At 49.1% G+C, this 72,089-nt stretch overlaps 1 protein-coding gene across 1 annotated transcript; it reads right to left on the reverse strand.

Moving 5' to 3' along the window:
* Positions 1-1,788: 1,788 nt before the first annotated feature.
* On the reverse strand, positions 1,789-20,216 carry LOC135000161 (C-type natriuretic peptide 1-like). Its single transcript, XM_063951478.1, has 2 exons — positions 20,069-20,216; positions 1,789-2,098 (listed from the first exon to the last, which is right to left on the reverse strand). The coding sequence occupies exons 1-2, from the start codon at positions 20,159-20,161 to the stop codon at positions 1,793-1,795; spliced, it is 399 nt and encodes a 132-aa protein (XP_063807548.1). The 5' UTR covers positions 20,162-20,216; the 3' UTR covers positions 1,789-1,792.
* Between the last annotated feature and the right edge of the window lie 51,873 nt (positions 20,217-72,089).

Here is a 72,089-nt window from a genome sequence, read left to right on the forward strand (position 1 = left end):
GCACACATTGGTACATACACGGTGCAGGGATGTAATGCAGTACTAGCAGGGAATGGGAGACAGGTGTAATAGGCTATAGATGCACGTCTATCCCCGGCCATAGCACACATTGGTACATACACGGTGCAGGGATGTAATGCAGTACTAGCAGGGAATGGGAGACAGGTGTAATAGGCTATAGATACACGTCTAGCCTCCGGCTATAGCACACATTGGTACATACACGGTGCAGGGATGTAATGCAGTACTAGCAGGGAATGGGAGACAGGTGTAATAGGCTATAGATATACGTCTATCCCCCGGCCATAGCACACATTGGTACATACACGGTGCAGGGATGTAATGCAGTACTAGCGGGGAATGGGAGACAGGTGTAATAGGCTATAGATACACGTCTAGCCCCTGGCCATAGCACACATTGGTACATACACGGTGCAGGGATGTAATGCAGTACTAGCAGGGAATGGGAGACAGGTGTAATAGGCTATAGATACACGTCTAGCCTCCGGCCATAGCACACATTGGTACATACACGGTGCAGGGATGTAATGCAGTACTAGCAGGGAATGGGAGACAGGTGTAATAGGCTATAGATACACGTCTAGCCTCCGGCCATAGCACACATTGATACATACACGGTGCAGGGATGTAATGCAGTACTAGCAGGGAGAGGGAGACAGGTGTAATAGGCTATAGATACACGTCTAGCCCCCGGCCATAGCACACATTGGTACATACACGGTGCAGGGATGTAATGCAGTACTAGCAGGGAATGGGAGACAGGTGTACTAGGCTATAGATACACGTCTAGCCCCCGGCCATAGCACACATTGGTACATACACGGTGCAGGGATGTAATGCAGTACTAGCAGGGAATGGCAGACAGGTGTAATAGGCTATAGATACACGTCTAGCCCCCGGCCATAGCACACATTCGTACATACACGGTGCAGGGATGTAATGCAGTACTAGCAGGGAATGGGAGACAGGTGTAATAGGCTATAGATACACGTCTAGCCTCCGGCCATAGCACACATTGATACATACACGGTGCAGGGATGTAATGCAGTACTAGCAGGGAGAGGGAGACAGGTGTAATAGGCTATAGATACACGTCTAGCCTCCGGCCATAGCACACATTGGTACATACACGGTGCAGGGATGTAATGCAGTACTAGCAGGGAATGGGAGACAGGTGTAATAGGCTATAGATACACGTCTAGCCTCCGGCCATAGCACACATTGGTACATACACGGTGCAGGGATGTAATGCAGTACTAGCAGGGAGAGGGAGACAGGTGTAATAGGCTATAGATACACGTCTAGCCTCCGGCCATAGCACACATTGGTACATACACGGTGCAGGGATGTAATGCAGTACTAGCAGGGAATGGGAGACAGGTGTAATAGGCTATAGATACACGTCTAGCCTCCGGCCATAGCACACATTGGTACATACACGGTGCAGGGAGATAATGCAGTACTAGCAGGGAATGGGAGACAGGTGTAATAGGCTATAGATACACGTCTAGCCTCCGGCCATAGCACACATTGGTACATACACGGTGCAGGGATGTAATGCAGTACTAGCAGGGAGAGGGAGACAGGTGTAATAGGCTATAGATACACGTTTAGCCTCCGGCCATAGCACACATTGGTACATACACGGTGCAGGGATGTAATGCAGTACTAGCAGGGAATGGGAGACAGGTGTAATAGGCTATAGATACACGTCTAGCCTCCGGCCATAGCACACATTGGTACATACATGGTGGGAGACTTACCTGTGTGACTAGCAGCCCAAGCCACTGAATGATCCGATCCTGTCCAGCTTCACCCCAAAGCAGCCCCTGGAAAACGCCTTTTTGCTCCTCTGTCTATATCTCCTCTGTGTCCCCGCAGGGTCGTCCAGGATCTCTCGCAGGGTCATGCCACTTAGGTGGGGACCTTCCAGTTTATCCACCCGATTCCCGTCCCACTGACTGAGGGGGTCCGGCTGGTCCAGGGAGTCGGTCGGTACCATTTCCCCCCTCTCATGGTCAGATTCCTCAGAACCATAGGATCGCTCAAAATTGTCCTCCAGTAATCTGGACAAACTCTGTGAAAAGCAGACGGTATATATATATCTACACAATGACATAAAACACAGAAATCAGCGGGTGCAGTAACCAGAACACTGGAATCAGGGGGTGCAGTCACCAGAACACTGGAATCAGGGGGTACAGTCACCAGAACACTGGAATCAGGGGGTACAGTCACCAGAACACTGGAATCAGGGGGTACAGTCACCGTAACGCTGGAATCGGGGACAATCAACAAAACACTGGAATCAGGGGGAACAGTCACCAGAACACTGGAATTAGGGGGTACAGTCACCAGAACACTGGATTCAGGGGGTACAGTCACAAGAACACTGGAATCAGGGGGTACAGTCACCGGAACACTGGATTCAGGGGGTACAGTCACCAGAACACTGGAATTAGGGGGTACAGTCACCAGAACACTGGATTCAGGGGGTACAGTCACAAGAACACTGGAATCAGGGGGTACAGTCACCGTAACACTGGAATCAGGGGGTACAGTCACCGTAACACTGGAATAATAGGATTTTAATACCTACCGGTAAATCCTTTTCTCTTAGTCCGTAGAGGATGCTGAGGACTCCGTAAGGACCATGGGGTATAGACGGGATCCGTAGGAGACATGGGCACACTATAAGACTTTGAATGGGTGTGAACTGGCTCCTCCCTCTATGCCCCTCCCCCAGACTCCAGTTTGAGATCTGTGCCCAGGGAGACGGACATTTCGAGGAAAGAATTTATTGTTTAAACACAGTGAGTGTCATACCAGCTCACACCTCGAACATGCCGCAGAACGTGGCATTCAATAGAACACCAGCCAACGGCATGAAAAATATACAGCCACATGCTGAGAGAATATGTAACACAACCTGTGTGTCAACACAACCAACAATAAGATACCGCATGCCCTGGCATGAACAACGTCAGCAACAGCCTGACTGAAAAGAAACACCACAAGAGTGTAACCATAACCAATAACTGCAGACACAGTCCGCACTGGGACGGGCGACCAGCATCCTCTACGGACTAAGAGAAAGGTATTTGTGGCCGAACCACACTAGTGGCCACACGTGTAATGGCGGCCGTGGCACTGAAGGGGTTAACCCCTAGTGCCTGGCGCCATTATGGGGACAATGGGCGCTTGGCGCCAATTTTAAATGTATAGGGCGCTAGGCGCCAGGTGTTTAATATGTTTTAAAGATATTTATTTTTAAATGTGTGCCGCGGTCCCGGACCTCTCCGGCGACCGCGGCAGTGAGGGAAGCCCCCGGCGCACTGAGCAGTGTGTGCGCGCCGGGGGAGAGGGGAACCGCTGCAGCCGGGAGATCAGCTCCCGCTGCAGCGATCAGGTGTGCGCCGCCGGAGTCCGGGAGCTCTGCTCCCAGCGACCACGGCAGTGAGCACAGCCCCCCGGCGCACTAGCTGTGTGTGCGCGCCGGGGGGAGAAGGGGGTGCCGCTGCGGCTGGGAGCTCAGCTCCCGCTGCAGCGCGCTCTGTGGTGCCTGTGCTGGGGGACGGGAGCTCTGCTCCCGGCACCTCAGCACGCTGGAGGCAGCCAGCCGCGGCAGCCGGGATGGACGTCCCGGCTGCTGCGAGGCTGGGGGGGTGCGCCACTCACGGGGGACTGGACTAGCCGGCTCCCTAGCTACGCTCCCGGCACTTCAGTGCTGCCAAAGACACAGAGACACGGCGGCCGGGACAAGTGTCGCGGGCCGCCGGGCTTTAGATCAGGGGGGGTGCGCCACACTGTGCGGCGAGGCCACAGAGTTAGTGCCGCCCTGGGGGGACAGGGAGAGCCAGCTCCCTGGACCCCAGTGGCAGGCAGGCAGGCTGGAGGATGGGGGAAGCCAGCCCCATACCTCCAGCACTGAGAGAGAGAGCCCTAGCAGCCCGGCTGCAGGGCTAGGGGAGCCCAGCGCTGAGCGCTGGGCACAGTATTCAAAAACCAACACATTGTTGTAAATGTAATAATATATATATTGTGTTAGGAGGCACTGCAGTGCCTGGGTATGTAGAGTCTGTGCAGGGCACAGGCTCAGTGAATATTTAAGGGGAATGTACAGTGTATTTTAAATGTGATGTATTTAAAGGTAAAATGCACTTACTTGGTTGTGTGTCCCAGGAGGGGGGAATCCATGGCTGTGCAGGCTGATGGATTCTCCCAGACCTATTCCCCCAAAACGGAATACTTTCCCTTCCAGCCTCACACTTGAAAGTGGCATTGGAAGAAAGAGGAGAAGCTCAGCTTTGAAACAAGCTGAATGGTTTTATGGAGCTCCATAGGGATCACCTGTAATGCCAGGGAAACCCTGACCGGGGATCTAGGCTGCCCAGCTCTGGAGCCCAAATCCAGGCTGCAGGCAGTGGGCTAGGTCCCGGGCAGGTTTCTGGAAGTCAGTTTAGGAGGGAAAACTTCCCCCAGCCTAGACTGAAAGGCACCGGGGCGTATCCTGATCCTCCAGGATGGGACAGACAAAGGAGAGTGACCACTCCCCACTGTCCATAGAGAACAATGAAGGCTGTGCATGTGACCAAGGCGTGCACAGCCCATGGGTAAACATTGATTGGTTGTACACCACAGGGCGGGCTTACCCCCTGTGGTAAAGTGTATTGGAGTAGGATAAAAGGAGGGCAGTTGCCCCATGAAAATTGTATTTGTACCATCTTCATTCTGCTGGAACATCTTGCTGTATGCTGTTTCCCCTAGCAATAGGGAAGAGTCTTTTTTAAGACTATTATTGAGCAAATACACATCATCTGCCTCAAGAAGATTGCTTCATCTTGTGACCTACAGGGTTATGCCAAACATAGCCCTGTCCTCCGGCTGTCCAGGGAAGCACCTAACGTCTCCAAGTTCCGCCCTCCGCCAGCTACTGGTAGAGGCCTAGCAAGGATTCGTCAACACCACACAGGTGTGGTAACGCAGTGTGTCAGCACATACAGAGCAGAACCATGGTTCCAAACGCCACGGCAGGTTTGGTGGTGGCAGCATAAACCCGCCCACAGCGCAGTGGGTGGAGTCAGTAACAGGCGGTTACTGACGGTAAGCGGGAATCCCCTATGTGGTCAGGTCCCGTGTGACCTAACCTTACATTCTGTGCACAGGGGGCGGGACGCGACATAAATATTCAAAGCCCTGACTACATCGAGAGACTTTGAATCAGCCAATGCTTAAGTAACCACAGGCATCAAAATAGGCTGGTTTCTGTGAAACACAGAAACCACTTTTGGCAGAACTATTTTCCGAGTTCTCAATTCCTCTCTATCCACATGGAAGATCAAATAGGGGCTCTTGTGAGACAAAGCTGCTACTTCCAACACCCGCTTTGCGGACGCCAAGGCCAATAGCATGACCACTTTCCAAGAGAGAAATTTTAACACAACCTTTCATAAAGGTTCCAACCAGTGTGACATAAGAAATTGCAACACCACGTTAAGGTCCCACAGTGCCAGTGGGGGCACAAATGGAGGTTGGATGTGCAGCACTCCTTTCACGAAAGTCTGAACCTCTGGAAGGGCAGCCAATTCTTTTTGAAAGAAAATTTATAAGGCCGAAAACTGCACTGAAATGGAGCCTAACTTTAGGCCTGCATCCACACCTGCTTGCAAAGAATGGAGAAAAACAACCCAGCTGAAATTGTTTCGTAGGAGCCTTCTTGGATTCACACCAAGACACATACTTCCTCCAAATATGGAGGTAAAGCTTCACCGTTACTCCTTTCCTAGCTTGAAGCAAAGTGGGAATGACTTCACTGGAAATACCCTTTCGGGCTAGGATATGGCGTACAAACGCCATGCCGTCAAACGCAGCTGCGGTAAGTCTTGATACACGCCCGGTCCCTGCTGCAACAGGTCTTCTCATAGAAGAAAAGGCTATGGATCTTCTATGAGTAAGTCTTGAAGATCTGGATACCAAGCCCTCCTTGACTAGACCGGAACAATGAGGATCGCCTGAACCTTTGTTCTTCTTACGTTTATCACCTTCAGAAAGAGTGAAAGTGGAGGGGACACATAGACCGACTGAAAATACCCAAGGTGTCACGAGGGCGTCCACTGCTATAGCTTGAGTGTCCCTTGACCTGGAACAATATCCCTGAGGTCTCTCGTTGAAGCGAGACGCCATCATGTCCAATTGAGGCACTCCTCAAAGACTTGTCACTTCTGTGAAAACTTCTCGATGACGACTGCATTTCTCCCGGATGGAGATCGCGTCTGCAGAGGAATCTATTTCTCTGTCGTCTACATCCGGAACGAAGACTGCTAATACAGCGTTTACCTGCCTTTCCGCCCAGCGGAAAACTTTTGCGGCTTCTGCCATTGTCGCTTTGCTCCTTGTTCCACTCTAGCGGCTTACTTACGCCACTGCTGTTAAGACGGGCAGATCACGAAGAATATGTTCGTTGAAAATAGCTCTTAATTCAAGAAAGCTTATTGCAAACAAGCTCCCAGCTTGACCTTTTCCCCTGGAAATTCTTCCCCAGGAAGGACTGCTCCCCAGCCTTAGGAGATCTGCATGCATGGACACCAGGATCTAATCCTGGATCCAGAACCTTCGTCCCTCTAGGAGGTGAGAACTGTGCAGACACCACAGTAGCGATATCCTGGTCCTTAGGATTATTTTCTGGTGCATGTGCAGGTGAGACCTGGACCACATGTCCAAATGGTCCCGTGAAAACCACTCTGGCATTTGACCTGCTCACCGAAAAGGCCTCTTAGGCCGCAACCATCTTCTTCATCAACGGAACATATTGATGGGTTGTCACTGCAAATCTGATCTGACTCTGGATCCTCAGATCTCTTTCCACAGGAAAAAACAAACTCTCAACAGTTCAGTATCTAATCTTATTCCCACCTCCGACATCTGCATCATTGGGATCAACAGCGGTTCTCTGTGTTGAAGAACTGTCAGAGAAAAACAATGATTTGTACCACTTGTTTCTTGACCTCGCCGTGGTCAGGAGAGCGTCCCAGTACAGAATAATAATGGCTCTTACTATTGAAGGAAAACCATCATACTGCCATCACACCGGTGAGATGGCAATGACAATCCTGGACAGGAAACCCAGGTAAGCTTAATGCGGATGCATTTAAACCCACTTTCTTCTTATACGTGTTGGAGATCCCTGGCCTGAGAGATTCCATCCTGTAGTTCAACTTCTTAAGTAGAAATCTTTTTTAAAAATATTTTATGACAGGGACAGCAGGACAATGTCCTGATCCTGACGCAGCTCTGGTATGGCGTCGCATACTACCTCCCCTTCCAGAGGAGAATCGGTAAGATCTATTTGAAAAATCAGTGAGAGGAATCATCTGGAAACGCCAGAATGTCCCCCTTTGGATTCTATTTTTAACTCACAGGTCCAAGTCCATTCCAGGACTGACTGAAGAGTATCAGACGAGTTCCCACCGGTGTGGGCTCCAGCAAGATAGACCCAGCGACATGCGGTGGATGTGGTAGAAACAGAAGATGATATCTGCTTCTGCGAACCTGTAAAGGCCGCAGACCTCTTACCTTTTCACCTTCCACTATCTGCAAAGAAAAGGAAAAAAGAACGGTCATCAACCGTTGTGAGGGAACCTATCTCACGAAGGTAGACTTACCAGTGGTATCTGCCGAGAGTAACTTAACCAAGGCATCCCCAACACCGGTTACACCTTCATAGGGAAAATACTCCAGTATCTCTCTGAGTCAGCCTCAGCATTCCCTTGGTGAATCCACAACGCCCTCCCAGTCGAGAGGGCCATAGAAGTGGCCCGCGCACCCAAGAGTCCCATACCTCTTGTAGTCGCCCGGCAGTCTGCTGCAATTTTCAAGAGAAGATCCAACTTAACTCTCTAGGGTAATTCTATCGGATACCAAGGTAACCGACCATTTCTGAATACAAGCACTCCCCCATGCGCATGTAATGCAAATATCATCAAAGCATATAATTAAAATATCACTTAGCTTTCTGTATACGATCCGTTGTGACAGGGCCCCGTGCCGACCAGGGGTTGACTTTCACTGTATTCTATCCGCAACGGGAAAAGAATAAACACTCGGACTCCTCGTGAGGATTTGAGACCAACTCATCACGGCCGACCTAGAGCTTTATCAACAGAGCGACCAGCACATGAGAAGGAATAACTTTACTTCAGCATTCATTAGAAATTGTAATATGAATATACATATTTTAATACACATATACACACATATGCTATATATATATATATAATCTGTCAGAAACATTAGGGTCCCTAGTGACATTAATGTGTTCTGAATGTGTATGACCATGTAGTGAATGCCAATGTTGTGGATCTAACCAGGAAACCTTATGGGTGACATAAAACATAGTATTCGTCGACAACAGGGAGTAGTAACCGGGCAAAATAACATTCTTGCGACCCCGAGGGGTCTGAGGGAAATATATACACATAATTTTAATATCACTCCCCCACAAATACTACCACGTCTGTGCTCGAGCTACAGGCCAATGGAACCGTACCATACATACATACATATATATATATATATATATATATATACAGTTACAGGTTATTTACATCATGTTAATTTACACCCAGTAATAACAGTTGGTGCCGACAGGGTCACCCACATACTACTGTGTCTCCCATACAGTGTTTACTTTTGAAAAAGCATACAACTACCGACCTGCTGACACTTCATCTACTGAATCAAGTACCATCAGGAGTCGGCAATGCCAACAGAGGGATTCCCATAGCTGTTTGCGGCAGAGCACTCACACATGTCGACACACGTGTACTATATCGCTATAATGGTAGATCTGACAGGGAAAACACAGAAACTTATTTACAACTCATTGACTACACGCACATTATAGTATATAGTGCTACATTTTTTCACCTATATTGCACTAAATCAGTGTGCCCCCCTCGTTTTACACTGCTAGCTGTCTAACAGTGCTTTTGCGGGGACAGCGTCTCTGTGAGGAGAAAATGGCACTGTATCGAGATGTGAGGGCTAAGCCATGCCCCCTTCTCGGCGCGCTTCAGCCCCGCTATTATTTTACATTTTTATACTGGCGGGGGTCCATATACAGTGCCTATGCACTGTATACATCTTTTGCCAGACTTATTGAAGAGGTATATTGCTGCCCAGGGCGCCCCCCCTGCGCCCTGCACCCTTGTAGTGCCGCTTGTGTGTGGGAGCAATGGCGCGCAGCGCGACCGCTGCGCGGTACCTCCGAGACTCTGAAGTCTTCTGCCATCACTGAAGTCTTCTTCTGTTCTTCAAATACTCACCCGGCTTCTTTCTTCTGGCTTCTGTGAGGGGGTTGACGGCGCGGCTTGCTAGGCGCACCAAGTGATCAGACCCTCTGGAGCTAATGGTGTCCAGTAGCCTAAGAAGCAGAGCCCTTAACTCAGAAGAAGTAGGTCCTGCTTCTCTCCCCTCAGTCCCACGATGCAGGGAGCCTGTAGCCAGCAGGTCTACCTGAAAATAAAAAACCTAACATAAAGTCTTTTCAAAGAAACTCAGGAGAGCTCCCCTAGTGTGTGTCCAGTCACTCCTGGGCACAGAATCTAACTGAGGTCTGGAGGAGGGGCGTAGAGGGAGGAGCCAGTTCACACCCAGTTAAAGTCTTTTTAGTGTGCCCATGTCTCCTGCGGATCCCGTCTATACCCCCCATGGTCCTTACGGAGTCCCCAGCATCCTCTAGGACGTATGAGAAAAGGGGGTGCAGTCACCAGAACACTGGAATCAGGGGTACAGTCACCACACTGGAATCAGGGGATACATTCACCAGAACACTGGAATCAGGGGGTACAGTCACCTTAATACTGGAATCAGGGGGTACAGTCACCAGAACACTGGAATCAGGGGGTACATTCACCAGAACACTGGAATCAGGGGGTGCAGTCACCAGAACACTGGAATCAGGGGGTACAGTCACCAGAACACTGGAATCAGGGGGTACAGTCACCAGAACACTGGAATCAGGGGGTACAGTCACCACACTGGAATCAAGGGATACAGTCACCAGAACACTGGAATCAGGGGGTACATTCACCAGAACACTGGAATCAGGAGGTACAGTCACCAGAACACTGGAATCAGGGGGTACATTCACCAGAACACTGGAATCAGGGGGTACATTCACCAGAACACTGGAATCAGGGGGTACAGTCACCAGAACACTGGAATCAGGGGGTGCAGTCACCAGAACACTGGAATCAGGGGGTACAGTCACCAGAACACTGGAATCAGGGGGTACAGTCACCACACTGGAATCAGGGGGTACATTCACCAGAACACTGGAATCAGGGGGTACAGTCACCAGAACACTGGAATCAGGGGGTGCAGTCACCAGAACACTGGAATCAGGGGGTACAGTCACCAGAACACTGGAATCAGGGAGTACAGTCACCACACTGGAATCAGGGGGTACAGTCACCAGAACACTGGAATCAGGGGGTACATTCACCAGAACACTGGAATCAGGGGGTACATTCACCAGAACACCGGAATCAGGGGGTGCAGTCACCAGAACACTGGAATCAGGGGGTACATTCACCAGAACACTGGAATCAGGGGGTACAATCACCAGAACACTGGAATCAGGGGGTACAGTCACCAGAACACTGGAATCAGGGGGTACAGTCACCAGAACACTGGAATCAGGGGGTACATTCACCAGAACATTGGAATCAGGGGGTACATTCACCAGAACACTGGAATCAGGGGGTACATTCACCAGAACATTGGAATCAGGGGGTACATTCACCAGAACATTGGAATCAGGGGGTAAAGTCACCAGAACACTGGAATCAGGGGGTACAGTCACCAGAATACTGGAATCAGGGGGTACCTTCACCAGAACACTGGAATCAGGGGGTACAGTCACCAGAACACTGGAATCAGGGGGTACATTCACCAGAACACTGGAATCAGGGGGTACAGTCACCAGAACACTGGAATCAGGGGGTACATTCACCAGAACACTGGAATCAGGGGGTACATTCACCAGAACACTGGAATCAGGGGGTACAGTCACCAGAACACTGGATTCAGGGGGTACATTCACCAGAACACTGGAATCAGGGGGTACATTCACCAGAACACTAGAATCAGGGGGTACAGTCACCAGAACACTGGAATCAGGGGGTACATTCACCAGAACATTGGAATCAGGGGGTACATTCACCAGAACACTGGAATCAGGGGGTACATTCACCAGAACATTGGAATCAGGGGGTACATTCACCAGAACATTGGAATCAGGGGGTAAAGTCACCAGAACACTGGAATCAGGGGGTACAGTCACCAGAACACTGGAATCAGGGGGTACCTTCACCAGAACACTGGAATCAGGGGGTACAGTCACCAGAACACTGGAATCAGGGGGTACATTCACCAGAACACTGGAATCAGGGGGTACAGTCACCAGAACAGGGGGTACAGTCACCAGAACACTGGAATCAGGGGGTACAGTCACCGTAACACTGGAATCAGGGGGTACAGTCACCAGAACACTGGAATCAGAGGGTACAGACACCAGAACACTGGAATCAGGGGGTACAGTCACCAGAACACTGGAATCAGGGGGTGCAGTCACCAGAACACTGGAATCAGGGGGTACAGTCACCAGAACACTGGAATCAGGGGGTACAGTCACACCAGAACACTGGAATCAGGGGATACATTCACCAGAACACTGGAATCAGGGGATACATTCACCAGAACACTGGAATCAGGGGGTGCAGTCACCAGAACACTGGAATCAGGGGGTACAGTCACCAGAACACTGGAATCAGGGGGTACAGTCACCGTAACACTGGAATCAGGGGGTACATTAACCAGAACACTGGAATCAGGGGTACAGTCACCAGAACACTGGAATCAGGGGTACAGTCACCAGAACACTGGAATCAGGGGGTACATTCACCAGAACACTGGAATCAGGGGGTACAGTCACCAGAACACTGGAATCAGGGGATACATTCACCAGAACACTGGAATCAGGGGGTACAGTCACCAGAACACTGGAATCAGGGGGTGCAGTCACCAGAACACTGGAATCAGGGGGTACAGTCACCAGAACACTGGAATCAGGGGGTACATTCACCAGAACACTGGAATCAGGGGGTGCAGTCACCAGAACACTGGAATCAGGGGGTACAGTCACCAGAACACTGGAATCAGGGGGTACATTCACCAGAACACTGGAATCAGGGGGTGCAGTCACCAGAACACTGGAATCAGGGGGTACATTCACCAGAACACTGGAATCAGGGGGTACAGTCACCAGAACACTGGAATTAGGGGGTACAGTCACCAGAACACTGGAATCAGGAGGTACAGTCACCACACTGGGATCAGGGGATACAGTCACCAGAACACTGGAATCAGGGGGTACATTCACCAGAACACTGGAATCAGGGGGTACATTCACCAGAACACTGGAATCAGGGGGTACATTCACCAGAACACTGGAATCAGGGGGTACATTCACCAGAACACTGGAATCAGGGGGTACAGTCACCAGAACACCGGAGTCAGGGGGTACATTCACCAGAACACCGGAATCAGGGGGTACATTCACCAGAACACCGGAATCAGGGGGTACATTCACCAGAACACCGGAATCAGGGGGTACAGTCACCAGAACACTGGAATCAGGGGGTACATTCACCAGAACACTGGAATCAGGGGGTACAATCACCAGAACACTGGAATCAGGGGGTACAGTCACCAGAACACTGGAATCAGGGGGTACAGTCACCAGAACACTGGAATCAGGGGGTACATTCACCAGAACATTGGAATCAGGGGCTACATTCACCAGAACATTGGAATCAGGGGGTAAAGTCACCAGAACACTGGGATCAGGGGGTACAGTCACCAGAACACTGGAATCAGGGGGTACCTTCACCAGAACACTGGAATCAGGGGGTACAGTCACCAGAACACTGGAATCAGGGGGTACATTCACCAGAACACTGGAATCAGGGGGTACAGTCACCAGAACAGGGGGTACAGTCACCAGAACACTGGTATCAGGGGGTACAGTCACCGTAACACTGGAATCAGGGGGTACAGTCACCAGAACACTTGAATCAGAGGGTATAGTCACCAGAACACTGGAATCAGGGGGTACAGTCACCAGAACACTGGAATCAGGGGGTACAGTCACCAGAACACTGGAATCAGGGGTACAGTCACCAGAACACAGGAATCAGGGGGTACAGTCACCACACTGGTATCAGGGGATACAGTCACCAGAACACTGGAATCAGGGGGTACATTCACCAGAACACTGGAATCAGGGGGTACAGTCACCAGAACACTGGAATCGGGGGGTACATTCACAAGAACACTGGAATCAGGGGGTACAGTCACCAGAACACTGGAATCAGGGGGTGCAGTCACCAGAACACTGGAATCAGGGGGTGCAGTCACCAGAACACTGGAATCAGGGGGTACAGTCACCAGAACACTGGAATCAGGGGTACAGTCACCAGAACACTTGAATCAGGGGGTGCAGTCACCAGAACACTGGAATCATGGGGTACAGTCACCAGAACACTGGAATCAGGGAGTACAGTCACCAGAACACTGGAATCAGGGGTACAGTCACCAGAACACAGGAATCAGGGGGTACAGTCACCACACTGGTATCAGGGGATACAGTCACCAGAACACTGGAATCAGGGGGTACATTCACCAGAACACTGGAATCAGGGGGTACAGTCACCAGAACACTGGAATCGGGGGGTACATTCACAAGAACACTGGAATCAGGGGGTACAGTCACCAGAACACTGGAATCAGGGGGTGCAGTCACCAGAACACTGGAATCAGGGGGTACAGTCACCAGAACACTGGAATCAGGGTGTACAGTCACCAGAACACTGGAATCAGGGGGTACAGTCACCAGAACACTGGAATCAGGGGATACATTCACCAGAACACTGGAATCAGGGGATACATTCACCAGAACACTGGAATCAGGGGGTGCAGTCACCAGAACACTGGAATCAGGGGGTACAGTCACCAGAACACTGGAATCAGGGGGGTACAGTCACCGTAACACTGGAATCAGGGGGTACAGTCACCAGAACACTGGAATCAGGGGTACAGTCACCAGAACACTGGAATCAGGGGATACAGTCACCAGAACACTGGAATCAGGGGGTACATTCACCAGAACACTGGAATCAGGGGGTACAGTCACCAGAACACTGGAATCAGGGGATACAGTCACCAGAACACTGGAATCAGGGGGTGCAGTCACCAGAACACTGGAATCAGGGGGTACAGTCACCGTAACATTGGAATCAGGGGGTACAGTCACCAGAACACTGGAATCAGGGGGTACAGTCACCGTAACACTGGAATCAGGGGGTACAGTCACCAGAACACTGGAATCAGGGGGTACATTCACCAGAACACTGGAATCAGGGGGTGCAGTCACCAGAACACTGGAATCAGGGGGTGCATTCACCAGAACACTGGAATCAGGGGATACATTCACCAGAACACTGGAATCAGGGGGTGCAGTCACCAGAACACTGGAATCAGGGGGTGCAGTCACCAGAACACTGGAATCAGGGGCTACAGTCACCGTAACACTGGAATCAGGGGCTACAGTCACCAGAACACTGGAATCAGGGGGTACAGTCACCGTAACACTGGAATCAGGGGTACAGTCACCAGAACACTAAAATCAGGGGGTACAGTCACTGTAGCACTGGAATCGGGGTACAGTCACCATAACACTGGAATCAGGGGGTACAGTCACCATAACACTGGAATCGGGGGGTACAGTTACCAGAACACTGAAGGGGGGGGGCGGTACTGTCACCGTAACACTGGAATCAGGTTGTACAGTAACCGTAGCACTGGAATCGGGGGGTGCAGTCACCGTAACACTTGAATCGGGGGTACAGTCACCGTAACACTGGAATCAGGGGGTACAGTCACCGTAACACTGGAATCAGGGGGTACAGTCACCGTAACACTGGAATCAGGGGTTACAGTCACCGGAATACTGATAACAGGGGGTACAGTCACCGTTACACTGGAATCAGGGGGTACAGTCACCGTAACACTGGAATAAGGGGGTACAGTCACCGTAACACTGGAATCAGGGGTTACAGTCACCAGAACACTGGAATCGGGGGGTACAGTCACCATAACACTGGAATCGGGGTACAGTCACCAGAACACTGGAATATGGGGGTACAGTCACCGTAACACTGGAATCAGGGGGTACAGTCACTGTAACACTTGAATCAGAGGGTACAGTCACCGTAACACTGGAATCAGGGGTTACAGTCACCAGAACACTGGAATCGGGGGGTACAGTCACCATAACACTGGAATCGGGGTACAGTCACCAGAACACTGAAATCAGGGGGTACAGTCACCAGAACACTGGAATCAGGGGGTACAGTCACCGTAACACTGGAATCAGGGGGTACAGTCACCAGAACACTGGAATCAGGGGGTGCAGTCACCAGAACACTGGAATCAGGGGGTACAGTCACCAGAACACTGGAATCAGGGGGTACAGTCAACAGAACACTGGAATCAGGGGTTACAGTCACCAGAACACTGGAATCGGGGGGTACAGTCACCAGAACACTGGAATCGGGGTACAGTCACCAGAACACTGGAATCAGGGGGTACAGTCACCGTAACATTGGAATCAGAGGGTGCATTTCACTGTAACACTGGAATCAGGGGGTGCAGTCACCAGAACACTGGAATCAGGGGGTACAGTCACCATAACACTGGAATCAGGGGGTACATTCACCAGAACACTGGAATCAGGGTGTACAGTCACCATAACACTGGAATCAGGGGGTACAGTCACCAGAACACTGGAATCAGGTGGTACAGGCACCATAACACTGGAGGCAGGGGTTACAGTCACCAGAACATTGGAATCAGGGGGTACAGTCACCCCAAGACTGGAATGGGGGGTGGGGGTTACAGTAATCGTAACACTGGAATCGGGGGGTACAGTAACCGTAACACTGGAATCGGGGGGTACAGTTACCATAACACTGGAATCAAGTGGTACAGTCACCAGAATACTGGAATCAGGGGGTACAGTCACCGTAACACTGGAATCAGGGGTTACAGTCACTGTAACACTGGAATCAGGGGTTACAGTCACCAGAACACTGGAATCGGGGGGGGGGGGGGGGGGGGGGGTACAGTCACCAGAACACTGGAATCGGGGGGGGGGGGGGGGGTACAGTCACCATTACACTGGAATCGGGGTACAGTCACCAGAACACTGGAATCAGGGTGTACAGTCACCAGAACACTGGAATCAGGGGGTACAGCCACCGTAACACGGGAATCAGGTGTTACAGTCAACAGAACACTGGAATCGGGGGTACAGTCACCATAACACTGGAATCGGGGTACAGTCACCAGAACACTGGAATATGGGGGTACAGTCACCAGAACACTGGATTCAGGGGGTGCAGTCACCGTAACACTGGAATCAGGGGGTACAGTCACCGTAACACTGGAATAGGGGGGGTACAGTCAACAGAACACTGGAATCGGGGGTACAGTCACCATAACACTGGAATCGGGGTACAGTCACCAGAACACTGGAATCAGGGGGTACAGTCCTCATAACACTGGAATCAGGGGGTACAGTCACCAGAACACTGGAATCAGGGGGTACATTCACCAGAACACTGGAATCAGGGGGTACAGTCACCAGAACACTGGAATCAGGGGGTACAGACACCAGAACACTGGAATGGGGGGGGGGGGTACAGTCACCATTACACTGGAATCGGGGTACAGTCACCAGAACACTGGAATCAGGGGGTACAGTCACCAGAACACTGGAATCAGGGGGTACAGCCACCGTAACACGGGAATCAGGTGTTACAGTCAACAGAACACTGGAATCGGGGGTACAGTCACCATAACACTGGAATCGGGGTACAGTCACCAGAACACTGGAATATGGGGGTACAGTCACCAGAACACTGGATTCAGGGGGTGCAGTCACCGTAACACTGGAATCAGGGGGTACAGTCACCGTAACACTGGAATAGGGGGGGTACAGTCAACAGAACACTGGAATCGGGGGTACAGTCACCATAACACTGGAATCGGGGTACAGTCACCAGAACACTGGAATCAGGGGGTACAGTCCTCATAACACTGGAATCAGGGGGTACAGTCACCAGAACACTGGAATCAGGGGGTACATTCACCAGAACACTGGAATCAGGGGGTACAGTCACCAGAACACTGGAATCAGGGGGTACAGACACCAGAACACTGGAATGGGGGGGGGTACAGTCACCATTACACTGGAATCGGGGTACAGTCACCAGAACACTGGAATCAGGGGGTACAGTCACCAGAACACTGGAATCAGGGGGTACAGTCACCGTAACACTGGAATCAGGGTACAGTCACCAGAACACTGGAATATGGGGGTACAGTCACCATAACACTGGAATCGGGGTACAGTCACCAGAACACTGGAATCAGGGGGTACAGTCCTCGTAACACTGGAATCAGGGGGTACAGTCACCAGAACACTGGAATCAGGTGGGGCAGATATAACATTTGCAGAGAGAGTTAGATTTGGGTGGGTAATTTTGTTTCTGTGCAGGGTAAATACTGGCTGCTTTATTTTTACACTGCAATTTAGATTGCAGATTGAACACACCATACCCAAATCTAACTCTCTCTGCACATGTTACATCTGCCTCCCCTGCAGTGCACATGGTTTTGCCCAATTGCTAACAGAATTCCTGCTGCGATCAACTTGGAATTACCCACAAAGTGTATGTAGAGCTGCCAAAGCTACTGATTGGCTGCAAAGAGTTAATTAGTGGTTGGAGGCAATAAATCAATTAGTAATTTGTTGCAGTGAGTCAATTGGTTGCTAAGAGTTAGTGATTGATTACAAAGAGTTAATTAGTGATTGGTTGCAAAGAGTTAAGAAGTGATTTGATGCATCAAGTTTATTAGTGATGGGTTGCAATGACGTAATTAGTGATGGGTTGCAAATTGCAATGAGTTAATTAAGAATTAAATGCAGTGAGTCAATTGGTGATTGGTTGCAATGTATCAATTAGTTATTAGTTGCAAAGAGTTAATTATTGATTTACAAAGCTAATTAGTGATTTAATGCATTGCATTAATTAGTGATGGGTTGCAATGAGTTAATTTGTGATAGGTGACAATGAGTGATGGGTTTAGTTCATTAGGGATTGAATGTAGTGAGTTAATTAATGATTAGTTGCAAAGAGTTATTTAGGGATTTGATGCATCAAGTTAATTAGTGATAGGTTGCAATAAGTTAATTAGGGATTGAATGCAATGAGCCAACTAGTAATCTATTGCAAAAAAAGTTATTAGTTGCTAAGAGTTAATTATTGATTGATTACACAGTTAATTAGTGATTTGATGCATTAAGTGAGTTATGGGTTGCAGTTAGTTAATTAGTGATGGTTGCAGTGAGTTAATTAGTGATGGTTGCAGTGAGTTAATTAGTGATGGTTTGCAATTAGTTAATTAGTGATGGTTGCAGTGAGTTAATTAGTGATGGTTTGCAATTAGTTAATTAGTGATGGTTTGCAATGAGTTAATTAGTGATGGTTTGCAATGAGTTAATTAGTGATGGTTGCAGTGAGTTAATTAGTGATGGTTTGCAATGAGTTAATTAGTGATGGTTTGCAATGAGTTAATTAGTGATGGTTTGCAATGAGTTAATTAGTAATGGGTTGTAGTGAGTTAATTAGTGATGGGATGCAGTGAGTTAATTAGTGATGGTTGCAGTGAGTTAATTAGTGATGGGTTGTAGTGAGTTAATTAGTGATGGGATGCAGTGAGTTAATTAGTGATGGGATGCAGTGAGTTAATTAGTGATGGTTGCAGTGAGTTCATTAGTAATGGGTTGTAGTGAGTTAATTAGTGATGGGTTGCAATGAGTTAATTAGGGATTGGATGCAGTGAGTTGCACCCAGAATATTTTGTTCTCCATGAGGGCGTCCGGCTCTTAGTAACGATGTAATAATGTTCTGTGATTTGCAGCAATAAATACACATTCAATTTACTCATTTATAGTGTCAGGAATGAGCCAGGTCTCCAGGTAGCGGCTTCCCGGTCCTATACCTCCCAGGGGTCTGTGTCTCATCACCGGCTCTCTCTGCTGGGGAAATACTTCTCCCTGTGATGGCACTTCCCATGCATGTCAGCAAGGTGTAATGATCCGCCTCCTGTGACAGGTGCTCAGCGCCCCCCTCCCCGTCTGCACCTGCCCTATATATATATATATATATATATATATATATATAATGCTGTACACACATTGTGCACCTGCCCCTGAGATAACTAAGCATCTCCCTATACAGTATATATATATATATATATATATACACACACACACACACACCTGCCCCAGAGATAACTAAGCATCTCACTATGCAGTATATATATATATATATATATATATACACACACCTGCCCCAGAGATAACTAATCATCTCACTATACAGTATATATATATATATATGATGCCGTACCCACATTGTGCACCTGCCCCTGAGATAACTAAGCATCTCACTATACAGTATATATATATATATATGATGCCGTATACACATTGTGCACCTGCCCCTGAGATAACTAATCATCTCACCATACAGTATATATATATATATATATATATATATATATATATATATATATGATGCCGTACACACATTGTGCACCTGCCCCTGAGATAACTAAGCATCTCACTATACAGTATATATATATATGATGCCGTACACACATTGTGCACCTGCCCCTGAGATAACTAATCATCTCACCATACAGTATATATATATATGATGCCGTACACACAGTGTGCACCTGACGCACTCAGCGGAACACATCGCAGTATGAGACTCTGTAACTCTGAGATTGATGAGATGAAAGTAAGTAAAGTGATCTGAGTATAGAGACTGCAGGTGAGTCCGGGGTAACTTACCTGCAGGCTGGACATTGGTTTGCCCCTGACTTGTTCCTGGCAGAAGATGAGGATGAGGAGGAAGCCGAGGCTGGCACCACGCTTGTAAGACATGTCCCTGCTCCTCCTGCCCGTGCGATGCCTCCTCCTGTGCTCTCATGCAGCCTCTTCTCTGCTTATATACCTGGTGCCCTCTGTGGTGCCAGCCCACTCACATGCCACCCATTGGCTGCTCTCTCCTACCATACCCTTACAGGAGAATTACAGCTCACCCTAGGAGGACGGGGATTTATCCTAACAAGTTCTGTATCTTATTCCATCATCCTGGCTTCTTACTATCATTATTCTGTGAGGAACATTCCAGTAATCTAACGCATTAATATAATCTCTATCCGCCCCCACACGCCGAGGATGATAAATTATTGTGTACGGCTGCAGTGTGTATACTGGGGAGGCATTGTTGTGTTGTGTATACTGGGGAGGCGTCGTTGTGTTGTGTCTACTGGAGAGGCGTCATTATGTTGTGTATACTGGGGAGGCGTTGTTGTGTTGTGTATACTGGGGAGGTGACGTTGTGTTGTGTATACTGGGGAGGCATCGTTGTGTTGTGTTGTGTATACTGGGGAGGCATCGTTGTGTTGTGTATACTGGGGAGGCGTCATTGTGTTGTGTATACTGGGGAGGCATCGTTGTGTTGTGTATACTGGGGAGGTGTCATTGTGTTGTGTATACTGGGGAGGCGTTGTTGTGTATACTGGGGAGGCATTGTTGTGTTGTGTATACTGGGGAGGCATCGTTGTGTTGTGTATACTGGGGAGGCGTCATTGTGTTGTGTATACTGGGGAGGCATCATTGTGTTGTGTATACTGGGAAGGCGTTGTTGTGTTGTGTATACTATGGAGGCATCGTTGTGTTGTGTATGCTGGGGAAAGCGTTGTGTTGTGTATGCTGAGGAGGCGTCATTGTGTTGTGTATACTGGGGAGGCGTCATTGTGTTAGGGGAATACACAGCGGAGGATGATAAGTTATTGTGTACGGCTGCAGTTCGTATACTGGGGAGGCGTCATTATGTTGTGTATACTGGGGAGGCGTTGTTGTGTTGTGTATACTGGGGAGGAGTCATTGTGTTGTGTATACTGGGGAGGCGTCATTGTGTTGTGTATACTGGGGAGGCATCATTGTGTTGTGTATACTGGGGAGGCATCATTGTGTTGTGTATACTGGGGAGGCGTTGTTGTTTTGTGTATACTGGGGAGCCGTCATTGTGTTGTGTATACTGGGGAGGCGTCGTTGTGTTGTGTATACTGGGGAGGCGTCATTGTGTTGTGTATACTGGGGAGGCGTCGTTGTGTTGTGTATACTGGGGAGGCGTTGTGTAGTGTATACTGGGGAGGCGTGGTTGTGTTGTGTCTACTGGGGACGCGTGGTTGTGTTGAGTATACTGGGGAGGCGTCATTGTGTTAGGGGAATACACAGCGGAGGATGATAAGTTATTGTGTACGGCTGCAGTTCGTATACTGGGGAGGCGTCATTATGTTGTGTATACTGGGGAGGCGTCGTTGTGTTGTATATACTGGGGAGGCGTCATTGTGTTGTGTATACTGGGGAGGCGTCATTGTGTTGTGTATACTGGGGAGGCATCATTGTGTTGTGTATACTGGGGAGGCGTTGTTGTTTTGTGTATACTGGGGAGCCGTCATTGTGTTGTATATACTGGGGAGGCGTCGTTGTGTTGTGTATACTGGGGAGGCGTCATTGTGTTGTGTATACTAGGGAGGCGTCGTTGTGTTGTGTATACTGGGGAGGCGTTGTGTAGTGTATACTGGGGAGGCGTGATTGTGTTGTGTCTACTGGGGACGCGTGGTTGTGTTGAGTATACTGGGGAGGCGTCGTTGTGTTGTGTAAAACTTGGGAGGCGTTGTTGTGTTGAGTATTTTGGGGAGGCGTTGTTGTGTTGTGTATACTGGGGAGGTGTCATTGTGTTGTGTATACTGAGGAGGCGTTGTTATGTGGTGCACACTGGGAAGGCGTTGTTGTATTGTGTATACTGGGGAGGCGTCGTTGTGTTGTGTATACTGGGAAGGCGTTGTTGTGTTGTGTATACTGGGGAGGCGTCGTTGTGTTGTGTATACTAGGGAGGCGTCGTTGTGTTGTGTATACTGGGGAGGCATCGTTGTGTTGTCTATACTGGGGAGGCGTTGTTGTGTTGTATATACTGGGGAGGCGTTGTGTTGTGTATACTGGGGAGGCGTCATTGTGTTGTGTATACTGGGGAGGCGTCGTTGTGTTGTGTATACTGGGGAGGCGTCATTGTGTTGTGTATACTGGGGAGGCATCGTTGTGTTGTGTATACTGGGGAGGCATAATTGTGTTGTGTATACTGGGGAGGCGTCATTGTGTTGTGTATACAGTGGAGGCGTTGTTGTGTTGTGTATACTGGGGAGGCATTGTTGTGTTGTGTATACTGGGGAGGCGTCATTGTGTTGTGTATACTGGGGAGGCGTCATTGTGTTGTGTATACTGGGGAGTCATCGTTGTGTTGTGTATACTGGGGAGGCGTTGTTTTGTTGTGTAAACTGGGGAGGCAATGTTCTGTTGTGTATACTGGGGAGGCATCGTTGTGTTGTGTATACTGGGGAGGCATCGTTGTGTTGTGTATACTGGGGAGGCGTCATTGTGTTGTGTATACTGGGGAGGCATCGTTGTGTTGTGTATACTGGGAAGGCGTTGTTGTGTTGTGTATACTGGGGAGGCGTCATGTTGTGTATACTGGGGAGGCGTTGTTGTGTTGTGTATACTGTGGAGGCGTCGTTGTGTTGTGTATGCTGGGGAGGCGTTGTTGTGTTGTGTATACTGGGGAGGCGTCATTGTGTTGTATATATTGGGGAGGCATTGTTGTGTATACTGGGGAGGCGTCGTTGTGTTGTGTATACTGGGGAGGCGTCATTGTGTTGTGTATACTGGGGAGGCGTCGTTGTGTTAGGGGAATACACAGAGGAGGATGATAAGTTATTGTGTACGGCTGCAGTTTGTATACTGGGGAGGCGTCATTATGTTGTGTATACTGGGGAGGCGTTGTTGTGTTGTGTATACTGGGGAGGCGTCATTGTGTTGTGTATACTGGGGAGGCATCGTTGTGTTGTGTATACTGGGGAGGCATCATTGTGTTGTGTATACTGGGGAGGCATCATTGTGTTGTGTATACTGGGGAGGCGTTGTTGTGTTGTGTATACTGGGGAGCCGTCATTGTGTTGTGTATACTGGGGAGGCGTCGTTGTGTTGTGTATACTGGGGAGGCGTCATTGTGTTGTGTATACTGGGGAGGCGTCGTTGTGTTGTGTATACTGGGGAGGCGTCGTTGTGTTGTGTATACTGGGGAGGCGTCGTTGTGTTGTGTATACTGGGGAGGCGTCGTTGTGTTGTGTATACTGGGGAGGCATCTTTGTGTTGTGTATACTGGGGAGGCATCGTTGTGTTGTGTATACTGGGGAGGCATCGTTGTGTTGTGTATACTGGGGAGGCGTCATTGTGTTGTGTATACTGGGGAGGCATCGTTGTGTTGTGTATACTGGGAAGGCGTTGTTGTGTTGTGAATACTGGGGAGGCGTCATGTTGTGTATACTGGGGAGGCGTTGTTGTGTTGTGTATACTGTGGAGGTGTCGTTGTGTTGTGTATGCTGGGGAGGCGTTGTTGTGTTGTGTATACTGGGGAGGCGTCATTGTGTTGTATATATTGGGGAGGCATTGTTGTGTATACTGGGGAGGCGTCGTTGTGTTGTGTATACTGGGGAGGCGTCATTGTGTTGTGTATACTGGGGAGGCGTCGTTGTGTTAGGGGAATACACAGCGGAGGATGATAAGTTATTGTGTACGGCTGCAGTTTGTATACTGGGGAGGCGTCATTATGTTGTGTATACTGGGGAGGCGTTGTTGTGTTGTGTATACTGGGGAGGCGTCATTGTGTTGTGTATACTGGGGAGGCATCGTTGTGTTGTGTATACTGGGGAGGCATCATTGTGTTGTGTATACTGGGGAGGCATCATTGTGTTGTGTATACTGGGGAGGCGTTGTTGTGTTGTGTATACTGGGGAGCCGTCATTGTGTTGTGTATACTGGGGAGTCTTCGTTGTGTTGTGTATACTGGGGAGGCGTTGTTTTGTTGTGTAAACTGGGGAGGCGTTGTTCTGTTGTGTATACTGGGGAGGCATCATTGTGTTGTGTATACTGGGGAGGCATCGTTGTGTTGTGTATACTGGGGAGGCGTCATTGTGTTGTGTATACTGGGGAGGCATCGTTGTGTTGTGTATACTGGGGAGGCGTCGTTGTGTTGTGTATACTGGGGAGGCGTCGTTGTGTTGTGTATACTGGGGAGGCGTCGTTGTGTTGTGTATACTGGGGAGGCATCATTGTGTTGTGTATACTGGGGAGGCATCGTTGTGTTGTGTATACTGGGGAGGCATCGTTGTGTTGTGTATACTGGGGAGGCGTCATTGTGTTGTGTATACTGGGGAGGCATCGTTGTGTTGTGTATACTGGGAAGGCATTGTTGTGTTGTGTATACTGGGGAGGCGTCATGTTGTGTATACTGGGGAGGCGTTGTTGTGTTGTGTATACTGTGGAGGTGTCGTTGTGTTGTGTATGCTGGGGAGGCGTTGTTGTGTTGTGTATACTGGGGAGGCGTCATTGTGTTGTATATATTGGGGAGGCATTGTTGTGTATACTGGGGAGGCGTCGTTGTGTTGTGTATACTGGGGAGGCGTCATTGTGTTGTGTATACTGGGGAGGCGTCGTTGTGTTAGGGGAATACACAGCGGATGATGATAAGTTATTGTGTACGGCTGCAGTTTGTATACTGGGGAGGCGTCATTATGTTGTGTATACTGGGGAGGCGTTGTTGTGTTGTGTATACTGGGGAGGCGTCATTGTGTTGTGTATACTGGGGAGGCATCGTTGTGTTGTGTATACTGGGGAGGCATCATTGTGTTGTGTATACTGGGGAGGCATCATTGTGTTGTGTATACTGGGGAGGCATTGTTGTGTTGTGTATACTGGGGAGCCGTCATTGTGTTGTGTATACTGGGGAGTCATCGTTGTGTTGTGTATACTGGGGAGGCGTTGTTTTGTTGTGTAAACTGGGGAGGCGTTGTTCTGTTGTGTATACTGGGGAGGCATCGTTGTGTTGTGTATACTGGGGAGGCATCGTTGTGTTGTGTATACTGGGGAGGCGTCATTGTGTTGTGTATACTGGGGAGGCATCGTTGTGTTGTGTATACTGGGAAGGCGTTGTTGTGTTGTGTATACTGGGGAGGCGTCATGTTGTGTATACTGGGGAGGCGTTGTTGTGTTGTGTATACTGTGGAGGCGTCGTTGTGTTGTGTATGCTGGGGAGGCGTTGTTGTGTTGTGTATACTGGGGAGGCGTCATTGTGTTGTATATATTGGGGAGGCATTGTTGTGTATACTGGGGAGGCGTCGTTGTGTTGTGTATACTGGGGAGGCGTCATTGTGTTGTGTATACTGGGGAGGCGTCGTTGTGTTAGGGGAATACACAGCGGAGGATGATAAGTTATTGTGTACGGCTGCAGTTTGTATACTGGGGAGGCGTCATTATGTTGTGTATACTGGGGAGGCGTTGTTGTGTTGTGTATACTGGGGAGGCGTCATTGTGTTGTGTATACTGGGGAGGCATCGTTGTGTTGTGTATACTGGGGAGGCATCATTGTGTTGTGTATACTGGGGAGGCATCATTGTGTTGTGTATACTGGGGAGGCGTTGTTGTGTTGTGTATACTGGGGAGCCGTCATTGTGTTGTGTATACTGGGGAGGCGTCGTTGTGTTGTGTATACTGGGGAGGCGTCATTGTGTTGTGTATACTGGGGAGGCGTCGTTGTGTTGTGTATACTGGGGAGGCGTCGTTGTGTTGTGTATACTGGGGAGGCGTCGTTGTGTTGTGTATACTGGGGAGGCGTCGTTGTGTTGTGTATACTGGGGAGGCATCTTTGTGTTGTGTATACTGGGGAGGCATCGTTGTGTTGTGTATACTGGGGAGGCATCGTTGTGTTGTGTATACTGGGGAGGCGTCATTGTGTTGTGTATACTGGGGAGGCATCGTTGTGTTGTGTATACTGGGAAGGCGTTGTTGTGTTGTGAATACTGGGGAGGCGTCATGTTGTGTATACTGGGGAGGCGTTGTTGTGTTGTGTATACTGTGGAGGTGTCGTTGTGTTGTGTATGCTGGGGAGGCGTTGTTGTGTTGTGTATACTGGGGAGGCGTCATTGTGTTGTATATATTGGGGAGGCATTGTTGTGTATACTGGGGAGGCGTCGTTGTGTTGTGTATACTGGGGAGGCGTCATTGTGTTGTGTATACTGGGGAGGCGTCGTTGTGTTAGGGGAATACACAGCGGAGGATGATAAGTTATTGTGTACGGCTGCAGTTTGTATACTGGGGAGGCGTCATTATGTTGTGTATACTGGGGAGGCGTTGTTGTGTTGTGTATACTGGGGAGGCGTCATTGTGTTGTGTATACTGGGGAGGCATCGTTGTGTTGTGTATACTGGGGAGGCATCATTGTGTTGTGTATACTGGGGAGGCATCATTGTGTTGTGTATACTGGGGAGGCGTTGTTGTGTTGTGTATACTGGGGAGCCGTCATTGTGTTGTGTATACTGGGGAGTCTTCGTTGTGTTGTGTATACTGGGGAGGCGTTGTTTTGTTGTGTAAACTGGGGAGGCGTTGTTCTGTTGTGTATACTGGGGAGGCATCGTTGTGTTGTGTATACTGGGGAGGCATCGTTGTGTTGTGTATACTGGGGAGGCGTCATTGTGTTGTGTATACTGGGGAGGCATCGTTGTGTTGTGTATACTGGGGAGGCGTCGTTGTGTTGTGTATACTGGGGAGGCGTCGTTGTGTTGTGTATACTGGGGAGGCGTCGTTGTGTTGTGTATACTGGGGAGGCATCATTGTGTTGTGTATACTGGGGAGGCATCGTTGTGTTGTGTATACTGGGGAGGCATCGTTGTGTTGTGTATACTGGGGAGGCGTCATTGTGTTGTGTATACTGGGGAGGCATCGTTGTGTTGTGTATACTGGGAAGGCATTGTTGTGTTGTGTATACTGGGGAGGCGTCATGTTGTGTATACTGGGGAGGCGTTGTTGTGTTGTGTATACTGTGGAGGTGTCGTTGTGTTGTGTATGCTGGGGAGGCGTTGTTGTGTTGTGTATACTGGGGAGGCGTCATTGTGTTGTATATATTGGGGAGGCATTGTTGTGTATACTGGGGAGGCGTCGTTGTGTTGTGTATACTGGGGAGGCGTCATTGTGTTGTGTATACTGGGGAGGCGTCGTTGTGTTAGGGGAATACACAGCGGATGATGATAAGTTATTGTGTACGGCTGCAGTTTGTATACTGGGGAGGCGTCATTATGTTGTGTATACTGGGGAGGCGTTGTTGTGTTGTGTATACTGGGGAGGCGTCATTGTGTTGTGTATACTGGGGAGGCATCGTTGTGTTGTGTATACTGGGGAGGCATCATTGTGTTGTGTATACTGGGGAGGCATCATTGTGTTGTGTATACTGGGGAGGCATTGTTGTGTTGTGTATACTGGGGAGCCGTCATTGTGTTGTGTATACTGGGGAGTCATCGTTGTGTTGTGTATACTGGGGAGGCGTTGTTTTGTTGTGTAAACTGGGGAGGCGTTGTTCTGTTGTGTATACTGGGGAGGCATCGTTGTGTTGTGTATACTGGGGAGGCATCGTTGTGTTGTGTATACTGGGGAGGCGTCATTGTGTTGTGTATACTGGGGAGGCATCGTTGTGTTGTGTATACTGGGAAGGCGTTGTTGTGTTGTGTATACTGGGGAGGCGTCATGTTGTGTATACTGGGGAGGCGTTGTTGTGTTGTGTATACTGTGGAGGCGTCGTTGTGTTGTGTATGCTGGGGAGGCGTTGTTGTGTTGTGTATACTGGGGAGGCGTCATTGTGTTGTATATATTGGGGAGGCATTGTTGTGTATACTGGGGAGGCGTCGTTGTGTTGTGTATACTGGGGAGGCGTCATTGTGTTGTGTATACTGGGGAGGCGTCGTTGTGTTAGGGGAATACACAGCGGAGGATGATAAGTTATTGTGTACGGCTGCAGTTTGTATACTGGGGAGGCGTCATTATGTTGTGTATACTGGGGAGGCGTTGTTGTGTTGTGTATACTGGGGAGGCGTCATTGTGTTGTGTATACTGGGGAGGCATCGTTGTGTTGTGTATACTGGGGAGGCATCATTGTGTTGTGTATACTGGGGAGGCATCATTGTGTTGTGTATACTGGGGAGGCGTTGTTGTGTTGTGTATACTGGGGAGCCGTCATTGTGTTGTGTATACTGGGGAGGCGTCGTTGTGTTGTGCATACTGGGGAGGCGTCATTGTGTTGTGTATACTGGGGAGGCGTCGTTGTGTTGTGTATACTGGGGAGGCGTCGTTGTGTTGTGTATACTGGGGAGGCGTCGTTGTGTTGTGTATACTGGGGAGGCGTCGTTGTGTTGTGTATACTGGGGAGGCATCATTGTGTTGTGTATACTGGGGAGGCATTGAGTTGTGTATACTGGGGAGGCGTCGTTGCGTTGTGTATACTGGGGAAGGCGTTGTGTTGTGTATGCTGGGGAGGCGTCATTGTGTTGTGTATACTGAGGAGGCGTCGTTGTGTTGTGTATACTGAGGAGGCATCATTGTGTTGTGTATACTGGGGAGGCATTGAGTTGTGTATACTGGGGAGGCGTCGTTGTGTTGTGTATACTGGGGAAGGCGTTGTGTTGTGTATGCTGGGGAGGCGTCATTGTGTTGTGTATACTGAGGAGGCATCGTTGTGTTGTGTAAACTGAGGAGGCGTCGTTGTGTTGTGTATACTGGGGAGCCGTCATTGTGTTGTGTATACTGGGGAGGCATTATTGTGTTGTGTATACTGGGGAGGCATTGAGTTGTGTATACTGGGGAGGCGTCGTTGTGTTGTTTATACTGGGGAGGCGTCGTTGTGTTGTGTATACTGGGAAGGCGTCGTTGTGTTGTGTATACTGGGGAGGCATCATTGTGTTGTGTATACTGGGGAGGCATTGAGTTGTGTATACTGGGGAGGCGTCGTTGTGTTGTGTATACTGGGGAAGGCGTTGTGTTGTGTATGCTGGGGAGGCGTCATTGTGTTGTGTATACTGAGGAGGCGTCGTTGTGTTGTGTATACTGGGGAGGCATCGTTGTGTTGTGTATACTGGGGAGGCGTTGTTGTGTTGTGTATACTGGGGAGGCGTCGTTGTGTTGTGTATACTAGGGAGGCGTTGTGTTGTGTATACTGGGGAGGCGTCGTTGTGTTGTGTATACTGGGGAGGCGTCGTTGTGTTGTGTATACTGGGGAGGTGTCGTTGTGTTGTGTATGCTGGTGAGGCGCCATTGTGTTGTGTATACTGGGGAGGCGTCGTTGTGTTGTTGTCAAAGTCAGAAAAATATCTCTATGCACACTGCCATATTTGCACCTCACACAGGTCTGCGCTGCGCATGCGTGCGCTCTCCCGTGCGTGCGCATACTCGCTGTTGCGGGCACCCGCGGGTGCGCGGTATGTGCATTTACGGTAGAGTTCATGTGTTCGTAGCGTGCGACTCTTTCGTTACATATTTCCACTATATAATGTATTTTGTAGATCATGGTCCCTTTGATAGATTCTGAAAGTTTGGTTAATATAGAATGTTCATGAACAGAGAAATCCCCCTTTGTTTGATATGAAGGGTCAGACAGGAGTAATACAGTGGTGTTTAGTACCCATCGGAAGAGTATTTAATTAGCAATATTCCGGTGTTGGTTTGAAGCAGATTAATCGCTCGTGCGAATAGTTATGGACATAAGAAGTTTATGAACATTTACTGTATTTGCACTTACTTATCCATGCGGCGGGAAACCCAGTTTCCCTCCCACCTGAGCTGTTGGAAATAGTCACAGCCCACCTGTATGAATCAACCTATGACCTTTTGTTATAATGCGAGGAGGAATTCCTGTGTCCAATGAACAATGAGATTGTAGGGACCATTGAATTGTATTGTGTGTGGGGCATAAATAGACAAGCCGATCACATCCAGCTCTCACTCTTCAACGGTTATCATTGCTGAAAATCGGGAGCTGGATGTCCAGAGGCGCATGCGATCGTTTCCTTTGTGCGTAAGTTTTCTCCGCAATCATATTGTCTTTCTTGATGTTATGGGCCATTTCTCTCTCTCTCTCTCTTCTTCTCTTTCTCTCGTACTCTCTTAAACGTAATAGTATTGTATTGTATTTCCTGTGTAGTTATCTGGTTAGGTAGTCTATGTTATATTGTAGTGTATGACTTGTATTGTATTAATTCTTTTGCAAGTATAACATTCATAATATATATATTAGGCGTTGGACCCTGAGCACGGTATCTGTGTATTTCTTATAGTGTTAAGTATTCACAGAGCGTCGGTGACGCTCAAACAGCTTTTAGGTTAATAAGGTTACATTGTGTTGCATCTACACCCTATCTCTACACTAAGGTTTTACAGCATATTACATTGCTTATGGTTTAGATTTAAAGGTTTAACATTGTGAGCGTCAGCGCCGCTGGTGATCTCCTCGTGGTCCCGAGCGTCCGCTACGCTATAGCGAATCATTACGTTAGTCGGCAGCCAATAGCGTGCCTGCCTGTGATCTCTCGGCCGTGAGCGAACGTGACGCTTGAGCGTCTCGACCACGGCTAAGCGATCGTTACGCAACAAGCGTACCCTTACGGTACTCCATACGTAAATAGCGTACAGTGTTCTTAGACCTCATAAAGGGTTTTATATAAGATAAATATTTAGCTTTATCAATTGGCGGCTCGTCCTGTCCTTCACATATCTCTGCTAGGTAATTTCAGCAGACATTATCCAGCAGCAAAGGGCGGGAGGTCATATTCCTCGTAGTGCTGTTTGGATAAGCGTCTGCTTCGCTTAGTAAAGGGTGCTGAAGGAATCCGGAACCGGAGGTAAGAACAACACGCTAGTGTCTTTTAAAAACTGTTTATTTCTGTCTTGCGTACACACGCACATATCTGCATTTCTTTTTCATTCGTGTATTTTCATATATCACTCTCCTGTTTGCCATTTTATTGATAAAACGTGCTAAGAGAGATTTGTCGCTATTTCATAGTTAAAGTGTAAAACCCACATGCAACTCTACCTAAGGTAAAAAGAGAGATTGGTGTGTTGCGCGGTAGACGATCAAGGATCATCTACATTGATAAAAGTGTTAGTTGTGTTACGGTGGATATTGGTTTTGTGTACACGTGTCTCTAACAAAGGGCTGAGACTCGCGTACGCCAAGGCCGACGCACGCAGCGTAAATTACGCAACGGAGCGTCTGGGTACGCCCACGTAACTCAAGTCACACGACAGTGTTGATTTTTAAGTAGCGCAACAGGCGATAAATAGCGCAACAGGCGATAAGTAGCGCATCAGGCGATAAATAGCGCAAATCTATTTTAAATCCGAAATTTAGATTAACAGATCCTTCTCCAAATTCACAACACATCTGGTCTAAAGAAAATTTCTGCGCAGAAATAGAAATAGAAACAAAAGTGTACGTGTGGTGAGTGAGTGTTTTGTATATATAAGTTTATACAATTTTACAGGTTGAACCACAAGAAGTCGAGTTCTCGCAGAGGTACATACATGTAAGTGACGTGCATGGTGGCTAGGGAGGCATCTCTGGTTAAACATAAAATTTGAGCAGTAGAGAATAGTAGACCAGGAGGTCATACTACAGACCGGGAGGTACAGCAGACTAAGAAGTCTGCCATAAAAGAGAAAAGGGCACAACCCAGGGGGTTGGTGCAAAACCCATATAGGCCAATAAAGCTCTTGCTGAAGGAATTCGCAGCCGAAATTTTCGATTCCACTGGTCGCTCAGCACATAAGATTAGTTGCTTATGTGCTGAACGATTGTACCGCACGTAATTGTGTACATTAGTTAATCTGACCAGTACCATTTGTGTACGATCCCGGTCGTAAAACTATTTGTACACTCTGATGTGATTTGTGTAATTTTTTATTTTCTGAAGGGAAGTTCGCTGGTCACTCAGGAATTGTCCAACAACCAATAGTTACTGGAAAGAGTAAGTGTTCTGCGGATATCCCTCGCATGTTCCAGTAAATAGAGGTTCATAGGGGCCCTGGGTCGAGTACGCCAGCACTAAGGCAGTGTGTGGGTCGTATTGGTCGGCGTGGGCGAGTGAGTGGGGTACTCGGTAAACCGCCACCGTCAGCCTATCGTGAACATTTTGGTTTTTGTAAGGGTTCGCTGAAGACCCTGAAATAAGGTCAGAGGTGGTGAAAACAACGCCTGCAAGTTATGGGGGCCAATTGTTCAGGAAGGGGGCGATCAACCTCGGTTCGGGTTGATTCAGTAAACCGACCAGTCGGGTCGGCAAGGTACGTAATGTGTGAAAAATATGGCTCACATACAGAGGTTTTATGTGATGAATGGGAGAGAATGACAGTGCATGACGGGGAGAAATTCCCAAGAGTAGGTAGCTTTAGCCCAGAAGTGTTGCAAAATTTAAGGAGGAGGATATGTCTCATTAAATCAACAAAGAGACGAATCCAACATTATGATTATTTGCAGTTATGGCAACAGGAGGGTGAAATACAGAGAGGATTGGCTCTGGCGGCGGGATCTAATCCTATCAAGAAACTGATAGCGACAGCCCCGCCGCCACCATACATATCGGGAGAGAAATTGGTTGCGGAGAATGAATCATTAGGGTGTAACAAACAAACACTTAGCAACTGTGTAAATGTTAATAAGTTAACCAATGCAAGTATTAACCCGTGCAAGTTGTACCCTGTTTTGAACTTTCCCCAGGAGTGTGATCAAGAGGACGAATCGGCAACAATATCGGCGCTCTCTCTAGCAGCCACCATAGCAGAGACAACAGTAGGCACGGCTCCACCCACGAGATTAGTAACAAAAGCCCCTAGCGGAGGGATAGGTGAGGTCGTATCTACAGGTAAGTACGGCACCATACACTATGCTGAAACCATTTCACCACAGGCTGTAGAACCTACACAGAGTGATGTTAGTAAACTTAATCCTGTTAGGGTAATAGCAGTGCCAAATGGGAAAACTGACACGACAGGAATCACACCTGTTAGGAACATTGCCATGTACAGCCCATTTTCCCGAATGGAATTAAGAACCATAGTGTCTGAGTTCCCTGACCCTAGGAAAGACTTAGTTGCCAGCCAGAAATACATCAGAGACCTAGGGAACACTTTAGAGCCCAATAACAAAGACTGGCAGGTATTGCTGAGGGCATGTTTACCCTCAAATGTCGACGCAGCTCAATTTTTGGCTGACTGTGGATTAGATCAGGATGTACCTCTTACAGATGTGTACAACAAAGATAACGTAAAAAGAATAAGTTTACAGTTAAAAGAGTATTTCCCAGCGGTAGTTAAGTGGAACAAGATTTTCTCCATTAGACAGAAAGAGTCAGAAACTGCTGCAGAATATTTTCACAGGGCATTACTAGAAATGGCAAAGTACACAGGTATAGAGGACATTAAAACAAACATAAACCATCGAGAAGTAGCAGTATCTGTACTAATGGATGGGTTAAAAGAGACATTAAAGACAAGAGTACAGACCACGCAACCATGTTGGCGAGGTCTGTCGGTGGCTACTTTGAGAGAGGCTGCTATTGATCACGACCGGAATATCACCCGACACAGGGAGTCCCAAGGTGATAAGTTAATGGCCGTAAGTATACAGGCCCTGACCACAAGGCAGCCTTTGTATAAATCACCAAACCCTGTGGGTAAGTCAAATGTGGTAACTTGTTTTTCATGTCATAGACAGGGACACATGGCACGAGACTGTAGAGTGAAAAATTCACAAAACTCATATCAACCCCCTGGACAACGACACGACACACGACATTGGGAGCAAGGTCCGCAGAGACGGAGTTATGAGCCACATACAGGGGAAACAAAAAGATACCCCCCGAACAGAGACTGGCAAGCCACTGGTAGTTCCCATTGCACCCCTTCACAAGTAGTTGCTGCCAGCGGGATTCAGGGAGGTCACCATACCCAATAGGGGTGTGGCCATACCTGTAATCTGCAGCCAGTAAAATTGATTGCAAATCTTGGAAGTGAACCAGAAATTGCAATCAATGTAGCTGGTAAATCATTAAACTTTCTTGTAGATACAGGGGCGGCCAAATCAGTGATAAATTCGACAGTGGGCATGAGAACCACTGGTAAGACAATTCCAGCCATAGGGGTAACGGGAGTAGTCCAGCACTACCCTGTTAGCAAACCAGCCGAGATTACAATAGGGCCTTTACATACCAAGCATTCCTGTTTGCTAGCTGCATCGGCACCGACTAATCTCCTGGGAAGAGACTTATTGTGCAAAATGGGGTGCGTCATTTATTGTACTCCTGAAGGTGTATTCTTGGACATACCTGAGAATCACGCTCAGGAAGTGCGAGACATGTTAGACTCCCCGTCAAAATTAATGTCACATACCATTATGACAAATAGGACTCCATCCCAAGTAGAAGAAATGACATCCCAGATACCAGAATCACTTTGGACTAAAGATGGACAGGACACTGGATTAATGTCAAACGTAGCTCCGGTAGTTGTACAAGTAAAAGATGGTAGGATAGCTCCAAAAATCCCACAGTACCCTCTGAAGCCAGAGGTGGAGTTAGGAGTTTATCCCGTAATAGAGCGCTTGCTACAACAGGGCATTCTGGTAAGAACGTCCAGCACTGCCAATAGTCCCATCTTCCCTGTGAAAAAGAGTGGGGGGAGGGGTTACCGGCTAGTGCAGGATCTAAGGGGGATTAACAAAATAGTTGAGAGTCAGTTCCCCGTAGTGCCAAATCCAGCTGTCATCCTTATGCAAATCCCTCCCACTGCAAAATTTTTCACTGTTATTGACCTCTGCTCCGCTTTCTTTTCGGTACCTCTGCACCCTGACAGTCAATATTTGTTTGCATTCACATACAGAGGAGTCCAATACACATGGACTCGATTACCACAAGGTTTCATAGACAGTCCAAGTATCTTTTCCCAGGCTTTGCATGATTGTTTACAATCTTTCCAACCAGAGAGTGGATCAGTATTAATACAGTACGTGGATGATCTACTACTGTGTTCTGATTCATTGGAGGCATCCCTGAAGGATACGAAACAGCTCCTGTTTCATCTTTCAGACACAGGACACAAGGTTTCCAAAGACAAGTTGCAATTATGCCAAACTAAGGTAAAATATTTGGGACACTGTCTAACACAAGGACTGAGACACCTGACCGCTGATAGAATTCAAGCAATTAGAGACATGACTCTGCCACAAACCCAGCAACAGATCAGAACATTTTTAGGAATGTGTGGGTATTGCCGTAACTGGATCCCAGGATTTTCCATTCTAGCGTTACCTTTGCAGGAGATGGTCTCCTCAAACAAACCTGATCGGATTTCGCACACAGACGAGTCCGAGATGGCATTTGAGAGACTTAAACAGTGCCTAACGCAGGCACCAGCATTAGGTATGCCGGACTATGGGAAACCCTTTGAACTATACGGAACAGAAAGTGCTGGTTGCGCGGCAGGCGTACTAACCCAAAAGCACTGTGATGCCAGCAGGCCAGTAGCATATTACAGCGCTCAGCTAGACACGGTAGCGCGATCCCTCCCCACATGCTTGCGAAGCGTTGCTGCGATAGCATTGCTAGTAACGAAAAGCGAAGACGTCGTGCTAGGTCACAACCTCACAATTCATACACCACATGCAGTGTCAGCCTTGCTAAATTCTGCCCAAACCAGGCACGTCTCATCAGCGCGGTTTACAAGATGGGAATTGGCACTAATGGCCCCCGTAAACATCACCATAAGGAGATGCAGTGCATTAAATCCTGCAACATATCTCCCAGGTGTGCCTGGACAGGCACAAAGGGTGGAGGATGAGAGTGGTGGGGAAGGAGAATTTAACACAAAGGAAGACACACATGATTGTATGGAATATTTGACCCAAAATTTTACCGCAAGGCCTGACATCAGTGACAATCCACTGGAAGATGTAGATCTAACTTTCTACACGGATGGTAGTTGTCACAGACAGTCAGACTCGGGAGACTTGTGTACTGGATACGCAGTCGTAGATGACCAAGGCACCATAGAAGCGGAACCGCTAGGCCCACCTCACTCAGCCCAGGTTGCTGAACTGGTCGCCCTAACCAGAGCATGTGAATTGGCTAAGGGCAAATCAGCCAATATCTACACCGACTCTAGATACGCATTCGGGGTAGTCCATGATTTCGGAGCCCTATGGCGCCTCAGAAATTTCATGACGGCAGCTGGTACACCGGTAGCGCATGCAGCCCACATCAAAAGGCTTCTAACAGCGATACAGGAACCCGACAGAGTGGCTGTTATCAAGTGTAAAGCACACACATATAGCCAGGACCCAGTATCACTTGGTAACAGCCGAGCAGATGAAGCAGCTAAGTTAGCAGCTGGTACCCCCAGACAGACAGACACCACACAATTGATGGTATTTAATACCATCAACACACAGAAGTTGTGTGAAATGCAAAATTTGTGTTCCACACAGGAAAAGGCAGTCTGGAAGGCAAAGGGATATGGCCAGGAGTCCTCAGGACTCTGGACGGATGGACAAGGTAAACCGGTGGCCCCCAGAGCATATCTTCCATGTTTAGCTGAGGCAGCTCACGGGCTGACTCATCTGGGCAAGGAGGGAATGTGCAAGTTGGTAAGAGCATATTGGTGCGCCCCAGGATTTTCATCTCATGCAGGTAAGAGAGCAATGTCATGCCTTACCTGTTTGAGAAAGAACATCGGAAAAGCAATACCAACAGAACCATCTCATATCCCACCTGCAGGCGGCCCTTTCCAGGTAATACAGATTGACTTCATTCAATTACCCCCTTGTCGAAATTTGAAATATGTACTTGTTTGTATAGATGTTTTCTCAAATTGGGTCGAAGCATTTCCTGCGGCCACAAATACCGCTATGTTTACTGCTAAGAAAATTGTGCAGGAATTTGTATGTAGATATGGTATCCCTAGAATAATTGAAAGTGATAGGGGTACCCATTTTACAGGTGATGTCTTTCAAGGAATGTGTAAGTTGATGGTAATTGATAGCAAGCTGCACACTCCATACCGTCCACAGGCGAGTGCGAAGGTGGAAAGAGTGAACAGCACCATTAAAAATAAACTGAGCAAAGTTATGGCAGAGACAGGATTGACATGGCCAGAAGCTCTACCCATTGTACTGTACAGCATCAGAACCACTCCCAGGTCCCCTCTTAATCTGTCCCCTTTTGAAATCATGTTTGGTCGACAACCGCATGTTATGATTAACCCTCAGGACGATTTGAAGTGTAACAATGAAGTGACTGTAAAGTACTTGATTAACATGAGTAAACAGCTAAGGAATCAAAATGATAATTTGAAGTTAGTGATTCCTGATTTACCAGATAGTAATTGTCATGACATTGAACCTGGGGATTATGTAATGATACGGAATTTTCTACGCTCAGGTTGCCTTATTGACAGATGGGAAGGACCATACCAAGTCTTATTGACTAGCACTACAGCATTGAAAGTTGCCGAGAGAGAGACTTGGGTTCATTCGTCCCATTGTAAGAAGGTTGCTGATCCAGAGAGGTCCCGTGATAAGGAACAGACGGTAGAGGAAGTTGTATCACTGGAGTGTCTGTTCCAGGAGGACTGAGGCGGCACCTGAGCATTGAGAATCACAAGATCAAAAGCAGTTGTCGATTCCCTGTTCCCTTTTATTGTTTTTCTCCACTTCCCATCCCCCCTCCCTCAAATTATTTTTCCCCCTTCTCATTCTTCTTCGTTTCCTCCTATAAGATGGACTTGCCCCAAGAGACTGTGATCCGGATTTTCCTGTTGACCATGATGTTGACCAGAGCAGTCTGTTCCGGCGAGAGTACCATGGAGGTCGAGAGAGGTTCTGGAATGGGTTCTGATGACAGAGATGAAGGCGTAGTTTCCCAAGAACAACATAATCAACAAGCAAAGGCGAGTATCAGAAAACGATCCGATAGCATTGACCATAGAAGGAATTGTGAAGGATTGTTAGCTGAAGAAAACTGTATCTGTAGGCTCTGTGACAACGTAGTTGAGGATGGGTGCATCAAGAAATGCCAATCCAGTTTTAATATCCACATGGACCAGCATCCCTTGAGTGACTATCACTCCTTAGTGGGTAGTGTGTTAAATCAAACAGATTGTTGGGTATGCTCTCAAGTACCTCAAGGTCATAGCAAATCAGGACTAGTACCATTTCCTTTAACGATAGGGGAGGTACTTGAGCTAAGTGGTGGGAGGCCGGTGGACAGGAGGTTTAATATCTCCAGTCCTCCTAGTTTGAAGCTCCACCAATATCATGTGGATAGATCCCTCATATGTTTTAACATTTCCAATCCCCGAAAGCTGGGAAATTGGGAAGTGTCATGGAGTAATCAAACCATGACCTTTTCATATAGAGCAGATAGAATGCCGACAGATACAGAGCTTGTACGCCACATAGCCAGTAGAGGAAAATCTTTCCGATATAGGTATACCCTAGGAAATAGGATTACGAGAGTTGGAGAGGTATCACCAGGATACTGTGCACATATCGTACAAGCTGATACGTGTACTAGACAGATGGGAGAATTAGGGTTAGGAGATTTCACATGGAAGATGTGTAATATGGTTATGTCCTACTCCGTCCCATATGTTCTCCCCGATGATGCATATTTCATATGCGGGAGGAAGGCGTACAAGTGGCTTGCCCCAAACTCTGAAGGATTGTGTTATATTGGAAAAGTACTGCCTGAAGTAATGACTGTATCACATGCCAAAATGAAAGATATACACCGTGTTGCCCAAGCTCCTTATACTCACACCCATTACGAGAACGTAGTTAAACGGCACCTGATAGAAAGAACAGAGCATCCGGCCTCTGACATGATCCATGAATCCACCGGGATTCAGGTTCTAATCGCGTTAGATTTCACTCGCACCGCCAGAGGAGTGTTGAATTATAAATACATATCTGCGCTCGCAAATTTGTTAGACAATATCACAGAAATGTATGATGACACGTTTAGGTATACTGGAAGAGAACTTCAAGCTTATAAAACAGAACTAGTTCAGCATAGAATGATTCTCAATTATCTCACGGCAGTAACAGGTGGATATTGTGTCACACTGGCAACGCAGTACGGCGTGAAATGTTGCACATATATTACAAATAGTACCGAGGACCCGGTCGAGGTCATAGACCAAAAGATGGACGACATTCTCCAATTGAAGTGGGAATTTCGCAGGAGACACAATCTCACCCTTGCTGCTGTGAGTAATGAGCTGACTGGTTGGGTGTCATGGTTGAACCCGCAAAATTGGTTCTCCGGTTTAGGAGAATGGGCTCAAGGAGTCATAATGGATGTAGGGAAGTTTCTCCTATGTATCTTAGGTGTTATCATAACGATTGGCTTGATATTTAGATGCGGTCAGGCTTTAACGAAGTGCAAACGAAGTACCAGGGTGATGAGTTTAAGGAGTGAGGAAACTGTAATTCCAATGGATTTGATTTATGACCCAAATGTAGAAACAATGATGTGATGAAAATGCGATTTCTACGGTCCGTTTCTTTCACCTGTTTTTCCGTTTTCTCCAAGGTAAAAAGACCCACTTGGACGAGGAATTTGATGAGCCGATATACAGACAACAGATGGATTAAAGAAGAAGTTTTGACAACCTGATACGCAGATTTTTGATGAACTTTGCCATAGATCCCCAGTTTCCCTAGAAATTTTAAAATTACGCTAGCCCAACACTTTTGTAAATCTATGGACATTGACAAAGCTTTTGCTCGCACCTTATGGGCAAAAGCACAAAGAAGACTGCATTCAACAGACACCGAACAAGACTTCAACCGATAAATGTTCATATACCTGACATAGAATACCACTGCATTTACCGTAATTATGTCTTTTCTTCATCTCTACAACCTTCAGGTAATTACACACATAGTATAGGGAATACAGGCACAGATACCAGCAATCACATATTCCCCCATTCATGTATCATCAACTAAAATGTGCTCCCCAATTTGTTCAAAAATCTGAAAAGAGCTCGGTAAAGTTTGACAGCCCATCCACAGACCCGTACCACGGGATAAGAAGGAATTCAAATGTATACTTCGCAATACCTCGAAGCTTGATTTAAAACACGTACGGCACGATGATACATGACCCCCAAGCACGGATTCATACACACATGCTTCTGCTATCACACTAGGTCATACCCTTTTCCCACCTTCTCCTCTCCTCCCCTACCCAACCATGTAAATGTATTAACCCCTGACATATATTTTTCTCGTTTTGAAATGTTTTAGGAAGTGGCAGTTATTGTTGACTGCCAAAGGGTGGACTGTCAAAGTCAGAAAAATATCTCTATGCACACTGCCATATTTGCACCTCACACAGGTCTGCGCTGCGCATGCGTGCGCTCTCCCGTGCGTGCGCATACTCGCTGTTGCGGGCACCCGCGGGTGCGCGGTATGTGCATTTACGGTAGAGTTCATGTGTTCGTAGCGTGCAACTCTTTCGTTACATATTTCCACTATATAATGTATTTTGTAGATCATGGTCCCTTTGATAGATTCTGAAAGTTTGGTTAATATAGAATGTTCATGAACAGAGAAATCCCCCTTTGTTTGATACGAAGGGTCAGACAGGAGTAATACAGTGGTGTTTAGTACCCATCGGAAGAGTATTTAATTAGCAATATTCCGGTGTTGGTTTGAAGCAGATTAATCGCTCGTGCGAATAGTTATGGACATAAGAAGTTTATGAACATTTACTGTATTTGCACTTACTTATCCATGCGGCGGGAAACCCAGTTTCCCTCCCACCTGTGCTGTTGGAAATAGTCACAGCCCACCTGTATGAATCAACCTATGACCTTTTGTTATAATGCGAGGAGGAATTCCTGTGTCCAATGAACAATGAGATTGTAGGGACCATTGAATTGTATTGTGTGTGGGGCATAAATAGACAAGCCGATCACATCCAGCTCTCACTCTTCAACGGTTATCATTGCTGAAAATCGGGAGCTGGATGTCCAGAGGCGCATGCGATCGTTTCCTTTGTGCGTAAGTTTTCTCCGCAATCATATTGTCTTTCTTGATGTTATGGGCCATTTCTCTCTCTCTCTCTCTTCTTCTCTTTCTCTCGTACTCTCTTAAACGTAATAGTATTGTATTGTATTTCATGTGTAGTTATCTGGTTAGGTAGTCTATGTTATATTGTAGTGTATGACTTGTATTGTATTAATTCTTTTGCAAGTATAACATTCATAATATATATATTAGGCGTTGGACCCTAAGCACGGTATCTGTGTATTTCTTATAGTGTTAAGTATTCACAGAGCGTCGGTGACGCTCAAACAGCTTTTAGGTTAATAAGGTTACATTGTGTTGCATCTACACCCTATCTCTACACTAAGGTTTTACAGCATATTACATTGCTTATGGTTTAGATTTAAAGGTTTAACATTGTGAGCGTCAGCGCCGCTGGTGATCTCCTCGTGGTCCCGAGCGTCCGCTACGCTATAGCGAATCATTACGTTAGTCGGCAGCCAATAGCGTGCCTGCCTGTGATCTCTCGGCCGTGAGCGTACGTGACGCTTGAGCGTCTCGACCACGGCTAAGCGATCGTTACGCAACGAGCGTACCCTTACGGTACTCCATACGTAAATAGCGTACAGTGTTCTTAGACCTCATAAAGGGTTTTATATAAGATAAATATTTAGCTTTATCATTGTGTATACTGGGGAGGCGTTGTTGTGTTGTGCATACTGGGGAGGTGACGTTGTGTTGTGTATACTGGGGAGGCGTTGTGTTGTGTATACTGGGGAGGCGTCGTTGTGTTGTGTATACTGGGGAGGCGTTGTTGTGTTGTGTATACTGGGGAGGTGACGTTGTGTTGTGTATACTGGGGAGGCGTTGTGTTGTGTATACTGGAGAGGCGTCGTTGTGTTGTGTATACTGGTGAGGCGTTGTTGTGTTGTGTATACTGGGGAGGCGTCGTTGTGTTGGGGGAATACACAGCTCAGGGTATCCCGGCTCCGGTTGTTCTCTTACGTCTTATATATTAATGTAGTGTAATGCAGCTGCGCATTGTCACAGATGGCGGCGATGAAACTGCGCAGAGACAGAGATGAAGACGATACTGACCAATCCAGCAATTCTATAGTAAGCGCAGACGTAAAGGACCTAATCAGAGGGATGCGGATACGTTACCGGCAAGCGTCCGTTGTGAGAATAAGGCGACTCGTCGGGGGGAGGGGGGCAGATGGTAAATAAGAACCCAATGGATGGATCCATAGGCCAAATTCATGTTTGTAAGTAAAGACAAAAAGCATGCCACTGGGCAAAACCATGTGCAGTGCAGGTGGGGCAGATGTAACATGTGCAGAGAGAGTTATATTTGGGTGGGGTGCGTTCAAACTGAAATCTAAATTGCAGTGTAAAAATAAAGCAGCCAGTATTTACGGGGACAGGGTGTGAATGATGTAGGAGGGGGACGAGTGGCGGGGAGCTAAGTGAGAGACCTCCATAGAGTATTCTCCCCGGCATCCCTGGTACCCCCTCCGTACCGTGTGACCTGCCCTCCTGTCCCGGTCTGTGCTGCGCTGTTCCCAGCCATCACCTGAATAGTGTCACGCCGCCATGTGATTTTGTATGGCTGCCTGTTTCTTGTCCTGACGTAACCTTATCCACCCGGCTGATTTTACTGCCGTTCCTTCATTGTGATAATGATTCCAGCTTCTGATACTAAATTATAATAGGAATAAGTCTAATCATACCGCCGCCGCCGCCACCGTGATGTTACAGGCCCAGGCGCTCAGCGGGTATTGCCAGGTGATAAAACCTGCCTGCCTTCTATTAACTACTTATGCACAAAAGCCAGCGGGTGCCCGCAGCAGCGTGGCGAGTAATTATGGGGGGATACAATGTTACTGTAGGAACCTTCTAAGCATCTGGGAGACTCCGCCCCTTACCACGCGGCACACAATATATAGCACACGGCCAGGAGTGAGCGTGGTTCTGACTGGAAACAAATTGGCGCTTCACATCTCGCCGAAATCTCGCTGGGACCACTAAATCGCAGCCTCCTACATATGGGCCTCTGCCTCCATCTATTTCTCAGAGACCCTCGGGGCTCATCAGTGTAGGACGAGAGTCTCCTGCTCAGCGAGTGCTGTCACAATGTACACAACTTCTGCCGTCTCTCGTGGCCAGCGCCATATTAAAAATGCCGCCGGCTGCCACTGATTGTCCGCCAGTCCGCAATCTGCTGCCATCTTGCACGCAGCGCCAAATTTAAACAGACGCAGCAGCCGTTTGACCAGCGCTGGGACAGTGACAATCCCAGAGCCGGCCGCTGAAGTGACGTAGCGTTTCATGTCGGCACACTTTCAGCCAGAGGCGTAACTAGAAATTTTTCTCCCCCCAAGCCAAAACATTCTCTGGCGCCCCCCACCCGTAATTGCCACTAGAAAAGTGATAAATTTGTTCGCGCGATGGAGCGTGGCTTTGCTAAAAATGGGTGTGGCTTCACATAAAGGGGCGTGGCATTGCAGGAAAAGACTACCTTATACCCCAGTTTTGCAACCTGCACGCCCAGACGTTGGCCACCACAGGAAAGAAAAATAATCCTGATTCATGCCCCTTACATTATTTGTCATTTTTCCTCCTTATAGTAATGCCCAGTATACATTATGCCACATACTGCAAAGGCCCTTAGACATTATGCCACACACAATAATGCACATGACACAATATGCCACACACCGTAATGCCCCCAACACATTATGCCACGCATCGCAATGCCCGTTACACATTATGCCACACACCGCTAGGGTGGCCATCCCGGGCCGTTTTTTCAATCCCGGGATTCGGGATTGAAAAACGATCAATCCCGGGATTCCCGGGATTGCAGTAGGGATCAGTGAAGAAGGGTGTAGGGAGCAGCGCTGAAGGGTAGGTAGCGGTGTGGGAGGGTGTAGGTAGCGGCGGGGAAGGGAGGGAGGGTGTAGGTAGCAGTGCAGGAGGGTGTAGGTAGCTGGGCGGGAGGGTGTAGGTAGCTGGGCAGGAGGGTGTAGGTAGCAGTGCAGGAGGGTGTAGGTAGCTGGGCGGGAGGGTGTAGGTAGCTGGGCAGGAGGGTGTAGGTAGCAGTGCAGGAGGGTGTAGGTAGCTGGGCGGGAGGGTGTAGGTAGCGGTGCGGAGGTTGTAGGTAGCTGGGCGGGAGGTTGTAGGTAGCTGGGCGGGAGGGTGTAGGTAGCAGTGCAGGAGGGTGTAGGTAGCTGGGCGGGAGGGTGTAGTTAGCGGTGCGGAGGTTGTAGGTAGCTGGGCGGGAGGGTGCAGTTAGCGGTGCGGCGGTTGTAGGTAGCTGGGCGGGAGGGTGTAGTTAGCGGTGCGGAGGTGGTAGGTAGCTGGGCGGGAGGGTGTAGGTAGCTGGGCGGGAGGGTGTAGGTAGCGGTGCGGAGGTTGTAGGTAGCTGGGCGGGAGGTTCTAGGTAGCTGGGCGGGAGGGTGTAGGTAGCAGTGCAGGAGGGTGTAGGTAGCTGGGCGGGAGGATGTAGGTAGCGGTGCGGAGGGTGTAGGTAGCTGGGCGGGAGGTTGTAGGTAGCTGGGCGGGAGGGTGTAGTTAGCGGTGCGGAGGTTGTAGGTAGCTGGGCGGGAGGGTGCAGTTAGCGGTGCGGCGGTTGTAGGTAGCTGGGCGGGAGGGTGTAGTTAGCGGTGCGGAGGTTGTAGGTAGCTGGGCGGGAGGGTGTAGGTAGCTGGGCGGGAGGGTGTAGGTAGCTGGGCGGGAGGGTGTAGTTAGCGATGCGGAGGTTGTAGGTAGCTGGGCGGGAGGGTGTAGTTAGCGATGCGGAGGTTGTAGGTAGCTGGGCGGGAGGGTGTAGTTAGCGGTGCGGAGGTTGTAGGTAGCTGGGCGGGAGGGTGTAGTTAGCGGTGCGGAGGTTGTAGGTAGCTGGGCGGGAGGGTGTAGTTAGCGGTGCGAAGGTTGTAGGTAGCTGGGCGGGAGGGTGTAGTTAGCGGTGCGGAGGTTGTAGGTAGCTGGGCGGGAGGGTGTAGTTAGCGGTGCGGCGGTTGTAGGTAGCTGGGCGGGAGGGTGTAGTTAGCGGTGCGGAGGTTGTAGGTAGCTGGGCGGGAGGGTGTAGTTAGCGGTGCGGAGGTTGTAGGTAGCTGGGCGGGAGGGTGTAGGTAGCTGGGCGGGAGGGTGTAGTTAGCGGTGCGGAGGTTGTAGGTAGCTGGGCGGGAGGGTGTAGTTAGCGGTGCGGAGGTTGTAGGTAGCTGGGCGGGAGGGTGTAGGTAGCTGGGCGGGAGGGTGTAGTTAGCGGTGCGGAGGGTGTAGGTAGCTGGGCGGGAGGGTGTAGGTAGCTGGGCGGGAGGGTGTAGGTAGCAGTGCAGGAGGGTGTAGGTAGCTGGGCGGGAGGGTGTAGGTAGCTGGGCGGGAGGGTGTAGGTAGCTGGGCGGGAGGGTGTAGTTAGCGATGCGGAGGTTGTAGGTAGCTGGGCGGGAGGGTGTAGTTAGCGATGCGGAGGTTGTAGGTAGCTGGGCGGGAGGGTGTAGTTAGCGGTGCGGAGGTTGTAGGTAGCTGGGCGGGAGGGTGTAGTTAGCGGTGCGGAGGTTGTAGGTAGCTGGGCGGGAGGGTGTAGTTAGCGGTGCGAAGGTTGTAGGTAGCTGGGCGGGAGGGTGTAGTTAGCGGTGCGGAGGTTGTAGGTAGCTGGGCGGGAGGGTGTAGTTAGCGGTGCGGCGGTTGTAGGTAGCTGGGCGGGAGGGTGTAGTTAGCGGTGCGGAGGTTGTAGGTAGCTGGGCGGGAGGGTGTAGTTAGCGGTGCGGAGGTTGTAGGTAGCTGGGCGGGAGGGTGTAGGTAGCTGGGCGGGAGGGTGTAGTTAGCGGTGCGGAGGTTGTAGGTAGCTGGGCGGGAGGGTGTAGTTAGCGGTGCGGAGGTTGTAGGTAGCTGGGCGGGAGGGTGTAGGTAGCTGGGCGGGAGGGTGTAGTTAGCGGTGCGGAGGGTGTAGGTAGCTGGGCGGGAGGGTGTAGGTAGCGGTGCGGAGGGTGTAGGTAGCTGGGCGGGAGGGTGTAGGTAGCGGTGCGGAGGTTGTAGGTAGCTGGGCGGGAGGGTGTACAGTAGGTAGCGGGGAGGGTTGGTAGCGCGGGAGGGAGGCTGGGTGTAACTTAAGTAATAACACTTACTATTAGGTGGGCGCCAGCCATGGACACACTGAACGCGGCGGTATTTCAAATGAAGCGCCGGCCGCCAGCCAACCAGAGCTGGCGGACCAGCAGCCAATCAGGGAAGCGGCCACAGCAGTCGCTCCTGATTGGCTGCCGCTGCAGCTTCCCTGATTGGCTGCCGGTCCGCCAGCTTTGATTGGCTGGCGGCCGGCGCCACATTTGAAGGGTCGCCGCGTTCAGCGTTCGTCTATGGCTGCCGCCCGCCTAAGTGTAAGTAGTAATACTTACACACACTCCCTCCCGCACATGCGCAGTGCAATCGCGTGAATCCCGAGATTGGATGCTCCAATCCTGGGATTCAAATCCCGGCATTTTTGGGCCCAAATCCCGGGATCCCACCGATCCCGGGATTGGCCTCCCTACACACCGCAATGTCTGTGATACATTATGCAACACACCGCAATGTCCGTGACACATTATGCCACACACCGCAATGCCCATTACACATTAAGTCCTACAGTAAGGCTTCTAATTACTTTTAAATTACCTGCTCGTTGCCAGGGGTTAATATTCGTAGCCAGGGGTTTCATGCACTGGCTGTCATGCTCGTTGCTGGGGGGTAATACTTGTTGCCAGGGGTTTCATGCACTGGGTGTCATGCTCGTTGCTGGGGGGTAATGCTTGTTGCCAGGGGTTTCATGCACTGGGTGTCATGCTCGTTGCTGGGGGGTAATTCTTGTTGCCAATGGTTTCATGCACTGGGTGTCATGCTCGTTGCTGGGGGGTAATGCTTGTTGCCAGAGGTTTCATGCACTGGGTGTCATGCTCGTTGCTGGGGGGTAATGCTTGTTGCCAGGGGTTTCATGCACTGGCTGTCATGCTCGTTGCTGGGGGGTAATGCTTGTTGCCAGGGGTTTCATGCACTGGCTGTCATGCTCGTTGCTGGGGGGTAATGCTTGTTGCCAGGGGTTTCATGCACTGGCTGTCATGCTCGTTGCTGGGGGGTAATGTTTATTGCCAGGGGTTTCATGCACTGGGTGTCATGCTCGTTGCTGGGGGGTAATGCTTGTTGCCAGGGGTTTCATGCACTGGGTGTCATGCTCGTTGCTGGGGGGTAATGCTTGTTGCCAGGGGTTTCATGCACTGGCTGTCATGCTCGTTGCTGGGCGGTAATGCTTGTTGCCAGGGGTTTCATGCACTGGGTGTCATGCTCGTTGCTGGGGGGTAATGCTTGTTGCCAGGGGTTTCATGCACAGGGTGTCATGCTCGTTGCTGGGGGGTAATGCTTGTAGCCAGGGGTTTCATGCACTGGGTGTCATGCTCGTTGCTGGAGCGTAATGCTTGTTGCCAGGGGTTTCATGCACTGGGTGTCATGCTCGTTGCTGGGGTGTAATGCTTGTTGCCAGGGATTTCATGAGCTGGGTGTCATGCTTGTTACCAGGGAGTAATGCTTGTTGCTAGGGGTGTGTAATGCTCGTTACCAAGGGGTTTTCATGCTCGGTGCCAGGGTGCCGCGGCTGCCAGTCTTCTGAGCTCCTGGGCGGCACCACTTCCCGGCATTTAGAGCGCTATGAATATGAATGGGAGCCATGGCATGGCTGGCAGGGCAGAGGAGCTGAGCAGTGACATGGAAGCCCTCCTTGGTGTATCATGCCATCTGTAGGAGGAGGGGAGACCCGGCCATCCTTCCCCCGTGCCCGCAGCTCATCCTCGGGCCGCACTACTGCGCTGAGGATGTTAGGAAGGCAGCATGAAGCCGGTGCTCCCCGAGCGGTGGGGGGGGGGGGGGGGAGCTGCGGCTCACTGCCCTGCTGCTGCACTGCGCCGTCTACATGGGATGCGCTCTGCTGCGCGGCTCCCTCTGTGTCCTGCACTGCTCCGGCCCATCCACTGCCCTCCCGGACTTTATCCGAGCCAGAACCCCGGGACAGGTGAGCACTGCCAGGGATCTGTACCCTGCTGCTGGCCTCACAGCTATGAGGGGCTGGCTCTGCCACCCAAGTATGACCTCTATCATCTGTCTCCTCTATCGCGGCATCCATTTTGGGAGGGACATTTAGTAGACTGACATGCGGTCAGCTCGTCCGCATGTCAGTCTGCACTAATTCACAGGCGGCGCCCCCGCAGCCCTGCACCTCCAAGCCTCCGCAGCGGCTGCTGGGGGGTATCCGTTCACATGGTCGACCATGTTATGGTCGACAGTCATTAGGTCGACCACTATTGGTCGACATTGACATGGTCGACACATGAAGATGGTCGACACGTGAAAGGTCGACACATGAAAAGGTCGACATGAGTTTTTTAACTTTTTTTTCTTTTGGGGAACTTTTCCATACTTTACGATCCACATGGACTACGATTGGAACGGTAATCTGTGCCGAGCAAAGCGGTAGCGGAGCGAAGGCACCATGCCCGAAGCATGGCGAGCGAAGCGAGCCATGCGAGGGGACGCGGTGCACTAATTGGGGTTCCCAGTCACTTTACGCAAAAAACGACACCAAAAAAAGTTTAAAAACTCATGTCGACCTTTTCATGTGTCGACCTTTCATGTGTCGACCATTTTCATGTGTCGACCATGTGTCCATGTCGACCATGTCAATGTCGACCAATAGTGGTCGACCTAATGACTGTCGACCATAACATGGTCGACCATTCATACCAGAACCCTGCTGGGACTGGGAACCACTGGGAACCACTATTAGTTACGCCAATGCTTTGAGCACTGCACAGAGGTCCAGTGCAAGCACATGCTATCATGCCCCTTCCCACGTGATGGCGGCCCTGGGCGTACACACCCACATAGCACTGGTCACAGCCCCTCCCCTTCTCAGTAACGCCCGGGTGGTGCTGTATCCGGCTCTGGGCGGGAGTATAAATGTAATTGGTTTATATTGATGTTATGAGGGTCATTGTACCAGTGTAATTTGCTCTGCACCGGGCCCTGGACCACAGATTGTACTGAGGGCCGGTTGCTGTATCTCTGCCCTGTGTCCCATGTTTCTGGCTTTCTGTCATCATCGAGGAACGAGCCTCGAGGACCCTTCAGCGAAACTGCTTATATATTCACATATGTATCTGGCCAGGACTCACGGCTTATTCTATATTGTGATCATGTACAGCTGGTCGTCTAATGAAGTGTACGCTTCTCGTGTGTCGCTGCTGACTGCACGCAACCACAAGGGCCAGACTGCTTAAATATACCTCTCCGGGAACATCTGTCACACAGGCGGCAAAGTACACTCAATGCAGCATCGTGGCACTGGGGCCTAATAATTACCACCCGTTTCCAGGGGACAGTCACAAATACTAAGGATCTCCCAGATGTACCAAGTAGGGATCAACAGTCCGTCCATTTCCATCCCCCATACTGCTAGAATTACCACGTTCCAGGATTCAGGTTATTTTGTTTTTTAAATATTTGGTTTATAGCATAGCCATTTATCCCCTGTATATCCTATGCCCTGTACCTGGGGGTTATATAACTTGGGGGGGAAAAAATGGCAGAGATGTATTTATGCTTTGTAAAATAAGAATTTACTCACCGGTAATTCTATTTCTCGTAGTCCGTAGTGGATGCTGGGAACTCCGTAAGGACCATGGGGAATAGCGGGCTCCGAAGGAGGCTGGGCACTCCAGAAAGATCTTAGACTACCTGGTGTGCACTGGCTCCTCCCCCTATGACCCTCCTCCAAGCCTCAGTTAGGATACTGTGCCCGGACGAGCGTACACAATAAGGAAGGATTTTGAATCCCGGGTAAGACTCATACCAGCCACATCAATCACACCGTATAACTCGTGATATGAAACCCAGTTAACAGTATGAAACAACTGAGCCTCTCAACAGATGGCTCAACAATAACCCGATTTTGTTAACAATAACTATGTACAAGTATTGCAGATAAACCGCACTTGGGATGGGCGCCCAGCATCCACTACGGACTACGAGAAATAGAATTACCGGTGAGTAAATTCTTATTTTCTCTGACGTCCTAGTGGATGCTGGGAACTCCGTAAGGACCATGGGGATTATACCAAAGCTCCCAAACGGGCGGGAGAGTGCGGATGACTCTGCAACACCGAATGAGAGAACTCCAGGTTCTCCTCAGCCAGGGTATCAAATGTATAGAATTTTGCAAACGTGTTTGCCCCTGACCAAATAGCAGCTCGGCAAAGTTGTAAAGCCGAGACCCCTCGGGCAGCCGCCCAAGATGAGCCCACCTTCCTTGTGGAATGGGCATTGACAGATTTTGGCTGTGGCAGGCCTGCCACAGTATGTGCAAGCTGAATTGTACTACAAATCCAACGAGCAATAGTCTGCGTAGAAGCAGGAGCACCAAGCTTGTTGGGTGCATATAGGATAAACAGCGAGTCAGATTTTCTGACTCCAGCCATTCTGGAAACATATATTTTCAGGGCCCTGACCACGTCTAACAACTTGGAGTCCTCCAAGTCCCTAGTAACCGCAGGCACCACAATATGCTGGTTCAGGTGAAACGCTGACACCACCTTAGGGAGAAACTGGGGATGAGTCCTCAATTCTGCCCTATCCATATGGAAAATCAGATAAGGGCCTTTACATGATAAAGCCGCCAATTCTGATACTCGCCTGGCCGAAGCCAAGGCCAATAACATGACCACTTTCCAAGTGAGATATTACAGATCCACGGTCTTTAGTGGTCCCAAGGTGCCACAGGAGGCACAAACGGGGGCTGAATATGCAGCACTCCTTTTATAAATGTCTGAACTTCAGGTACTGAAGCTAGTTCTTTTTGAAAGAAAATCGACAGAGCCGAGATCTGTACCTTAATGGAACCTAAATTAAGGAAATGCAGAAATCGACCTAGTTGAAATTCCTCTGTTGGGGCCCTTTCGGCCTCACACCATGCAACATATTTCCGCCATATGCGGTGATAATGATTTGCTGTAACCTCTTTCCTGGCTTTAGTAAGCGTAGGAATGACTTCCTCCGGAATGCCCTTTTCCTTCAGGATCCGGCGTTCAACCGCCATGCCGTCAAACGCAGCCGCGGTAAGTCTTGGAACAGACAGGGCCCCTGCTGCCGCAGGTCCTGTCTGAGTGGCAGAGGCCATGGGTCCTCTGATATAAATTCTTGAAGTTTTGGGTACCAAGCTCTTCTTGGCCAGTCCGGAACCACGAGTATCGTTCTTACTCCTCGCCTTCTTATTATTCTCAGTACCTTTGGTATGAGAGGCAGAGGGGAGAACACATAAACCGACTGGTACACCCACGGTGTTACCAGAGCGTCCACAGCTATCGCCTAAGGGGTCCCTTGACCTGGCGCAATATCTTTTATAGCTTTCTGTTGAGGCGGGACGCCATCATATCCACCTGTGGCCTTTCCCAATGGTGTACAATCCTTTGGAAGACTTCTGGAGGAAGTCCCCACTCTCCCGGGTGGAGGTCGTGTCTGTTGAGAAGATCTGCTTCCCAGTTGTCCACTCCGGGAATGAACACTGCTGACAGTGCTAACACATGATTTTCCGCCTATCGGAGAATCCTTGTGGCTTCTGCCATCGCCATCCTGCTTCTTGTGCCGCCCTGTTGGTTTACATGGGCGACTGCCGTGATGTTGTCTGATTGGATCAGTAGCGGCTGGTTTTGAAGCAGAGGCCTTGCCGGCCTCAGGGCATTGTAAATGGCCCTCAGGTCCAGAATATTTATGTGTAGGGAAATCACCTGACTTGACCAAAGTCCCTGGAAGTTTCTTCCCTGTGTGACTGCCCCCCAGCCTCAAAGGCTGGCATCCATGGTCACTAGGACCTAGTCCTGTATGCCGAACCTGCGGCCCTCTTGAAGATGGGCACTCTGCAGCCACCACAGTAGAGATACCCTGGTCCTTGGAGACAGGGTTATCAGCCTATGCATCTGGAGATGCGATCCGGACCACTTGTCCAACAGGTCCCTCTGAAAAGTTCTTGTATGGAACCTGCCTAATGGGATTGCTTCGTAGGAAGCTACCATTTTTCCCAGGACTCGCGTGCAATGATGCACCGCTACCTGTTATGGCTTCAGGAGGTCTCTGACTAGAGATGACAACTCCTTGGCTTTCTCCTCCGGGAGAAACACTATTTCTGGTTTATGTCCAGAACCATCCCCAGGAACAGTAGACGTGTCATAGGAACCAGCTGTGACTTTGGACTGTTTAGAATCCAACCGTGCTGTTGTAGCACTTTCCAAAATAGTGCTACCCCGACTACCAACTGCTCCTTGGACCTCGCCCTTATAAAGAGATTGTCCAATTACAGGATAATTAAAACTCCCTTTTTTCGAAGGAGTATCATCATTTCGGCCATTACCTTGATAAAACACCCTCGGTGCCATGTACAGTCCAAACGGCAGTGTCTGGACTTGGTAATGGTAATCCTGTACCACAAATCTGAGGTACTCCTGGCGAGGATGGTAAATGGGGACATGCAGGTAAGCATCCTTGATGTCCCGGGATACCATGTAATCCCCCTCGTCCAGGCTTGCAATAACCGCCCTGAGCGATTACATCTTGAACTTGAATTTTTTTATGTATGTGTTCAAGGATTTTAAATATAAAATGGGTCACACCGAACCATGCGGTTTCGGTACCCCAAACCGTGTGGAATAGTAGCCCCGTCCTTGTTGAAGTAGGGGCACCTTGAGTATTACCTGCTGGGAATACCGCTTATTAATTGCCTCTAGCACAGCCTCCCTGCCTGAGGGAGTTGTCAGCAAGGCATATTTGAGGAAACGGCGGGGGGGAGACATCTCGAATTCCAGCTTGTACCCCTGAAATACTACTTGAAAGAAACAGGGATCCACCTGTGAGCGAGCTCACTAATTGCTGAAAATTTTTGAGACGGCCCCCCACCGTACCTGGCTACACCTGTGGAGCCCCCGCGTCATGCTGTGGACTCTCAGGAAGCGGGGGAAGAATTTTGATTCTGGGAACAGGCTGACTGGTGCAGCTTTTTTCCTCTTCCCTTGTCTCTGTACAGAAAGGAAGCGCCATTTGACCCGCTTGCTTTTCTGAAGCCGAAAGGACTGTACCTTTGTCTGTGAGGAAACCTGAGGTAAAAATATTTCTTCCCAGTTGCTGTGGATACGAGGTCCCAGAGACCATCCCCAAATAATTCCTCACCCTTATAAGGCAGAATCTCTATGCGCTTTTTAAGTCAGCATCACCTGTGCAGTGACAGGTCTCTAATACCCTCCTGACAGAATGGACATTACATTCATTTTGGATGCCAGCCGGCAAACTATCCCTCTGTGCATCCCTCATATATAAGACGACGTCTTTAATATGTTCTCATATTAGCAAACTAGTATGCTTGACAGGGTCACCGACCACGCTGCAGCAGCACGATCTGCAGGTCTCAGTCTAGTACCTGAGTGTGTAAATACAGACTTCAGGATAGCCTCCTGCTATTTATCAACAGGTACCTTCAAAGTGGCCGTTCCTAAAACGGCAGTGCCACCTTTTTTGACAACCGTGTGAGCGCCTTATCCACCCTAGGGGATATCTCCCAGCGTACTTATCCTCCTGGCGGGAAAGGGTACGCCATCAGTAACTTTTTATAAATTACCAGTTTCTTAACGGGGGAACCCACGCTTTTCACACACTTCATTTATTCATCTGATGGGGGAACAAAACACTGCCTGTTTTTTCTCCCCAAACCTAAAACCCATTTTTAGAGGTGCTTGGGTTAATGTCAGAAATGTGTAACACATTTTTTATTGCCGGGATCAAGTCACGGATGTTCCTAGTGGATTGTGTATATGTCTCAACCTTGTCGACACTGGAGTCAGACTCCGTGTCGAAATCTGTGTCTGCCATCTGAGAGAGCGGGCGTTTTTGAGCCCCTGATGGCCTTTGAGACGCCTGGGCAGGCGCGGGCTGAGAAGCCGGCTGTCCCACAGCTGTTACGTCATCCACCCTTTTATGTAAGGAGTTGACACTGTCGGTTAATACCTTTCACCTATCCATCCACTCTGGTGTCGGCCCCACAGGGGGCGACATCACATATATCGGCCTCTGCTCCGTCACCATATAAGCCTCCTCATTCAACATGTCGACACAGCCGTACCGACACACCGCAGACACACAGGGAATGCTCTAAACGAGGACAGGACCCACAAAAGCCCTTTGGGGGGACAGAGTGAGAGTATGCCAGCACACACCAGAGCGCTATATAATGCAGGGACTAACTGAGTTATGTCCCCTATAGCTGCTGTTTTTATATATAATGTATACTGCGCCTAAATTTAGTGCCCCCCCTCTCTTTTTTTTAACCCTTTTCTGTAGTGTAGACTGCAGGGGAGAGCTAGGGAGCTTCCTTCCAGCGGAGCTGTGAGGGAAAAATGGCGCCAGTGTGCTGAGGGAGATAGCTCCGCCCCTTTTCCGCAGCCTATTCTCCCGCTTTTTTATGGAATCTGGCAGGGGTATTTACCTCATATATAGCCCAGTGACGTGCGGTGAGGTCATTGGCTGGGGAGGCACTGATAGATAGATAGTCAGATATAATACACGGTACGAGCTGAAATTCACATTATAGCACACTGAATGAGCCGAAATTCACATTATAGCACACTGAATGAGCCGAAATTCACATTGTAGCACACTGAATGAGCTGACTTTCACATTGTAGCACACTGAATGAGCCGAAATTCACATTATAGCACACTGAATGAGCCAAAATTCACCTTGTAGCACACTGAATGAGCTGACATTCACATTGTAGCACACTGAATGAGCCGACATTCACATTGTAGCACACCGAATGAGCTGAAACTCACATTGTAGCACACTGAATGAGCTGAAACTCACATTGTAGCACACTGAATGAGCCAAAATTCACCTTGTAGCACACTGAATGAGCCGACATTCACATTGTAGCACACTGAATGAGCCGACATTCACATTGTAGCACACTGAATGAGCTGACATTCACATTGTAGCACACTGAATGAGCCAAAATTCACCTTGTAGCACACTGAATGAGCTGACATTCACATTGTAGCACACTGAATGAGCCGAAATTCACATTATAGCACACTGAATGAGCCGAAATTCACATTGTAGCACACTGAATGAGCCGACATTCACATTGTAGCACACCGAATGAGCTGAAACTCACATTGTAGCACACTGAATGAGCCGACAGTCACATTGTAGCACACTGAATGAGCCGACATTCACATTGTAGCACACTGAATGAGCCGACAGTCACATTGTAGCACACTGAATGAGCCGACATTCACATTGTAGCACACTGAATGAGCCGACATTCACATTGTAGCACACTGAATGAGCTGACATTCACATTGTAGCACACTGAATGAGCCAAAATTCACCTTGTAGCACACTGAATGAGCTGACATTCACATTGTAGCACACTGAATGAGCCGAAATTCACATTGTAGCACACCGAATGAGCCGAAATTCACATTGTAGCACACCAAATGAGCCGACATTCACATTGTAGCACACTGAATGAGCCGACAGTCACATTGTAGCACACTGAATGAGCCGACATTCACATTGTAGCACACTGAATGAGCTGACATTCACATTGTAGCACACTGAATGAGCCAAAATTCACCTTGTAGCACACTGAATGAGCTGACATTCACATTGTAGCACACTGAATGAGCCGAAATTCACATTGTAGCACACCGAATGAGCCGAAATTCACATTGTAGCACACCGAATGAGCCGAAATTCACATTGTAGGACACCGAATGAGCCGAAATTCACCTTGTAGCACACTGAATGAGCCGAAATTCACATTGTAGCACACCAAATGAGCCGACATTCACATTGTAGCACACTGAATGAGCCGACAGTCACATTGTAGCACACTGAATGAGCCGACATTCACATTGTAGCACACTGAATGAGCTGACATTCACATTGTAGCACACTGAATGAGCCAAAATTCACCTTGTAGCACACTGAATGAGCTGACATTCACATTGTAGCACACTGAATGAGCCGAAATTCACATTGTAGCACACCGAATGAGCCGAAATTCACATTGTAGCACACCGAATGAGCCGAAATTCACATTGTAGGACACCGAATGAGCCGAAATTCACCTTGTAGCACACTGAATGAGCCGAAATTCACATTGTAGCACACCAAATGAGCCGACATTCACATTGTAGCACACTGAATGAGCCGACAGTCACATTGTAGCACACTGAATGAGCCGACATTCACATTGTAGCACACTGAATGAGCTGACATTCACATTGTAGCACACTGAATGAGCCAAAATTCACCTTGTAGCACACTGAATGAGCTGACATTCACATTGTAGCACACTGAATGAGCCGAAATTCACATTGTAGCACACCGAATGAGCCGAAATTCACATTGTAGCACACAGTATGAGCCGAAACTCACATTGTAACACACTGAATGAGCAGACAGTCACATTGTAGCACACTGAATGAGCAGACAGTCACATTGTAGCACACCGAATGAGCTGAAATTGTGAGAGCAGGGACAGTCAGAGTGACGACAGGGAGAGAGAGAGTGACGACAGGGAGAGAGAGGGTGACGACAGGGAGAGAGAGAGTGACGACAGTGAAGACAGGGAGAGTGACGACAGAGAGAGAGAGTGACGACAGTGACGACAGGGAGAGAGAGTGACGAAAGTGACAGCAGGGAGAGAGAGTGACAGTAGGGACAGGGACAGTAACGACAGGGAGAGAGGTGACAGCAGGGGAACATTACCTCATTTGTTGCTGGCAGCGGTGAGCGGTGGGCTGCTGGCGGTGGCGGGTGTCTGGCGACAGCGGGCGGCTGGTGGCAGGCGGCAGTGAGCGGCGGGTGGCTGGCGGCGGTGAGCGGCTGCGCAGGGACGGGGAGCAAAGGATGCGCTATATTGAACCCACCACACCGCTGTAATTGTGGTGGGATTAACAGTGGGATTAACAGTGAAGATTGGATTTAGATAGAAGCAGTGCACAGGAGGATTGGTACATACGACCAATCCTCCTGTGCACTGCTTCTATCTAAAGTGCGCTGGGGAACCTGCCGCCACTGCCACCTGAACTGTTGATGCTGTGGCTGGGGGTGGAAAGGGATGTGTCCCGCTGGGTGAGCGGCGGAGGAAGCCGCTGGCGGACTCACCCTCTTCCTATGTGAGATGCGCAGCGCTGGGGAACCCGCCGCCACTGAAGTCTGAGCTGCGGCTGGGAAGGCATGTGTCCCGCTGGGTAAGCGGCGGTGGAAGCCGCTGGCGGGACTCATCCTTCCTGCAGTGCCAGGCGCAGTGGCACAGCCGCACACTCTCCTCCGGATTATGCATCCCCCTGTAATCTGGTTCTGCTGCCGGGTCCCACTGCCACTCCCGCCCGCCGCAACGCATGGGTGATTGGACAGTGGATCCAGGACTGGATCCACTGTCCAATCACAGCTGCCTCCCTGTCAACGCGGCACTTATAGAAGTGCCGCTTTCAGCATATTTTTTAATGGGCTGTTACAGCCCAAGTGCTTGGCCTCGCCCCCCACATTTTCCCGTTCCCATTGTCAACAGGAGGCACTGCTATCAGTGCCTCCAAAACCAATTTAAAGTATTAAAAGTAATTACATAATATAAAGATGATACTTATAGCACAAAATATGTGCCATAAGTATCTTCTTTGTATTATTTCAATCATTAATGACAGGGGAGGCACTGCCTCCCCTGCCTCCCCTGACTGCACGTCCCTGATATAGCCCCTGGGGCTATATATTGAGGTATTTTTGCCAGCCAAGGTGTTATTATTGCTTCTCAGGGCGCCCCCCCCAGCGCCCTGCACCCTCAGTGACCGGAGTATGAAGTGTGTATGAGGAGCAATGGCGCACAGCTGCAGTGCTGTGCGCTACCTTGGTGAAGACTGATGTCTTCATGCCGCCGATTTTCCAGACCATCTTCTTGCTTCTGGCTCTGTAAGGGGGACGGCGGCGCGGCTCCGGGACCGAACACCAAGGACTGGGCCTGCGGTCGATCCCTCTGGAGCTAATGGTGTCCAGTAGCCTAAGAAGCCCAATCCGGCTGCAAGCAGGCGAGTTCGCTTCTTCTCCCCTTAGTCCCTCGCTGCAGTGAGCCTGTTGCCAGCAGGTCTCACTGAAAATAACAAATTCTAAGACTATAACTTTCTAAGAGCTCAGGAGAGCCCCTAGTGTGCATCCAACCTCGGCCGGGCACGAAATCTAACTGAGGCTTGGAGGAGGGTCATGGTGGGAGGAGCCAGTGCACACCAGGTAGTCTAAGATCTTTCTGGAGTGCCCAGCCTCCTTCGGAGCCCGCTATTCCCCATGGTCCTTACGGAGTTCCCAGCATCCACTAGGACGTCAGAGAAATGTATATAGAGAAATATATATAGAGATTAGGGTTAGGCTGCAATAGGAGATGTTAGGGTTAGGTTGCAGGGGAGGGTTAGGGTAAGGCTGTGGGAGGGTTAGGCTGTGGGGAGGGAGGGTTAGGGTTAGGCTGTGGGAGGGAGGGTTAGGCTGCAGGAGGGGAGGTTAGGGTTAGGTTGCAGGGGAGGATTAGGGTCAGGCTGTGGGAGGGTTAGGCTGCAGGAGGGGAGGGTTAGGGTTAGGTTGCAGGGGAGGGTTAGGGTTAGGCTGTGGGAGGGTTAGGCTGTGGGGAGGGAGGGTTAGGCTGTGGGAGGGGAGATGTTAGGGTTAGGCTGTGGGAGGGGAGATGTTAGGGTTAGGCTGTGGGAGGGGAGATGTTAGGGTTAGGCTGTGGGAGGGGAGAGTTAGGGTTAGGCTGCGGGAGGGGAGGGTTAGGCTGTGGGAGGGGAGATGTTAGGGTTAGGCTGTGGGAGGGGAGAGTTAGGATTAGGCTGCGGGAGGGGAGGGTTAGGCTGTGGGAGGGGAGAGTTAGGGTTAGGCTGCGGGAGGGAGAGTTAGGCTGCAGGAGGGGAGGTTTGGGTTAGGTTGCAGGGGAGGGTTAGGGTAAGGCTACAGTTTGGGAGGTTATAGTTAGGCTGCAGGGGGGTTAAGGCTAGGCTGCATGGAAGAGGGTTAGAGTTAGGCTGCGGGAGGAGAGATTAGTGTTAGGCTGTGGATACAGAGGGTTAGAGTTAGGCTGCGGTTGGGGAGGTTAGGGTTAGGTTGCAGGGGAGGGTTAGGCTGTGGGAGGGGAGAGTTAGGGTTAGGCTGTGGAGGGGAGGATAGGGTTAGGCTGCGGGAGGGGAGGTTAGGGTTAGGCTGCGGGAGGGGAGGTTAGAATTAGGCTGTGGTAGGGGAGGGTTAGGGTTAGGCTGTGGGACGGGAGAGTTAGGGTTAGGCTGTGGGAGGGGAGGGTTAGGGTTAGGCTGTGGGAGGGGATGTTAGGGTAGGTTTGCAGGGGAGGGTAGGGTTAGGTTGCAGGGGAGGGTAGGGTTAGGTTGCAGGGGAGGGTAGGGTTAGGTTGCAGTGGAGGGTTAGGGTAAAGCTACGGTTAGGGAGGTTATAGTTAGGCTTCAAGGGGGGGTTAAGGCTAGGTTGCGGGGAAGAGGGATAGGGTTAGGCTGCTGGAGAAGAGATTAGTGTTAGGCTGCGGGTACAGAGGGTTAGGCTGCGGGAGGGGAGGGTTAGGGTTAGGCTGCGGGTACAGAGGGTTAGACTTAGGCTGTGGTTGGGGGGGATAGGGTTAGGCTGCGGGAGGAGAAGGATAGGGTTAGGCTGTGGGAGGGGTGGGTTACAGTTAGTTTGCGGTTGGAGAGGTTAGGGTTAGGCTGCGGGAGGAGAGGTTAGGGTTAGGCTGCGGGTACAGAGGGTTAGAGTTAGGCTGTGGTTGGGGGGGATAGGGTTAGACTGCAGGAGGGGAAGCAGAGCTGGCCCTTACCAGTATGATGCCCTAGGCAAGATTTTGGCTGGTGCCCCCTAGCACCACCGCTGGTTCCGCCTCTGACCTTGCACCTCTTTCCCAGCACCATCACCCCTCACCCATAGCAGTCCTTATTTTGGTGTTTGTACCCCCTATATTTTAAATAGAAACAGTTTGCACATTTGACGCACAGCCCAAAAAGGGTGTGTTTTTGCTGGCAAGAGGCATGGCCACACTATAGTAACCCCAATTCCAATTACGCCACACAGTACTGCAACTTTATTACCATTTGATCATGCGATAGTGTCCATAATTCATATTACATCCCACAGTAGTATCACTTTTAGAGATGAGCGCCGTAAATTTTTCGGGTTTTGTGTTTTGGTTTTGGGTTCGGTTCCGCGGCCGTGTTTTGGGTTCGACCGCGTTTTGGCAAAACCTCACCGAATTTTTTTTGTCGGATTCGGGTGTGTTTTGGATTCGGGTGTTTTTTTCAAAAAACCCTAAAAAACAGCTTAAATCATAGAATTTGGGGGTCATTTTGATCCCAAAGTATTATTAACCTCAAAAACCATAATTTCCACTCATTTTCAGTCTATTCTGAATACCTCACACCTCACAATATTATTTTTAGTCCTAAAATTTGCACCGAGGTCGCTGTGTGAGTAAGATAAGCGACCCTAGTGGCCGACACAAACACCGGGCCCATCTAGGAGTGGCACTGCAGTGTCACGCAGGATGTCCCTTCCAAAAAACCCTCCCCAAACAGCACATGACGCAAAGAAAAAAAGAGGCGCAATGAGGTAGCTGACTGTGTGAGTAAGATAAGCGACCCTAGTGGCCGACACAAACACCGGGCCCATCTAGGAGTGGCACTGCAGTGTCACGCAGGATGTCCCTTCCAAAAAACCCTCCCCAAACAGCACATGACGCAAAGAAAAAAAGAGGCGCAATGAGGTAGCTGACTGTGTGAGTAAGATAAGCGACCCTAGTGGCCGACACAAACACCGGGCCCATCTAGGAGTGGCACTGCAGTGTCACGCAGGATGTCCCTTCCAAAAAACCCTCCCCAATCAGCACATGATGCAAAGAAAAAGAAAAGAAAAAAGAGGTGCAAGATGGAATTGTCCTTGGGCCCTCCCACCCACCCTTATGTTGTATAAACAAAACAGGACATGCACACTTTAACCAACCCATCATTTCAGTGACAGGGTCTGCCACACGACTGTGACTGATATGACGGGTTGGTTTGGACCCCCCCCAAAAAAGAAGCAATTAATCTCTCCTTGCACAAACTGGCTCTACAGAGGCAAGATGTCCACCTCATCTTCACCCTCCGATATATCACCGTGTACATCCCCCTCCTCACAGATTATCAATTCGTCCCCACTGGAATCCACCATCTCAGCTCCCTGTGTACTTTGTGGAGGCAATTGCTGCTGGTCAATGTCTCCGCGGAGGAATTGATTATAATTCATTTTAATGAACATCATCTTCTCCACATTTTCTGGATGTAACCTCGTACGCCGATTGCTGACAAGGTGAGCGGCGGCACTAAACACTCTTTCGGAGTACACACTTGTGGGAGGGCAACTTAGGTAGAATAAAGCCAGTTTGTGCAAGGGCCTCCAAATTGCCTCTTTTTCCTGCCAGTATAAGTACGGACTGTGTGACGTGCCTACTTGGATGCGGTCACTCATATAATCCTCCACCATTCTTTCAATGTTGAGAGAATCATATGCAGTGACAGTAGACGACATGTCCGTAATCGTTGTCAGGTCCTTCAGTCCGGACCAGATGTCAGCATCAGCAGTCGCTCCAGACTGCCCTGCATCACCGCCAGCGGGTGGGCTCGGAATTCTGAGCCTTTTCCTCGCACCCCCAGTTGCGGGAGAATGTGAAGGAGGAGATGTTGACAGGTCGCGTTCCGCTTGACTTGACAATTTTCTCACCAGCAGGTCTTTCAACCCCAGCAGACTTGTGTCTGCCGGAAAGAGAGATCCAAGGTAGGCTTTAAATCTAGGATCGAGCATGGTGGCCAAAATGTAGTGCTCTGATTTCAACAGATTGACCACCCGTGAATCCTTGTTAAGCGAATTAAGGGCTCCATTCACAAGTCCCACATGCCTAGCGGAATCGCTCCGTGTTAGCTCCTCCTTCAATGTCTCCAGCTTCTTCTGCAAAAGCCTGATGAGGGGAATGACCTGACTCAGGCTGGCAGTGTCTGAACTGACTTCACGTGTGGCAAGTTCAAAGGGCATCAGAACCTTGCACAACGTTGAAATCATTCTCCACTGCGCTTGAGACAGGTGCATTCCACCTCCTATATCGTGCTCAATTGTATAGGCTTGAATGGCCTTTTGCTGCTCCTCCAACCTCTGAAGCATATAAAGGGTTGAATTCCACCTCGTTACCACTTCTTGCTTCAGATGATGGCAGGGCAGGTTCAGTAGTTTTTGGTGGTGCTCCAGTCTTCTGTACGTGGTGCCTGTACGCCGAAAGTGTCCCGCAATTCTTCTGGCCACCGACCGCATCTCTTGCACGCCCCTGTCGTTTTTTAAAAAATTCTGCACCACCAAATTCAAGGTATGTGCAAAACATGGGACGTGCTGGAATTTGCCCATATTTAATGCACACACAATATTGCTGGCGTTGTCCGATGCCACAAATCCACAGGAGAGTCCAATTGGGGTAAGCCATTCCGCGATGATCTTCCTCAGTTGCCGTAAGAGGTTTTCAGCTGTGTGCGTATTCTGGAAACCGGTGATACAAAGCGTAGCCTGCCTAGGAAAGAGTTGGCGTTTGCGAGATGCTGCTACTGGTGCCGCCACTGCTGTTCTTGCGGCGGGAGACCATACATCTACCCAGTGGGCTGTCACAGTCATATAGTCCTGACCCTGCCCTGCTCCACTTGTCCACATGTCTGTGGTTAAGTGGACATTGGGTACAACTGCATTTTTTAGGACACTGGTGAGTCTTTTTCTGACGTCCGTGTACATTCTCGGTATCGCCTGCCTAGAGAAGTGGAACCTAGATGGTATTTGGTAACGGGGGCACACTGCCTCAATAAATTGTCTAGTTCCCTGTGAACTAACGGCGGATACCGGACGCACGTCTAACACCAACATAGTTGTCAAGGCCTCAGTTATCCGCTTTGCAGCAGGATGACTGCTGTGATATTTCATCTTCCTCGCAAAGGACTGTTGAACAGTCAATTGCTTACTGGAAGTAGTACAAGTGGGCTTACGACTTCCCCTCTGGGATGACCATCGACTCCCAGCAGCAACAACAGCAGCGCCAGCAGCAGTAGGCGTTACACGCAAGGATGCATCGGAGGAATCCCAGGCAGGAGAGGAATCATCAGAATTGCCAGTGACATGGCCTGCAGGACTATTGGCATTCCTGGGGAAGGAGGAAATTGACACTGAGGGAGTTGGTGGGGTGGTTTGCGTGAGCTTGGTTACAAGAGGAAGGGATTTACTGGTCAGTGGACTGCTTCCGCTGTCGGCCAAAGTTTTTGAACTTGTCACTGACTTATTATGAATGCGCTGCAGGTGACGTATAAGGGAGGATGTTCCGAGGTGGTTAACGTCCTTACCCCTACTTATTACAGCTTGACAAAGGGAACACACGGCTTGACAAATGTTGTCCGCATTTCTGGTGAAATACTTCCACACCGAAGAGCTGATTTTTTTGGTATTTTCACCAGGCATGTCAACGGCCATATTCCTCCCACGGACAACAGGTGTCTCCCCGGGTGCCTGACTTAAACAAACCACCTCACCATCAGAATCCTCCTGGTCAATTTCCTCCCCAGCGCCAGCAACACCCATATCCTCCTCATCCTGGTGTACTTCAACACTGACATCTTCAATCTGACTATCAGGAACTGGACTGCGGGTGCTCCTTCCAGCACTTGCAGGGGGCGTGCAAATGGTGGAAGGCGCATGCTCTTCACGTCCAGTGTTGGGAAGGTCAGGCATCGCAACCGACACAATTGGACTCTCCTTGTGGATTTTGGATTTCGAAGAACGCACAGTTCTTTGCTGTGCTTTTTCCAGCTTGAGTCTTTTCATTTTTCTAGCGAGAGGCTGAGTGCTTCCATCCTCATGTGAAGCTGAACCACTAGCCATGAACATAGGCCAGGGCCTCAGCCGTTCCTTGCCACTCCGTGTGGTAAATGGCATATTGGCAAGTTTACGCTTCTCCTCCGACAATTTTATTTTAGGTTTTGGAGTCCTTTTTTTACTGATATTTGGTGTTTTGGATTTGACATGCTCTGTACTATGACATTGGGCATCGGCCTTGGCAGACGACGTTGCTGGCATTTCATCGTCTCGGCCATGACTAGTGGCAGCAGCTTCAGCACGAGGTGGAAGTGGATCTTGATCTTTCCCTAATTTTGGAACCTCAACATTTTTGTTCTCCATATTTTAATAGGCACAACTAAAAGGCACCTCAGGTAAACAATGGAGATGGATGGATACTAGTATACAATTATGGATGGACTGCCGAGTGCCGACACAGAGGTAGCTACAGCCGTGGACTACCGTACTGTACTGTGTCTGCTGCTAATATAGACTGGTTGATAAAGAGATGTAGTATGTATGTATAAAGAAGAAAGAAAAAAAAACCACGGGTAGGTGGTATACAATTATGGACGGACTGCCGAGTGCCGACACAGAGGTAGCTACAGCCGTGGACTACCATACTGTGTCTGCTGCTAATATAGACTGGTTGATAAAGAGATGTAGTATGTATGTATAAAGAAGAAAGAAAAAAAAACCACGGGTAGGTGGTATACAATTATGGACGGACTGCCGAGGGCCGACACAGAGGTAGCTACAGCCGTGGACTACCGTACTGTACTGTGTCTGCTGCTAATATAGACTGGATGATAATGAGATGTAGTATGTATAAAGAAGAAAAAAAAAACCACGGGTAGGTGGTATACAATTATGGATGGACTGCCGAGTGCCGACACAGAGGTAGCTACAGCCGTGGACTACCGTACTGTACTGTGTCTGCTGCTAATATAGACTGGTTGATAATGAGATGTAGTATGTATGTAAAAAGAAGAAAGAAAAAAAAACCACGGGTAGGTGGTATACAATTATGGACGGACTGCCGAGTGCCGACACAGAGGTAGCTACAGCCGTGGACTACCGTACTGTGTCTGCTGCTAATATAGACTGGTTGATAAAGAGATGTAGTATGTATGTATAAAGAAGAAAGAAAAAAAAAACCACGGGTAGGTGGTATACAATTATGGACGGACTGCCGAGTGCCGACACAGAGGTAGCTACAGCCGTGGACTACCGTACTGTACTGTGTCTGCTGCTAATATAGACTGGATGATAATGAGATGTAGTATGTATAAAGAAAAAAAAAAAAACCACGGGTAGGTGGTATACAATTATGGATGGACTGCCGAGTGCCGACACAGAGGTATCTACAGCCGTGGACTACCGTACTGTACTGTGTCTGCTGCTAATATAGACTGGTTGATAATGAAATGTAGTATGTATGTATAAAGAAGAAAGAAAAAAAAACCACGGGTAGGTGGTATACAATTATGGACGGACTGCCGAGTGCCGACACAGAGGTAGCTACAGCCGTGGACTACCGTACTGTACTGTGTCTGCTGCTAATATAGACTGGATGATAATGAGATGTAGTATGTATAAAGAAGAAAGAAAAAAAAACCACGGGTAGGTGGTATACAATTATGGATGGACTGCCGAGTGCCGACACAGAGGTAGCTACAGCCGTGGACTACCGTACTGTACTGTGTCTGCTGCTAATATAGACTGGATGATAATGAGATGTAGTATGTATTAAGAAGAAAGAAAAAAAAACCACGGGTAGGTGGTATACAATTATGGATGGACTGCCGAGTGCCGACACAGAGGTAGCTACAGCCATGGACTACCGTACTGTACTGTGTCTGCTGCTAATATAGACTGGATGATAATGAGATGTAGTATGTATAAAGAAGAAAAAAAAACCACGGGTAGGTGGTATACAATTATGGATGGACTGCCGAGTGCCGACACAGAGGTAGCTACAGCCGTGGACTACCGTACTGTACTGTGTCTGCTGCTAATATAGACTGGATGATAATGAGATGTAGTATGTATAAAGAAGAAAGAAAAAAAAAACCACGGGTAGGTGGTATACAATTATGGATGGACTGCCGAGTGCCGACACAGAGGTAGCTACAGCCGTGAACTACCGTACTGTGTCTGCTGCGACTGGATGATAAATAATGATATAAAAAATATATATATATCACTACTGCAGCCGGACAGGTATATATTATATAATGACGGACCTGCTGGACACTGTCTGTCAGCAGAATGAGTTTTTTATAGAATAAAAAAACACCACACAAGTCACACGACGAGTGTTTAACTTTTTCAGGCAATCACAATATAGTATACTATACTGGTGGTCAGTGTGGTCAGGTCACTGGTCAGTCACACTGGCAGTGGCACTCCTGCAGCAAAAGTGTGCACTGTTTAATTTTAATAATATGTACTCCTGGCTCCTGCTATAACCTATAACTGCTCCCCAGTCTCCCCCACAATTAAGCTGTGTGAGCACAGTCAGATATTATACATAGATGATGCAGCACACTGGGCTGAGCACAGATATGGTATGTGACTGAGTCACTGTGTATCGTTTTTTTCAGGCAGAGAACGGATTATATTAAATAAAACTGCACTGGTGGTCACTGGTCAGTGGTCAGTCACTAGTAAACTCTGCACTCTCTAGTACTCCTAAGCTCCAGTAAATCAAGTGTCTCTGTCTCAATCTCACTCTCTCTCTTCTAATCTAAATGGAGAGGACGCCAGCCACGTCCTCTCCCTATCAATCTCAATGCACGTGTGAAAATGGCGGCGATGCGCGGCTCCTTATATAGAATCCGAGTCTCGCGATAGAATCCGAGCCTCGCGAGAATCCGACAGCGTCATGATGACGTTCGGGCGCGCTCGGGTTAACCGAGCAAGGCGGGAAGATCCGAGTCGCTCGGATCCGTGTAAAAAAAGCTGAAGTTCGGGCGGGTTCGGATTCCGAGGAACCGAACCCGCTCATCTCTAATCACTTTACCTTATAAATGTTACTCCTCACAGTAGAGCCCCTTATTTACATTACATCACACTGAATTGCTCCTTATTCACATTACACTACACCTTATTGCTCTTTATTCACATTAGATGACACAGTAGTGCCCTTTCTATATGCAACGCCACATAGTAGAGCACCTTATACACATAATGCCACACATTAGTAATGCATTTATACACAATTCCACACAGTAATGCCCCTTACACATATGAGACACATTATTAATGTCCTTATAAACATAATGCACCTTACACATATGCCGTACATTATTAATGCCCTTATACACATAATGACACACATAATGTCCCTTACACATATGCTGCACATTATTAGTGCCCTTATACACATAATGACACACATAATGTCCCTTACACATATGCAGCACATTATTAGTGCCCTTATACACATAATGACACACATAATGTCCCTTACACATATGCCGCACATTATTAGTGCCCTTATACACATAATGACACACATAATGTCCCTTACACATATGCCGCACATTATTAGTGCCCTTATACACATAATGACACACATAATGTCCCTTACACATATGCCGCACATTATTAATGCCCTTATACACATAATGACACACATAATGCCCCCAACACATTTGCTGCACATTATTAGTGCTCCTATACACATAATGACACACATACAGTAGTGCCCTGTTACACATATGCCGCACATTATTAATGCCCTTATACACATAATGACACACATAGTGCCCCCTACACATATGTTGCACATTATTAATGCATTTTTACATGACACACATAATGCTCCTTACACATATTCCTAACACTACTGCACAACCAACCCACTCACATGCACACAGCACTCACACTGCCACTAACACTGTGACCTCTGCCTCTGCTTGGATACAGATGTGTCTTCATAAATCTTGCCTCAATGCTAACGTCGGGCACCTTTTTTTATTAAAATGCATCTTATTTGCATTGCTATGTAGCTAGGATGCACAAGCAGCTTCTGCTGATTAAAATGATATGCAGCATGCCTATATACTGTGTGAGACTGTGGCTGTATCTACATATGAAATGCTACACACAGAATATAGGCATGCCGCATATCATTTTAATCAGCAGAAGCTTCTGATGCCCCTGGGCATATCAAATGCCCTAGGCAATTGACTAGTTTGCCTATGCCTATGACCGGCTCTGGACGCTGGGCACATTTTGTTTATGAAAATGCATATTATTTGCCTTACTATATGGCTAGGATGCACAAGCAGCTTCTGCTGATTAAAATGATATGCAGCATGCCTATATTCTGTGTGCGACTGCGGCTGTATCTGCATATGAAATGCTACATTACAGTGATTTCCAGGAATAAACGCAACGTAGCCTTTTGTATGCAGATACAGCCGCAGTCACACACAGAATATAGGCATGCCGCATATCATTTTAATCAGCAGAAGCTGCTGGTGTCCCTAAGCATACCAAATACCCTAGGCATTTGCCTGGTTTGCCTATGCCTAAGGCCGGCTCTCAGGGGAAGGATAGGGTTAGGCTGTGGGAGGGGAGGTTAGGGTTAGGCTGTGGGAGGGGAGGGTTAGGGTTAGGCTGTGGGAGGGGAGGTTAGGGTTAGGCTGTGGGAGGGGAGGTTAGTGTTAGGCTGTGGGAGGGGAGGGTTAGGGTTAGGCTGTGGGAGGGGAGGTTAGGGTTAGGCTGTGGGAGGGGTGGTTAGGTATAGGCTGTGGGAGGGGAGGGTTAGAGTTAGGCTGTGGGAGGGGAGGTTAGTGTTAGGCTGTGGGAGGGGAGGTTAGGGTTAGGCTGCAGGAGGGGAGGTTAGGGTTAGGCTGTGGGAGGGGAGGTTAGGGTTAGGCTGTGGGAGGGGAGGTTAGGGTTAGGCTGTGGGAGGGGTGGTTAGGTATAGGCTGTGGGAGGGGAGGGTTAGAGATAGGATGTGGGAGGGGAGGGTTAGGGTTAGGCTGTGGGAGGGGTGGTTAGGGTTAGGCTGTGGGAGGGGAGGTTAGGGTTAGGCTGTGGGAGGGGTGGTTAGGTATAGGCTGTGGGAGGGGAGGGTTAGAGATAGGATGTGGGAGGGGAGGGTTAGGGTTAGGCTATGGGAGGGGAGGGTTAGAGTTAGGCTGTGGGAGGGGAGGTTAGGGTTAGGCTGTGGGAGGGGAGGGTTAGGGTTAGGCTGCGGGAGGGGAGGTTAGGGTTAGGCTGTGGGAGGGGAGGTTAGGGTTAGGCTGTGGGAGGGGTGGTTAGGTATAGGCTGTGGGAGGGGAGGGTTAGAGTTAGGCTGTGGGAGGGGAGGTTAGGGTTAGGCTGTGGGAGGGGAGGGTTAGGGTTAGGCTGCGGGAGGGGAGGTTAGGGTTAGGCTGCGGGAGGGGAGGATAGGGTTAGGCTGTGGGAGGGGAGGTTAGGGTTAGGCTGTGGGAGGGGGTTAGGGATAGGCTGCGGTTGGGGAGGGGGTTAGGGATAGGCTGCGGTTGGGGAGCGGGTTAGGGATAGGCTGCGGTTGGGGAGGGGGTTAGGGATAGGCTGCGGTTGGGGAGGGGGTTAGGGATAGGCTGCGGTTGGGGAGGTTAGAGTTAGGATCTGCCAGAATTCATCATCACCTGGAGCCGCCATACCAGATCAGTCAGCACTCGGCACCAGGGATGTTCTGTCTGCATTCTAACCATGTTGACATTTCATCAGTGTCGACATGCTGCATTTTGACAAAATATTTCACACCCATCTGGGTGTGCGGATTGCGGAGCCACTGATCCCCATTGCTGCTCCCACTCTGTGACAGGAGGAAGTGGTTGGGGTTAGTGCAGCGCAATCTGGCTCCTCTATGACACGGTATGTGCTCCCGCCATTGGGGTAATGCGTAATAATTACTGTGTCTCTCTTTCTGCAGTGTGTGCAGACACACAACCTGACACAGTATAACATTCTATAGAGAATATACGGGAGTAATCTATTATATACAGACTACCAGTCACCTGTACACAATAGAGACTGGCATCCACATGGCTGCACCCAGTCAGGTCTCATGGTTCCTAGATATGAATTACCTCACGGTCACTAGGTATGAGGCACTTCCTGGGCACTAGATGTGAGGCACCTCAGGGCAGTAGATATGAGGCACTGTTTTTGAGGCGATTATCTGCATTCTCGTGTGTACTGCTTAAGCAGACAAGATGTCCGACTCACGCTCAGGCCACAGCCGCTGTTTCCCCGCCTATGAGTGTTTCATATAAAGTGTATTTCTCAGTTATTCTATAATAATTCTGTCTGATTGAGTCATTCTGTAGCCAGTGCCTCCTTATGTACATATACTGCTTGTGTGTGACATGTATATAGTCAGCGATCTGCCAGCCACACTATTATCCTATATGTAAAATGCTGAATCCCCGGATATTGGGATGGGGTGTGTGAGCAGCCGGCGCGGAGGTCTGGGGCGGTGCGTCGGCAATATTTACCATGTTTCATCAGCTTTTTCCTTATGTCTTAGCTTGCAAAAAAACAAAAAAAAAGAAAACCCGTATTATTATTATTTTATATTTTCTTTATCTTCGGAGACAGAATCTGCCATTGCCGGGAAATCTTCTGACTAAACACGCTTGCAAATGCAAAGATAAATTGCAACACGACAGAAGCCCTAAATCTGCCTGCTGCCACGTGGGATGTTACGCCGCCGCGTCGGGGAATGAATTTCAGATGCCAGTCACGCTTATTACAGCTTTCAGGTTACTTGTTTAGCCATGAAATGAATTCTGAAATTAGAACATGGAGCGGATAATATAGTGTGAGGGGACTTCAGATGTTCTGCCACAGATGCCAGTATATGCCGCCCTCACCCCGAATACACAGCGCGCAGCTTATCACCGCTGCCACACACACGTCCGCTGCACAGTGCCATGACACTAAGTGACACTTATACAATTAGGCTCAACACATCTCTGCAATGGGCACAGCACAAATGTCCATGCAGCAAAGTAGTTATAGGGATATATATATATATATATATATATATATATTTAATGCCAAGCTATTTTCTGTAGGGTACGTAAGGTTCCTTCAAAGCATAGGAAAAGCAGAGAAATGATTACTTGTGACTGAGGTCTGACTCTGAGCCAGTAACTGAGCACCTGGGTAACACCGTGCTGCACTGCAGGGGGGCAGATGTAACATGTGCAGAGAGCAGGGCCGGTTCTTGTCCTTGTGGCGCCCCGGGCAAAACGATAGGGGCGTGGCTTCATATGGGGGCGTGGTCAGTTACGCCCCCATTTGTGCCCCCTGTAGCGCCGCTGGAAGAGGAAAAAAAAATGTATACTTACTATCCCGGCTCCTGATTCCAGACCGCTGCAAACCTCCGCCGGATCCGCATAGACACTAGAGGTCAATTATGACCCCTAGCGTCTGTGCCACAATGCTGTGCGGTGCGTGATGATGTCATTGCGCACCGCACAGCAAAGGTCCCTTCCACGAAGGGAAACTAGACGCGTAGCGTCTGGTTCCCTTCACAGCGGGGGACCAGCGGGGGGCACAGCGGCGGGAGGCACAGTAGCGGATCTTGCCATGGTGCGGCGCCCTCCGAAAGGCGCCAGCGCCCTCCGGAAGGCGGCGCCCCGGCAAAAGTCCTGCTTGCCCATGGCAAGATCCGCTACTGACAGAGAGTTAGGTGTGGGAGGGCGTGTCCTAGCTCAGAGCTACATTGCAGTGTGAGAATAAAGCTGCCCAGCATGTGTGGGCTACATGCAGCAGCAGCCAGTAACTGAGCACCTGGGTAACACCATGCTGTACTGCAGGGGGGCA

Source organism: Pseudophryne corroboree, unplaced genomic scaffold (assembly GCF_028390025.1).
Source record: "Pseudophryne corroboree isolate aPseCor3 unplaced genomic scaffold, aPseCor3.hap2 scaffold_1506, whole genome shotgun sequence".
Classification (NCBI taxonomy): Eukaryota; Metazoa; Chordata; class Amphibia; order Anura; family Myobatrachidae; genus Pseudophryne; species Pseudophryne corroboree.

Coding starts and splice junctions, on each gene's coding strand:
- LOC135000161 (XM_063951478.1), bottom strand. CDS start 20,161: ATGTCTTACAAGCGTGGTGCCAGCCTCGGCTTCCTCCTCATCCTCATC. Junction 2,099..20,068: donor AACCAATGTCCAGCCTGCAG/GTAAGTTACCCC, acceptor TGCTTTTCACAG/AGTTTGTCCAGATTACTGGA.